At 38.2% G+C, this 72,089-nt stretch overlaps 1 protein-coding gene across 10 annotated transcripts; it reads right to left on the bottom strand.

The window, feature by feature from the left end:
- Positions 1-17,209: 17,209 nt before the first annotated feature.
- On the bottom strand, positions 17,210-61,372 carry LOC128773873 (lysine-specific demethylase 5D). Of its 10 annotated transcripts, none has more exons than XM_053891901.1 (26): positions 60,849-61,371; positions 59,639-59,716; positions 58,853-58,975; positions 58,421-58,591; positions 57,421-57,555; positions 52,696-52,819; positions 52,428-52,612; positions 50,234-50,392; positions 49,483-49,602; positions 49,209-49,367; positions 33,212-33,393; positions 32,956-33,118; positions 28,009-28,128; positions 27,691-27,885; positions 27,237-27,418; positions 27,030-27,154; positions 26,759-26,906; positions 22,007-22,103; positions 21,101-21,459; positions 20,557-20,695; positions 19,964-20,143; positions 19,693-19,830; positions 18,909-19,502; positions 18,560-18,632; positions 18,225-18,424; positions 17,210-18,114 (listed from the first exon to the last, which is right to left on the bottom strand). In XM_053891901.1, the coding sequence occupies exons 1-26, from the start codon at positions 60,996-60,998 to the stop codon at positions 17,761-17,763; spliced, it is 4,653 nt and encodes a 1,550-aa protein (XP_053747876.1). In that variant the 5' UTR covers positions 60,999-61,371; the 3' UTR covers positions 17,210-17,760. The 10 variants fall into 10 exon arrangements, with proteins under 10 accessions (XP_053747876.1, XP_053747877.1, XP_053747879.1 ...); XM_053891902.1 differs by having other exon boundaries at positions 18,560-18,629; XM_053891904.1 differs by having other exon boundaries at positions 52,428-52,591.
- Positions 61,373-72,089: the final 10,717 nt, after the last annotated feature.

The raw sequence follows: 72,089 nt of genomic DNA, 5'->3' as shown, positions 1-72,089 counted from the left end.
TCCCTTCAGACGTGACTAGAATCGATCTTCTGCACAACAGATCATAGTGAAACTGGCAAAATCCAAGGATAAAGAAAAAGTTCTGAAAGCAGCTGGGGATAAACAGGTTCTAACTTACAAACGGAGACCCATAAGACTAGTGGCAGACCTGTCTACTGAAACTTGGCAGGCCAGAAAGGAATGGCAGGAAATCTTCAATGAGATGAACAGAAAAACTATGCAGCTGAGAATCCTTTATCCAGCAAGTCTATCATTCAGAATAGAAGGAGAGATAAAGGTCTTCCCAAACAAACAAAAACTGAAGGCATTCATTCTCACCACTAAACCAGCCCTACAAGAGATCCTAAGGGGGATTCTGTGAGTGAAATGTTGCAAGACCACAAAGTACCAGAGACCTCACTACAAGCATGAAACCTACAGACATTACAATGACTCTAAACCCATATCTTTCCATAATAACACTGAATATAAATGGACTAAAAGCTCCAACCAGAAGACACAGGGTATCAGAATGGATAAAAAAACAAGACCCATCTATTTAACTGTCTACAAGAGACTCATTTTAGACCTGAGGACACCTTCAGATTGAAAGTGAGGTGATGAAGAGCTATCTGTCATGCTACTGGAAGTCAAAAGAAAGCTGGAGTAGCCATACTTATATCAGGCAAACTAGACGTAACATTAAAGGCTGTAACAAGAGATGAAGAAGGGCATTGTATAATAATTACAGGGCCTATCCATCAGGAAGAGCTAACAATTATAAATGTCTATGCACCGAATATGGGAGCCCCCAAATGTATAAAACAATTACTCACAAACATGAGCAACCTTATTGATAAGAATGTGGTAATGGCAGGGGACTTTAATACCCAGCTGGCAACAATGGATAGATCATCCGGACACAGCATCAATAAAGAAACAAGGGCCCTGAATGATACATTTGATCAGATGGACTTGACAGATACAGTTAGAACTCTGCATCCCAGAGCAACAGAATACACTTTCTTCTCAAGTGCACATGGAACATTCTTCAAGATATCACACACTGGGTCACAAAACAGCCCTTCATAAGAATAAAAGAATGAAGACCATACCATGCACACTTTCAGACCACAGTGCTATGAAACTTGACATCAACCACAGGAAAAAGTCTGGAAAACCTCCAAAAGCATGGAGGTTAAAGAACGCCCTACTAAAGAATCAATGGGTCAACCGGGCAATTAGAGAAGAAATTTAAAAATATATGGAAACAAATTAAAATGAAAATACAACAATCCAAATGCTTTGGGATGCAGTGAACGCAGTCCTGAGAGGAAAATGCATTGCAATCCAGGCCTATCTCAAGAAACAGGAAAAATCCCAAATACAAAATCTAACAGCACACCTAAAGGAAATAGAAGCAGAACAGCAAAGACAGCCCAAACCCAGCAAAAGAAGAGAAATAATAAAGATCAGAGCAGAAATAAACAATATAGAATCTAAAAAAAAACAAAACAAACAAACAAAAAAAAAACCTGTAGAGCAGATCAATGCAAGCAAGAGTTGGTTTTTTGAAACAGTGAACAAAATTGATAAACCTCTAGCCAGGGTTCTCAAAAAGAAAAGGGAGATGACCCAAATAGATAAAATCATGAATGAAAACGGAATTATTACAACCAATCCCTCAGAAATACAAGAAATTATCAGGGAATACTATGAAAAATTATATGCCAACAAACTGGACAACCTGGAAGAAATGGAAAAATCCCTAAGCACCCACACACACCCAAAACTCGGTCGGGAAGAAATAGAAAGCTTGAACAGACCCATAACCAGCAAAGAAATGGAATCAGTTATCAAAAATCTCCCAACAAATAAGAGTCCTGGGCCAGATGGCTTCCCAGGGGAATTCTACCAGGCATTTAAAGCAGAGATAATACTTATCCTTCTCAAGCTGTTCCAAAAAATAGAAAGGGAAGGAAAACTTCCAGACTCATTCTATGAAGCCGGCGTTACTTTCATTCCTAAACCAGACAGAGACGCAGCAAACAAAGAGTACTACAGGCCAATATCCCCGGTGAATATGGATGCGAAAAATTCTCAACAAGATACTAGCAAATCGAATTCAACAGCATATAAAAAGAATTATTCACCATGATCACGTGGGATTCATTCCTGGGCCACAGGGCTGGCTCAACATTCGCAGATCAATCAATGTGATACATCACATTAATAAAAGAAAAGATAAGAACCATATGATCCTGTCAATCGATGCAGAAAAAGCATTTGACAAAATTCAGCATCCTTTCTTAATAAAAACCCTCGAGAAAGTCGGGATAGAAGGAACGTACGTAAACATCATAAAAGCCATTTATGAAAAGCCCACAGCTGATGGGCTTCCCTCAATGGGGAAAAACTGAGAGCTTTCCCCCTGAAATCAGGAACACAACAGGGATGTCCACGCTCACCGCTGTTGTTTAACATAGTGTTGGAAGTGCTACCATCAGCAGTCAGACAACAAAAGGAAACCAAAGGCATCAAAAGTGGCAAAGATGAAGTCAAACTTTCACTTTTTGCAGATGACATGATATTATACACAGAAAACCTGACAGACTCCACCAAACGTCTGCTGGAACTGATACATGAATTCAGCACAGTCGCAGGATACAAAATCAATATACAGAAATCAGTTGCATTCTTACACTAATAATGCAGCAACAGAAAGACAAATAAAGAAACTGATCCCGTTCACAATTGCACCAAGAAGCATAAAATACCTAGGAATAAACCTAACCAAAGATGTAAAAGATCTGTATGCTGAAAACTATAGAAAGCTTATGAAGGAAATCGAAGAAGATACAAAGAAATGGAAAAACATTCCGTGCTCATGGCTTGGAAGAATAAATATTGTTAAGATGTCAATACTACCCAAAGCAATCTACACATTCAATGCAATCCCAATCAAAATTGCACCGGCATTCTTCTGGAAGCTACAACAAAGCAATCCTAAAATTTGTATGGAACCACAAAAGACCCCGAATAGCCAAAGTAATATTGAAGAAGAAGACCAAAGCGGGGGGCATCGCAATCCCAGACTTTAGCCTCTACTACAAAGCTGTAATCATCAAGACAGCATGGTATTGGCACAAAAACAGACACACAGACCAATGGAATAGAATAGCAACCCCAGAATTAGACCCACAAAAGTATGGGCAACTAATCTTTGACAAAGCAGGAAAGAATATCCAATGGAAAAAAGACAGTCTCTTTAACAAATGGTGCTGGGAGAAGTGGACAGCAACATGCAGAAGGATGAAACTAGACCACTTTCTTACACCATTCACAAAAATAAACTCAAAGTGGATAAAGGACCTGACTGGGAGACAGAAAAACACCAAACCCTAGAAGAGAAAGCAGGAAAAAACCTCTCTGACCTCAGCTGCAGCAACTTCTTACTTGACACATCCCCAAAGGCAAGCAAATTAAAAGCAAAAATGAACTACCGGGACCTCATGACGATAAAAAGCTTCTGCACTGCAAAGGAACCAATCAACAGAACTAAAAGGCAACCAACGGAATGGGAAAAGATATTTGCAAATGACATATCAGACAAAGGGCTAGTATGCAAAATCTATAAAGAGCTCACCAAACAAATAACCCAGTGAAGAAACGGGAAGAAAACATGAATAGGCACTTCTCTAAAGAAGAAATCCAGATGGCCGGCAGGCACATGAAAAGATGCTCAACGTTGCTCCTCATCAGGGAAATACAAATCAAAACCACACTCAGATACCACCTCACGCCAGTCAGAGTGGCTAAAATGAACAAATCAGGAGACTATAGGTGCTGGCGAGGATGTGGAGAAACAGGAACCCTCTTGCACTGTTGGTGGGAATGCAAATTGGTGCAGCCACTCTGGAAAACAGTGTGGAGGTTCCTCAAAAAATTAAAAATAGATCTACCCTACGACCCAGCAATAGCATTGCTAGGAACTTACCCAAGGGATACAGGAGTGTTGATGCATAGGAGCACGTGTACCTCAATGTTTACAGCAGTGCTTTCAACAATAGCCAAATTATGGAAAGAGTCTAAATGTCCATCAACTGATGAATGGGTAAAGAAATTGTGGTCTATATACCCAATAGAATACTACGTGGCAATGAGAAAGAATGAAATACAGCCTTTTGTAGCAACGTGGATGGACCTGGAGAGTGTTATGCTAAGTGAAATAAGTCATACAGAGAAAGACAGATACCATATGTTTTCACTCTTATGTGGATCCTGAGAAACTTAACAGAGGACTATGGGGGAGGGGAAGGGAAAAAAATGGTTAGAGAGGGAGGGAGCCAAATCATAAGAGACTCTTAAACACTGACAATAAACTGAAGGTTGATGGGGGGTGGGAGGGAGGGGAGGGTGGGTGATGGGCACTGAGGAGGGCACCTTTTGGGATGAGCACTAGGTGTTGTATGGAAACCAATTGGACAATAAATTTCATATAAATAAATAAATAAATAAATAAATAAATGTAAATAAAAGTAAATAAAAAATAATTTGGCAGAATGGGGTGGAAAAGCGGCATGTGAAGACACACTTCAATCTCAGCTACTTCATTTCCCCTCAGTTTGGCCCAGCTTCTCTGGGTTCTTGGCTAGCCTTTTCCTGTTTCTGAGTGGGCTCCAATAAATTCTCTTCCCGAGCTGGTAAAGACCTGGAGAGTTCATAGCTGATTGAAATGAGAATCTGAGGTGGTCAAAATACTGAATGTATATTCGATGAAAAATTTGTAAACACTGCAAATTTAAGTGTAAGACACAGGCCAAGGTAAATGGAGAAGAGGCATTTTACAATTGTCTGTCTCTTTCAAAAGACTGACAGTCCTGTGGGCAAGATCTGAGTCTTTCCCTTCTGTATTTCTGGCGCCTGGGACAGACAGAGTAGATGTTCCTCAAATGCCTCTTATGGGCTGTATTGTGACTCTCCCAAGATTCCTCTGTTGAAGCTCAAAGCCCAGTACCTCAATATGTGACTGTATTTGAATACAGAGCCTTTAAAGGGATGATTAAGTTAAAATGGGGCCATTAGGTGGGCCCAAATCCTACCTGTCTAGTGATCTTATAAGAGGAGGAATTTGGGACACACAAAGAGACACCAGGGGTGGATGTGCAGAGAAAAGGCTATGTGAGGACACAGAAAGTGGCCATCTGCAAGCTAAGGAGAGAGGCCACAGGAGAAACCAAATCTGACAGCACCTTGATCTTGGATTTCTAGCTTTCAGAACTGTGAAACAATAAACTTCTGTTGTTTAAAAAAAATAAAATAGAAAAAAATAAAAAAGAAAGAAGAAGAAGAAGAAAGGATGAGAACCATATGATCCTGTCAATAGGTGTAATAAAAGCATTTAAAAAAAATGCTGCATCTTTTGTTGATAGAAACCCTCAACAAAGTAGGGATAGATGGAACACGCTCCAACATGATAAAAGCCACATAGGAGAGACCCACAGCTAAGATCATCCTTAAACAAAAAAAAACAGAGCTTTTGGTCTACGGTCAGAAACAAAACAGGAATGTCCACTCTCACTGTTACTTACCCTTTAACATAGTACTGGAAGTCTTAGCTGCAGCAGCCACACCACAAAAAGAAATAAAAGACATCCAGATGGGCAAGAAAGAAGACAGACATCCACTATTCACAGACTACATGATACACGATGTAGAAAACCTTAAAGACTCCACCACTAAATTGTTAGAGCTGATACATGAATTCAGCGAAGTTGCAGGTCGTAAGATCAGTGTGAAGAAATCTGTTTCATTTCTATACACAAATAAAGCAGCAGCATGAAATTAAATGAAGAAATTGATCCCATTTGCAATTCCACCAACAATAAGATACCTAGCAGTAAACCTAACCAAAGAGGTTAAAGATCTGTACTCTAAAAACTCTCAAACACTTCTATAAAAGAAATTGAAGAGGATACCAAAAAAAAAAAAAAAAAAAAAGGAAAAGCATTCCATGTTCATGAATTAGAGGAATAAATATTGTTAAAATAGCTACACTTCCCAAAGTAATATACACGTGTAGTGTAGAATCCCTATCAATAAACCACCAGCATTCTTCACAGAGCTAAAACAAACAATCCTAAAATTGGCATGGAACCACACAAGACCCTGAATAGACAAAGCAATCCTTAAAAAGAAAAACAAAGGTGGAGGCACCACAATTCCAGATTTCAAGCTGTATTGCAAAGCTGTTAATCATGAAGACGGTATGGTACTGGCACAAACACAGATCTATGTAGATCAGTGGAACAGAACAGAAAACCCAGTATTGGACCCACATCAATATGGCCAACTAATCTTCAACAAAGCAGGGAAGAGTACCCAATGGAAAAAGGACAGTATCTTTCACAAATAATGCTGGGAAAACTGGACAGTGACATGCAGAAGATTGAACCTGCACCACTTTCTTACACCTACACAAAAATAAATTCAAAATGGATGAAAGACCTAACTGTGAGACAGGAAACCATCAAAATCCTAGAGGAGAAAGCAAGTCTCCTCTAGGAGAGGAGCAACCTCTTTGACCTTAGCCACAGCAACTTCTTACTAGTCACATCTCCTGAGGCAAGGTAAACAAAAACAAACCGGAACTATTGGGACTTCATCAAGATAAAAGCCTTCTGCACTGCAAAGGAAACCATCAACAACAGTAAAAGGCAGCCTACAGAATGGGAGAAGCTATTTGCAAATGACATATTGGATAAATGGTTAGTATCCAAAATCTGTAAAGAACTTCTCAAACTCAACACCCAAAAAGCAAATAACCCAGTTAAGAAATGGGCAGAAGACATGAATAGTTATTTTGTTCCCAAGGAGACATCCAGATGGCTAACAGGCACATGATAAAACGCTCTACATCACTCATCATCAGGGAAATAAAAATCAAAACTAAGATGAGATACTACCTCACACCTGTCAGAATGGCTAAAATTAACATATCGGGAAACAAAAGATGTTGATGAGGATGTGGAGAAAGGGGAGCAGTCTTCACTGTTTGGTAGGAGTGCAAACTGGTGTAGATACTCTAAAAACAGTATGGATGTTCCTCAAAAAACTAAAAATAGAACTACCTTATGATCTAGCAGTTGCACTACTACTACATATTTACCCAAAGTATACAGAAATATAGACTGTAAGGGGTACATGCACCCAATGTTCATAGCAGCACTATCAACAATAGCCAAACTATGTCAAGAGCCCAAATATCCATTGACTGATAAGTGGATAAAGAAGATGTTTTATCTATATACGAAGGAATATTATTAACCCATCAAAAAGAATGAAATCTTGTCATTTGCAATGATGTGGCTGGGGCTGGAGTATATTATGCTAAGAAAAATAAGTGAATCAGAGAAAGACAAATATGATATTATTTCACTCGTACACAGAAGTTAGGAAACAAAATAGATGAACATGGGGGAAGGGAGGAAAAAAAAGAGAGGGGGGAGGGGAAGCAACCCAGGAGAGACTCTTAATGATAGAGAAGCCACCGAAGGCTGATGGAGGAAGGTGGGTGGGGGATGAACTCGACTGGTGATGACCATTAAGGAGGGCACTTGTTGGCATGAGCACTGGGTGTTGGATGTAAGTGATAAATCACTGAGTTCTACTACTGAAACCAACATTGTTCTGTATGTTAACCACCTAAAATTTAAATTAAAAATTGAAAAAGAAAAGACTTTTATATCCAGTAGAATTACAGAGAATGAACTGAGGGTTGCTGGAGGGGAGGTAGGTGGGGGGATGCGGTAATAGGTGACAGGTATTAAGGAAGGAGGGCACTTGTTGGGATGAGCACTGTGTGTCATATGTAAGAGATGAATCACTGGTTTCTACTCTTGAAACCAAGGCTACGCTGCATGTGAACTAACTTGAATTTAAATTAAAAAAAAAAAATGGGAGCAGTGCTCAAGAGATTTGCTAATAAAATACTGTTAGTACCATGCCATATAATAAATGGTAAAGGTAGGGCTTCGTGCTGAAATAAAAACACAAGACAAATTTGAAGCCAGGTGGTCAAATAGTACTGTGAAAAGTAAGTATATGGGTAAATATAAAAGTCGCCATTGCTGTATTTTTTTTATAACTACTCCATTTTTTTTCAACATGATACAACAGAATTACATGAGAATTTCACTGAAAGCCAATGTCTCATCCTTAAATTCCATGCAAATATCCTTGTGTTCCATAACACATCCATGTGTCTTGTGATGTAAAAGCCATGGCAATCCCTAAACGTTTTCCAGTAAAAAATGGTGCTACAGAAGTAATCCCAGGTTTATCTTGGGATAATTTATTCTTCAGGGGTGTCACCATCATGTTTCTTTTGATCTCAGCTTGGGAGTCAGTAGTTATAGACAATGGGGAACTTGCAAAGACTCCAGCAGGGCACCTGCAGTGACCATGAAGAGAGAGACAGCTAACTAGCAGAGAGAAAAACACCCTAAGCGTCTAAAATTCCTAGTTTGTCTCCCATGCGAGTACTAACAAAGATCTCCATTGCTTTGCTTCTGATATCAGAGGCATTCACAGTGTTACAGCCATAGATGCCAGGAACCCTGGTGGGAAACCTTTAGAGACTGCACCGTGCAGCTGGGAGTATAGCTTCTGGCAATCCCACTGCTAAAGCCAGTGGCCCAAACCCGCCTATGACTTCTGCCTGCCACCTCCAGGCTCTCCATGCCAGCCCAGATGCTCCCTGAGAAATGTCCTCTTTCAGACCTGATGTGTCTGCCTTGCTATAGCATTGCACTGTGTACCCCAGAAGCCTGTTCCTGGCATTCTGCAACTCCTCAGTCTGCTTCCCACCAGCAACAGCCTGGCTTGTAGCAGCGGCAGAAAGACAGCCAGCCAGCCAGGCAGCCACCTGGGTAGTGATGCACATGGAGGACCATAGACTTCCATCACCCTCCTCCCTAGAATCCTGGAGGTCTCTTAACCCAGGTCTCTAACCTGGCTTGCCCAGCTCAGGTTTCCACCTTTAGGTAGATTCTGTGAGATCTGGCCAAGAATCCAAATACCTGAGCTCAGGACACATGCAGCCCAGACACCTTCTCTAGACACCTTGCACAGCCCAGACCAACCACTGAGAGCTTCTCTTGTTCTTCCCTAACATTCCCTACAAGTGTGAGCTGACATCTTCCAAACGACATCAGTAGGCTTTGCTGGAAACCACTCCCACACAGGCACTGTATCAAAACCCTGCTTTGTGGTTGTCCATAGGTAGAAAAGAGGATTTTAGATAAATAGTTTCGGCTGAAGTTCAAATCCCACTGCCACATCTGAGGACGGATGTACCTGTATTGCACCACAAGAGATCACTTCCTTGGGCTGACAGTCATCCAAGGAATCACAGGAAAACAAAAGGTGGTATGGTCAAGTGTTCTCTCCTTCCATCTGACCTGAGTCCTGTGCAGGACCTATTGCCTCCTGGGAAGTGTTCATTTGTTTGGTTTTCTGTCTCTGTCTCTGTCTCTGTCTCTCTCTGTCTCTCTCTCTCTCAAGATTTTTAAAATGCTATTTATTTATTTAATTTTTTTATTTACTTCATTTTGAGAGAGAGTGCATGTGTGCCAATGGGGGAGGGGCAGAGAGAGAGGGAGACAGAGAATCTGAAGCAGGCTCCAGGCTCTGAGCTGTCAGCACAGAGCCTGTCGCAGGGCTGGAACCCACCAACAGTGAAATTGTGACCTGAGCCCCAGTTGGACACTAAGCTGACTGAACCACCCAGGCACCCTTGTTTTTCCTTTCTGTGTGAAGTGCCCAACTTAATGAAAGTACATTTTCATTTCCTGAGGAACCAATCAGGCCTGTCTGCCTGTTTTCCTTGAGAGTAGAGTGTGCATGCAGTGTGTATTATGGTGCACGGCATGAAGTGGCAATTGTTGGCATGGCAGCTTCTCTGTGGGGTGAAAGGAAAGTCATTCTTGCAGGAAAAAAAAAAAACCATGTGGGAGAAAAAGACTACATTGTGGAGGCTGGGATGGGCAGTCTGTGGTTTTGATAGTTGAGGTATGCATGTGAACTGGCACAAGTTAGGATGCAAGAATATGCCTGGGAATATTTGTAGGAATGTTTGTACTCATACATAGTTGGGGTTGTGGAGGATGTTGGGGTTGCAAAGGAAGGCTAGAACCATGCTGCCTACGTATACTGCAGTTGGGCAGACATAACAGCTGTGGTGCCTAAGGAAAGGGAGAAGAGATGTTGAGTGTGCCCTCAACAATAAATAAACAATAAAAGATGGTTGGCTGGTGGCTGGTGAATGGCAATAGTATACAGTAGTCACCTTAATAGTTAAACTGTCTCTCAAGTACTAAATAGACGTAGCTTAGCTTCTGAGATCAGAAAAAAAAAAAAAAAATAGTAGTGGTTGGCTTCTCTGGCTAGGTGCCTCAAGTAAATGTGACTCCAGGAACTATGCTGCAGGCTCTCCGCCTCCAATTCCAGTTGTACAGCACTCAGACCACAGCACTGATCATCCATCAAGCCAGCAGCCTCTGTGGTGGCAGAGCTAAGCATTATTCCCTCCAAACTTGGTCCTACTGCCCTCTGTTGTCAGTGGGGCAGGAATGCAAGCAGAATGAGGAGCACTCAAAGCTGTGCCCTGCTCTTTGTCCTACAGTAAAGAATAGAGGATCGTAGTTGCAGTCCCTCTACCAGCCCAAAACTCTCCAAGACCTCTCCAACTTGGCTTCCAAGATTCCATGAGATCTGGCAAGCTCAAGAATGTGTATCTAGAGGCATTTATGGGAACCTCTTTTACTTACCAGCACATTCAGTCTCATTCTCTCTCCCTTCCTGCCTGACTGCAATCTGGACCTTCAGTGAGAGACATGAGGCATTAACCTAGCACCTGCTGCTCATTCTCAAAACGTCCCTCCTCTACCCCATCCCTACCACCCACCTAGACCAAGACATGGCTCTATTCCCTACCGCAAAATGAAGATAGCTTCTGATGTAGATTGCAAGGCAGTCTGGTTCCCAAGTCAGAAGTAGTTGTCATTTGGGCTCAGACCGAACATGATGGCAACAGAGCTCTCTTGAAGACTTTTCAAATACAGTTCTTGCTGACCTGGTATGGGAAGAATAAATAGCTCCTGGGATGTGTGTATGTTTTGCTTTGTTTTGTTGTCTTTCTCTGCATGGGGAAGCTTGTACTTAGTGAAAGTACCTGTTCTTTCCTGAGAGCCCTCATGATAAAGATGCCATGGGCACGGGGTCCATTTAATTTCCTGGGAACTTGAGTGCACCCACAGTTTGTATGATGGGGATCCAGAAGCAAGAGGACAGTTATTCCTGGGGACTCTTTCCTGTGATGGGGATGGAAGTCATTTATTGGGAAAGCATTCCAAGTTTGTGGAGATAAGACTACACTGGGGGAAGTTTCATATCACAGCTGTTTAGTGTGACTTTAACAGCATGATCACTTTTGTGAATTGAGAGGAACTGGTGTACAGGCAAATGGCAAGGACTAAAGAGCCCCTGCTTGTACACTAGGAGTCTTGAACACCTCAGGAGGATGGTGGAAGTGGGAAATGGAACAAGAAAGTTTGAGAGGAGCCACATTCTGCTGGCAGGGAGGAAGCAAAATCTTAAGCACCCAGAACTTCTAGGTGTTCCAATCCTATTTGGCTTAGGGGATCAGAAGACACAAGTGCTAGGATACATTCAAGGTTTTAAGGCCACAAGCATCCACAGTTCCCTTTAGTGCCTCAAGAACCCATGATGCCGAGGCATGCCACACCCAGGTGAAGGCAACTTTGTCCTGAGGTTTCCCAGGCCACTGTACCCCACCAGTGTACTTTACACCAACACAAACTGCAGGATGTGCGAGAACCTTTCTAGCCTGACCCTTTAGTCACCACCTCTGGATCCCACCCAACTGACCAGGCCAGAACATCACACTGACTCAATCCCCTTCCCCCAATGTCCTGGAGAGTCTGGCAGGCTCTCCTCTTTGTCTTGCCTTGCTTCCTTCTCACCAGAGGTATGCAGGTGGCATGCAAGTATGCGGTGAGTCAGACCTAGAAGAACCCTGCTACCCATTCCAGTGACAAGAGGTATCTGCCATCCTTACTCCAGCAACTGGTCTCCTCTCCCTGTACTCAACAGGTATGGCTGGGCTTGGCTATGGAAATACCATGGTTTCAGAAATCCTCAAAGCCTACTGCCCTAGGTGTTAGGGCTTCAGGCACAGAGCCATTGGAGCCTTTCCCAACTCAAGGCCCAGGCTCACATCTCCTTCCAGACCTCTGCTTAATGCATTCCGGGAGCCATCACTGTGCCCAAAGGACAGCTTACCAGTCCTGATGCTGTTCCTGGCACCACCCAGACCACCTAACCTCACCAAACCAAGAGTTAGACTCTTCCAGGCAGGTAGAAAAGAAGTGAACTGCTGGTAGAGACTATGACGAAGAAAACAGCTCCCCATTGAAGAAAGTTTGTGCTTGGACTGCATTCAGACATAAAGACTTACATGCTTCCTCCTGCAAGTGTTTTAGGGAGGCAAGGATTTTCACTTGTTGGGATCTTGGTGGGCAGGGTTGGAGGGCAGGAACCAGAGCATGGTACTCCCTGTGAAACAGACTCTTGCCCTGCTCCTTCTACGCCATTACCACTGTGTCTACTATCTTTGGCTATGGGAAGGCAGGCAGCAAGCCAGCCTTAGAATAGTGCCTAGCTGCCTGTGCCAGGGACAAGAGTACTCTGACAGGTGAAGGTCCACCCACTACCCCACCTTGCTTTTTCTACCCTAATTTGACCCACCTACATGAGGCAGGTGGTGCACCAACAGGGCACCAACCCTTGTCTGCTGCCCTTCTTCAGAATTCCCAGTGATAACCAAACCATCATGACTTTATTCTGCTAGTGGGGAAAATGGAGTTGTTACACTCTCTGGTGAAGAGTATGTTGCTTGGTGAAAAAGCTTCCTTAATCTGCTCATTGCTTTCTAGTCTTTGCAGCAAAAGGGCCACAATCTGGAAGGGGTGGTGGGCAAGGGCAAGACGGAGGACCAGCATCTAAGGAGACGGGAGACAGCTGTTTCAGTGAACTCACTCAGCAGCCAAGTCTCGAGAGGAAAGAGCAGTGTCAGGTCTTATAAAGCGGCTCTACCTTATGTATGGTATGTATGTTGGCTCTACCAACAAATGGCTCTACCAACAAATGGCTGGTGAGGTTTAAGGTATGTGTTAGAGGATGCAGAGGCAGAGATGGGACTATATGAGAAAAGTAAAAAATCTAAATGGCTAAAAAGCAACAGCTTGCACCGGGAAAAGCAAAACAACACAAAACACCAAACGAAACACGTTGAATGCCTAAAAACTTGAGTTTGGCATGGACCCACATTTGAGCTCTGATCTCAGTCTTCACTGAAAAATGAACAGAGACAAATAAGGAAAGCTGATATTGGCATGTTTGTGGAACGGTTATCATGGCAGTGGAGGAGACACAGGTTCATCTGTCAGAGTGGAATCAGGGAAACATGGCAATAGTCAAAGCCTTTATGGAGGTTAACACTGACTGGTGGTTGTGTTGGAGTGGGATTTAGAGGTTAGTCAAAGTAATAAATAAGACTATTAAGAAGCAGTAACATACAACACACTTTACTGGGTGATGCTTGGAGAGGTTTTTTGAGAGAGGAAGGCCCTCATGCATGAAAATTAAGGCAGACGCTGAGTTGGGTAAGGAAACTCCATAGGAAGCACACTTAGAAATGTTGTTCAGCAACTCTAGAAATTCTGAGTCAGAGAGCTCCAAACGGTAGTAGTTTCTATTTCATCACCCAGCACATGCTGAGGGAAGATTTTCAGTATTTGCAAACTAGGAAAATCTAAATGACTAAATTCTGCTTGTTTGGGGTATTTTTTTTAAAACAAATTTTATGTTTTTAAATTCACTTCGAGAGAGAGAGAGAACTTTTAAGTTTTTAAGTTTATTTTCAGAGAGAGAGAGAGCATGTGCATACAAGCAGGAGAAGGGGAGAGAAAGATACAGAGAGAGAGACCGAGAGAGAGAGAGAGAGAGAGAGAGAGAGAGAATCCCAAGCAGGTTCAGTGCTATCAGCCCAGAGCCCAATGTGGGGCTCAAACTCACAAGCCATCAGATCATGATCTGAACCAAAATTAAGAGTTGGATGCTTAACTGAGTGAGCCAGTCATCTTTGGCTCATTTATGTAACAGTGTGATCTTAGAAGTGATGGAGGCAACCCAGAATGGTTAAGAGCTGGGGTGGAAACCCCAGACAGAGGGGTTTCCTTATGAAGCGGCTGCTTGTGAAGATAAGCAAAGAAGAGTTGTCAGGGTTGTGATGGACAAAAAAGAAGCTAGTGTGGTAAGGGCCAGAGAATGGAGAGTCAGAGCTGGGATTTTATTATGTGTATATAATGAGAAGGAGAAAGAGGCAATATTTAAGGCAGAAAGGGAAACAAACAAACAAAAAAACCCACGGATGTTCAAGAAGCAACTGTTGTGACACCTGGTTAGCTCAGTCAGTTGACTCTTGATTTCGGCTCATGTCATGATCTCAGGGCTGTCGGATGGAGCCCCACTTCAGGCTCTGCGCTAAGCGTGGAACCTGTTTAAGATTCTGTTTCTCGAACTCTTGTCCCTACCTGCTCGCTCTCCCTCTCTCAAAATAAAAAATTAGCACTTAAAAAAAAAAAAGCACACAACTGTCTAGGGCAAACCCATTCATTCACACGTGGAGAGCTAAAAACAGACAGCTTGTAGTTATTCCTTTGCTATGTTGATTGGCACACTACAAACCACAGTAGGTGACTTATAAATAAGATACTGTTTCATGTGTATTGCTACAGGACTTCATTTTTTATTTATCACTACTGGGAAGCCATCACAAACAGAAGAGTGGGTGATGAATGTCAGGCATGGTTTACAGATCTGCATGTGTTACCGAATTACATGGCAAAAAGTTATGTTTATTATGTGATAACATGATAGCTGTTAAAGAACACAGTAGGTATTGGTGTTACTAGATTAAGCACTCATTATATCCAACCCCATAGGAAAACAACAGCCAGAAAAAGTAGAAAATTCAAAACTGAGAGACTCATTTTAGCAGCATTTCTTCAAAAAATAAGTGTCAGTATGCAATCAAAGTAGGTCTCCAATGGATGAGTCAACGACATCCAGATAAGGAAAGCCACTTATACACACTGGGTTAACTAAATCATATATGACAAGAGCAGCTTGAAGAACTACATCCAGAGAAAGTAAACTTAATTAACCTGTTGGAGAGAATAAAGAGTTATGCACACACATAATTATTTAAAGTCTACTTCTCTGACTGCTAAGGTGGCAGACAGTACTGCTACTGCCTTTGTTTTTTTTCTTTCTGAGAAACAGTGTCAAGTTGGAAGCAAGTAAAGGATGCACCTTTATTAATAGCCTATATGGAACAACTGCTGGTACAAGTATTTTCACAGAAGTTGAGAAAATTCACTGAATTCTAACACAGAATTTGCCAAGAGTATTACAAGTGGTGGTGGTAAAAATGTGTGGAACACATAAGCCAAATAAACAATCCTCTTGAAAATATAAGGTGTATTTCTGTGTCTATCCTGTATTGCTATTGGTATTGGTGTCAATGAACTTTACTCACTCTGATTAACACAAACATAAACATCATCACTTCCATGAATTTTTGTCATCAGAAATAGAAACTGAATAGCCTAGTAGCCATATCACACAGCACTTTGAAGGCTTAGTAAAGGTAAAGTTATACTGCAATTTTTTTTAGTCCAAATCAAGATTAAAATTTTCCAGAGGGGGAAGAATTACCCTTAATCACTATTGCAGCATACTAAATGGCTTTGGAAATTAACTTTCTGGTACAGGTTTGATGTTTCTTAATTCAACTATAATCACAGGGTAAATCTGACTTCGTGTTGCCCCCTTACTGGAAAGGAGGAAAGTAATTTGTCGCTGAGCACTTAGTAAGGTTATTGTATGCAGACGATCTCAATTCTTTTCACTAGGGTAGCAGTATTTTCCATTACACAGTGATTTCCAAATGGTGAAGTGCAAATATATGCTCTGAGAAAAAAAACATACAGACAAGACATTCCCTTTGAGAATTAGTGCAGAATTTCACAGTGCACACTGAGAATCACAAGGCTAACACATCTGTGTGGGACACCAATACCTATTAAAGTTCAGAAAATGTTTATTAGATATATATGAAATACCAAGATATCACATTTATTTAATCTGATCCTGATGTTACATTAAGATATCACTGTTTTTGTAACTGGTAATGAAACTGAAACTGCGGTAGCAGAATTTTGGTAGATTTGCAAGTAACAAAGTTATGTCTGAGAATAATTGACAGAGTGGAAAAGACCAACAGGAAATAAAACGGAGACAATAAGGAGGGTGGCAACAATCATATGTATGGAATTTTATAAAGAGATATAGGTCTACACTGGCTGGGCAAGCAGGAACCGAAGTAAAAGCACTGATTAAGACATTCAAACCATAACCACAGAATCTGATTACTGAAAGAGATTAAGAAAAATAGAGTGTATGGATTGGATCACTTACACACACAAGAATATAAATGTGAACAAAGTGTTGTGCTGCTCATGCTTTACGTATTTACATATTGTACTAAACTTTTAAGAATAAATGTTTTAGATGTCATATTTATCATCTGAAAAAAAGGAAAACTAAGAGGCATAATATACCTCTCAAGTTCAGCTCCATTAAATTCATGAGGCAAAGCCAACTGCATATAGGTTTGGTAGCAGATTAGCTAAACTTTATGAAACAGTGTAAAGTAGGAGGAATCAACTCTACCTTACTGAAAGACAAACTGGAAGTTATATTAATCAAGACAATGGAGTCTTGCCAAAAACGCAGACCGATAAAACAATAATGAACGGAATATTACAGGTGCACAGAAGTACAAGCAACAGATTTTCAACAAACGAGTAACAAAATGATTCAATGGAGGAAGAGTAACTGTCCAACGCTGCTGGAACATTGGAATCCATAAAGGGTACATGACCCTTGACCTAAGTCTCATATGTTATATAAATCAACTCTTCACATGTCCACCAATAAAGAATTATAGAAATTTAAAACTAGGTTTTTAAGTGTACCACTTACAGTCCTTAATTGTTATACTCAAAGAATACAGATCCACAGGTTCAGAACATACCAGTTGCTGTTTTATTTTTAACAAAGGGAATCAAATTAAAATACATAATAACAGCTTGAACCAAGAACTACTTCTTTGCTGTATTCTTTTTGACACTAACAAGTAATTACACAATACAATGTCTTTTCTTACAATGTGAAACAAGGTGAGAAAAAAGGAGGTAGAATAAAGGCAGAAAAAGCCCTGAAGCACCAAAGTATTTTAAAAATAGAAGAAGAAAAAAGAGCAATACAAGAAAAATATGGAGGGAAAAAAAAAGAAACAAAGAGGTATATATGCCTTTCTCAAGTTTTATTTGCCCAAGTCTAGAATTAAACTGGGTTGGAAAATCACACACTCTTTTCTAGTCCCAGTCATGCTGCAGGCAAGAAACTTCTGGGAAGGGGCACACAGAGCCTTAGGAACTGAGCTTAATAAAACATTGTCTTTAAGACAAGATATCAAAACTCTGAACTGACAAATTCTATATAGGAAACAAAGTCCAGGAACTAGGAAGGTTCAAAAGGCAGCAAATTAAAAAAGCCTTTTTCTGTTTGTTGTCACAACTCTTCCTGCTGAGGGTAGGACTGGTATAGAAAAGGGGTTAAAGAAGGTAAAGGGGCTGTAGGACCAGAATCTTTCTGTTGCAAGCTATTTTGGTTCACTTTCAAGTTGGGGCTATGGTCTGTAGGAGATGTCAGGAATATATTTTCACTATCTGTTTCTTCCTCAAACCGTTCTTCTTGGCCCTCCTCAAGGTTAATCCCTGAGCTCCGAGCCTTTTTTGACTGCAGCTCTTCTTGAACAAGATCCTTACTTTGCCTACCCAGATCTGTTTGCTGCTGCTGCCGTCGCCGTCGTTTCTCCAATGTCCGGCTTCTAGTCCGATTTCCTTTATGTTCATGCTTCTCCAGCTACAATGACACACAGGCAAGCACAAACCACTTGTAGGCCAGTGGTCAGGCATGGGCTCCCTGACTGCCTGGCCTGACCATCTGGCCCTGCCCATGACACTTTTCCTCACCTCCATAAGTGTATGGATCCGCTCCAGGTCTGGAGGCTGTCCAGCCTGTAGCAACTGCCAGATGCTATGGTTCTCATCTAGAGTCACCTCAAGCAGATCCCCCTCCAACATGAGCTCCTCGAGGGGGGCCCGGGTTGCCTCAGGCAGATCCAATACAGGGCCAGTCAAGTGTGGTAACAGTGAGGACAGTACCTCCAGGTCTGTGAAGTTTTAGGGACAGGCTGAGTTAGAAGCCTAGTCTTATCCCCAACATTTTCACAGAACCAAGGACCAAATGGGTCATCTTGGTGGCATCCACTCAACAGCATACATAAATCTAGACCTATGTATCTTACCTGATCTCTGCAGAGGGACTACCTTCTCATGACTAGTCACACCATCCACATTCGGCAGCAACCCTGGGACCTGCTAAGGAAAGTAAAAATGGGTAGGGTAATAGGTAACAGAAAAACCAGATAGTATTTTTCTTGCCCCAACTTTAAATTGTGACCCTCTCCCTCCTGAAGGAGTGAGATACACACTGATAGCAGGGAGCAGTGAGGTATCTGGACAGGACAGAAAATGGGACAGGTAGACTAGACCAAAAGAGACTAAAAATTAAAGAATAAACACAGGCTAGAGCCTAAATAGGGGTAGGGCTAGGACACAGAAATTAAAGAGTAAGAGCTGGGCAGAGCAGCTAACCTTATGCATATCCTTGCCACTGCCTTCTCTGAGTAGGTGAGAGGCAGGGACTGAAGGGTAGGCAGGTGCCTCCTTGCCCCTGGATTCACTCTGCAGCTGCTGGCGAAGTTCACCCAGCTGTCCCAACAGAGCAGTCACATCCTCAGAGGCCAGAGCCTGCCTGGCACGACCTTGCCAGACAATGGCTCTCTCTGTGAGACACTGCAGGGCCTCACCCTCAGGCAGCCGTACTGGCAGTCTCTGCAAGGCTACCAGCAATGCCAGGATGGTCTCCAGACGTGGGCGCCGTGAACGCATGCACAGTGGACATAAGAATTTGGTGTCCCACTCCCACCAGGCCAGCAGTGGTGATGACGTAGGACTGGGCCTTGAAGAGCTGAGGAGGCGGGGTGCTGACACACATTGCCCATGGAACCAGTCCTGACACAGGTCACACTGAAGAGTTCCCACCCCAGCTGGCACCTGCCCACACACACAGATGGAGGTTGCAGAAGTGGTCGATGATGCTAATGGACGGGACTTGGCAGAGTTGGTGCGACGCAGGTGTAGGATACCCTCCTTCTCCTTCTGTTCCCCTTCCTTGAAGGCTACAATCTGGCAAGCCCAGGACAGAGGAAGAGGAGGTCAGCAGGCTATTCCATTCCCTTTTCCAGTGCCTTTACCATCTAACTCACAAACCAGGAAAACTGAGGCTTACAGAGGCAAGTGTCTCCCTATGGTTACCCAATTCAGATATTCTTATCATAATCAGACTCTTCTCCCCACATATGCCCAAGGTCCTTACCAGAGAGCCTGGGTCTCTGAGGTCCTGTGCAGTCAGTCCTAGCAGCTCTGTGTCAGATCTGTACAAGCCCAACTCCTTCCCTATCCACCGGCTACGCTTGCTGCTGTCTGAGCCAGCATTTACACACGGGCAGAGCACCTGAAGCAGTAGACAGGGGGAGTATGTCCAAGATGCCCCTCCCCAACCCTCTCCGGGTGCCCCAATTCCCCATATTCTCACAATAGCCATGCTAGGGGCACAAGAGGCTGTGCGTTATGGTTTTAGGCCTTACCTCCAGCAGGGTGTAGCATGAATTCTTTTTGAGGAAGGTCTTGGAGGCTTTCTCCCTCCAGGAGTGTGCTGTCAGTACCTGAAGCTCTAGCTGTCTCAGCTCCTCCAAACCCACAGGTAGGTCACGGCCTATAGCCACCAGGCCCTCCAAGTCATCCAAGCAGGGATAGTGGTCACCGTTCTAGAGCAGGGGCAGGAGATAGCTCAATTAAATTATGTCACAGACTATTATGTTTAGATTTCTACTGACCAACAGTGAGCATCACCCTGCATAGTTGTAAGGAATATCCAGGACCTATTCTAAAGAAAACAAGGAATAGCAAACACTTTCTCCCAGAACTCCTACTTCACTGTCTCAGGAAAAAAAAAATAGTCCATTCCACATCAACTATTTTGTCTGGTTTGCCTTCTCTGGCTCTCTTCCTTTGGGATAGTCTCTGCTGAGGTCTAGTCCTATATTTTTGGTTCTCCTTCTGCTATTCTTAATCCTGATATTCTCACCTCTAACCTCCTACCTCTACTTACTAGAACAAGAAAACTGAATTTAAAACGCCTAAGGCAGAATAGTAGAGAATTATGACACAAAGTCCTTACTTGGATCTCATCCACATCAGCAATCCAAGCCTGTGCCTTAGCCAGAGCATCTTTGAGTGCCTGGATGTTAGGCAGGTGAACTGGGATGTTTTCTGCCTCTCGGATTATGGCTTCCAATGTAGCTGGTGGATGCTTCTGTCTACAAATGTTTGGAAAAAGAGGAATCCACCCTTAAACGTTATATACATAGGCAGTTTTTTTTGTTTTGTTTTTGTGGTCCCAGGTTTCACTATCAAAAGCATAAGCAACAAAAAGTTTAAAATAGTAACTGAGCACTAATCCCTCCAGTCTTAGGAATGTTAAACACTGACAGCATGTGATTCTCTTGTAAATCTGGTCTACTATCTATCACCAGGAAGATATTTTATCAATTACTACCTTACAGCAGAATAGTAAATGAAAGGCTGGATGACATGTCATACCAATCCTTTACAGTTTAGCAGATGTTGAACTGGGAGTCTGATTTTAGGGATCAGATCTTAGGATCAAGCCCAAACTCTCAGAACTGGAGTCAGAGTATGTATGGGGACAGGCTGGGCCCCACCTGGCCTCCAGGCAGAAATGAGCCTTTTCTTCCCAGCGCTTTGCAATGGTCAGCAGCTCCTGAAGCTCAGCCCGGGCCTTGTCCACAGAAGGGCTGGAGGCTACTTTGGCACCTGTAACCAAGAGCCCTTGCATGATGACCAGAGAGCCCCTTTGGCCTGAAGGGGCCAGTGCTTGTTTCACCTCATCTAGCCATTGTGCCTGCTCCACCTGCTGCTGGAGCTGATGGGCTTCAGGCACCCGTACACCCAGCTGCTGCCCCCTCTCCAACAAGGACCGCAATAGCCCTACACTGGGGGGCAGTAAGGTCAGGGCCTCCCGGGCCTCAATCTGGTAGGCCTCCACCTGTTCCAGGACATCCTGCAGACATATAGGATAAAGAAGAGACTCTTTAGCCATCCAGATAATGCAACCACTTCCATGTGTTCCCCATGTTCTCTTAGGCCTTTTACACTTATCATCAACCATGTAATGAGACAAGATCTACTTAATATCAACAAAGTTCTTTGTTAATTCCTCCTGCTTCTCCTGTAGTTTATCTCAAATTTACTGTTCCAGGCCCACTTTCACACCATGTTATCTTTCTAGAAAGCTTCCTGAGACCCTAAATTCTAAAAACAATACCTCATTTCTTCCACATTCTCCAATCCCGTGAGCCAGATCGTTGTATAGCCCTCTGTTTAGTATTTTGAATTACTTCTGTTTGGGACATTATCTTCTTGAACTATACAGCTATGGAGTATACTGTGATGTAGCTATACAGCAATTACAAAAGAGATAGCACTGAACCACCCTTCTCTACAGCTTCTAAGAAAGATGTATTATAAGGAGCTAATTAGAACAATTACTTTCCCAAGTTTCCCTACTATCTCAGATTTGCTAATATCTGTTCGTATCCCCTCGTCACCTTGACATCCCCAATATGATGCATGGCACAGGGAAGGCTGCCCATCTGCTCAAGAAGGACTCGTAGCTCAGTCAGGGTCAGTTGTGGAGTTTCTATCCTGTAGGAGTCAGAGAAAAAAAAGACTCATTCATTGAACCTGCTAAGGCCATAGTGCATGCTTTATGAGTAATCCAACTTCCTTATTTTTTTTTTTTTCCATTTAAGTAGTATCTTTGAAGATCATCTTTATAGTTTAGGCACTATGAGTCAGTAAGTTAAGATGCAAAAAGCTTGGGGACATTCTGTATTTGAAATTGTTAGAGCAGACTGAAGATATCAAAGTGAGGCAATACAAGTTTCTGAAGAAACGTATGCTGTCTGAGGTATCACTAGATAGAAAAATTAAAATAAAGGCGAACATTTCTTTTTGGGAGAACAAAAATGTGAGATGGCCTTTACAAAGCTTTTGTTTTCTACATTTTTTGAGGTAAGAGTTACAAAGACATGAAAATGAAGAATAAGAAAACATAAAACTAAAAATTCAATAGGATCTAAGAGTAGTAGTTTTCACAGTAAATGTAAAAATAAATCATCTGGTAATTACAATTAACATAAATATCAGAGGTTTTAAAAAAAACACAAAAGGAATTAAGAAACAAAGACTTCTGTGATGATGCAAAAAAATGAAAATAGCAGAAGACAGAAATAAGGAGTTGGTTAAGCTGGTGGAGGAGTAAGCTTGCCTCCTACCTTTAACACAGCTAAGTATAAAATCATTCTGAACACCCAAAAAAGTGATCTGAAGTCTGGGAAAACAAAGCTGATGTCTACAAGCGGAAAGAATGACCACCTGATGGAAGGTAGGAACTGCAGACAGTTGATCTGAGGGAGAAAGGAGCCACAGGTGTTGAGAACAGGGAGCCCACACAGCTGAGAGAGGAGAGAGAGACAACAAAAAAAAGAATGAAAACACTCCCAAGGGATATTGTAGGAAAAGCTGTTCCCCAAAACCACTGACTGGGAAAAAAGGGGAGGATTTAAATCCCACAAGGGTTTTATAAACAGCAGAGCCTAGAGTCTCAAGTTTCGGAGGTCAGCACCATCACCAGGGTCCTGCCTGGTGACATTACCAGTGGTCCCCTGGGGAAGAAGGAAGGAGACCTGGGAACAGGCAGTGCATTCCGAGGATCCCCTGGGTCTCAAAGGGAGAAATAGTTCCCCTGCCTGGCATTCATGTGGTAGAGATGATGGAGACTCTACATGGACAAACGAACGTGGGAGCACCAATGAGCTGCTCTGTTCACCGTATAGAAACAAAGATGTTGGCTGAGGCAGCAAACCCTGGCACTGGCTGCCTGCCATGATTTATGAAAAACTTGGAAACCACTATGCAGTACCAAGACTATTTTCTGGGATAAGCGACCAGCAACAGCACGGCAAGACCCTCCCTCAGAGGATCAGGGTGGGGCCACGCCTTGGTGGTCTCTGAAGCTTGGAATTTTGAAACACAGCAGTGCCTTACAGAAAACACAGGGGGCTGGCTGCTGGCATAGACAACTGGAACACAGACCGAGTGCAGACAGGGAGCTGACAGAAGCTGAAACACAGGAGGGTGATGTTTCCTTGTCCAGGAGTGCTTCCTGACGAGTGGTAGGACCTCCCCCTCCAGAGATGAGAGCTCGACAAAGCCCCTGTTTACCAGCAGTGATCCACCTCAGTGAGCTAAACCACACCACCAAGTGGAGACCAAAGCCTCTACACCAAGCCCTGCTTGCCCCAACCTCCAGACACATCTCCACTAGGGCAAGTCCACCTGAGAATCAGAGCTGCAGGCCCCTCCCCCAGAAGACCAGCACAAACCACTTCGAAGCACTTAGTCTTCTGATTATAATCAGTAGCACTGGAAAGCTTCAGCTACATGGGAAATAAGATCTAGTGTCCTTTTTATTTTAATATTTTTAAAATACAAAATTTTTAAATTTTCTGTTTTTTATTGTTTACTTTATATACATGTATTCTTCTAGTGCTATGTTTTGGACTTAGCTTCTTTTAACAAGCCAACCAAAACACAGCTAGATCTGTTTTTTGTTTTTTTTCTTTTCTGAACAAAATGACAAGATGGAAGAATTGACCCCAAAAGAAAGGACAAGAAGTAGAAATTACAGCTAGTAATCTAATCAATACAGATACAAGATGCCTGAATTAGAATTTTAAATGACAATTATAAGGATACTAGCTAAGCTTGAACAAAACCATAGAAGACACTAGAGATTCCCTTTGTGCAGAGAAAAAAACAAAAAACAAAAACTAAAGTCTAGTTAGGTCAAAATTAAAACTCCTATAATCAAGTAGCAACCTCAAATAGAGGCCATAAACATGAGTATGGATGAGGCAGAGGAATGAATTAGCTATAAAAAAATAAAATGATGGAAGATATGGAACTAAAAAGAAAAGAGAATAAACAGTACTGGTCATGAAGGCAGACTTGGGGAATTCAGTGACTTATTAAAACACAGTAACACTTGTATCATTAAGAGTCTTGGAGGAGAAAGAAAAATGGGCAAAAGGTTTATCTGAGAAAATTATAGCTGAACACTTCCCCAATCTGGGGAAGGACACAGACATTGAAATCTGAGAAACTCCCAATGGATTCAACAAAAACTGACCATCACCAAGACATACCATAGTCAAATTCATAAAATACACAGAAATGCAAAGAATCCTGAAAGCAGTAAGGGGAAAAAAAGGTCCTTAACCTACAAGGGAAGACAGATCAGGATCACACCAGTTCTGTCCACTGAAACTTGGCAGGCCAGAAGGAATTCACAGGAAATATTAAATGTGCTGAATGGGAAAAATATGCAGCCAAGAATTCCTTACCCAGCAAGGCTATCATTCAGCACAGAAGGAAAAATAAAGACTTTCCCAAACAAAAACTAAAGAAATTGGAACCACTAATTCAGCCCCACAAGAAATATTTAAAGGGGGCTCTTGGAGTGGGGATAAAAAGACCAAAAGCAACAAGACTACAAAAGACCAGAAAATATCTGCAGAAACACCAACCCTACAAATAACACAATAGCATTAATTCCTGTCTTTCAACAATCACTCTGAATGTAAATGGACTAAATGTGCCAATCAAAAGACACTAAGTATCAGAATGGATAAAAACAAGACCATCTATATGCTGCCTATAAGGAGCTCATTTTAGACCTAAAGACCAAGTGGAGATAGAGAACAATTGATCATGGTTCTGACAAACCAAAGAAAACCAGAGTAGCCATACTTATATCAGACAAACTAGGTTTTAAAACACAGACTGTAACAAGAGATGAAGGATGGCAGTATATCATAATTAAGGGGTCCACCAAGAAGACCTAACAATTGTAAATATTTATTACAAGTTGGGGGCACCCAAATATATAAATCAATTAATAACAAACATAAATTAACTTACTGATAATAATATAATAATAACAGATTTTAAGAGTCCACTCATAGCTCATCTAAGCAGAAAAACAAGGAAACAATTGCTTTGAATGACACACTGGACTGGCTTGTCTTAACAGATATATTGAGACCATTTCATCCTAAAACAGCAGAATACACATTATTCTCGAGTGCACATGGAACATTCTCCGGAACAGAGATTCATATCCAGAACTGGAACACAAATCAGCCCACAACAAGTACAAAAAGATCCAGATCATATCATGCATATTTTCTGAACACAATGCTATATGAAATTTGAAGTCAACCACAAGGAAAAATTTGGAAAACCAGAAATACATGGAGATTAAAGAACACCCTATTAAAGAATGAATGGGTTAACCCGGAAACTAAAGGAGAAACAAAAAAAGTACATGGGATCAAATAAAAATGAAAACATGATATTGCAAAACCTTTGGGATATGGTAAAGATGGTCATAAGAGGGAATATATTACAATAATGGCTACCTCAAGAAGCAAGAAAAGTTTCAAATACACCGAACTTTAGCTAAAGGATCTGGCAAAAAGAGGCATAAATAAGAGTTCATCATATCAAAAATGGAATAATCTAAGTAACAAATTCCTGGACGTACTTTCTGGGTATAATTGTCTGTAAGAAAGAGGATTTAAAGAGGACTGAAGTTAGATGGATTAGAACTTGACACAGATTAATATCATAAATACTAAAAACCATGGCCATATGATATGAGTTATCACTAGGTCAAGATAGGAAAAATTTCCTTTCTTTTGAAGTAGAGAAGGAAAAGAGGTTGATTATGAAAAGGAAATTCATTACTACTTTTGACCTTTAATTTTTTAAAAAATTCTCTGAATTTGACAAAATAGGACTTTGAAATATTAATAGTTCCAGCTTTCTTTTACCTGAAATTTACAAAGCATATGCATATAATCATACAATTTTTTAGAAAAATAAACTTATTTATAATTATATACATTTGGCAACTGACAACTAAAGAAAATGTAAGCCCTAAAACTGTATGTACCTACAGAGCCAATAATTAATTTTGTGGAAACCTGATGCCCTAATTTTATGAAATGTGCTAACAAGTAGGACAGAACTGCAATTTTTGTACTGTATTTTCATTACTATCATCTCTCACAGTATAAGTATGCTTCTTTAAGTTATCCATGTAAGTTTTGGACAGTAATATGCTCATACATAGAAACTATTAACTTCTACTACATGCATTATTTATGGCCTACCCTTTTTTGTTGTCCATTTTCATATACAACCATCCTTTTTTGCCCTCTTTTCCAACATACCTGGCCTCTTGACCACTGATCAGCCCCAGGACTTGGGAGACACAAGCCTCTGCTTCATTTAGGCAGTTCCTTAATCGCTGAAGTAGTTCATTGTTAGGAAACCTCCTCTCACGAGCCTCAGACTCCAGTGCCCTTAACTCTTCAAAGCCTGAAGACAGAGTAATAGTTTTAAGAGATAGACAGTATTAGCAAAAGCTGGCAGAGGGTATCTGGGGTGATGAAGAAAAGAAACAGAGCGTGCCCATGGATCCTTCCATTTCTCATCACTTACTGCGCTTCTGGCCATCCTCCACTTCCAAAGCTACTCGTACTTTGTTGGCCCAGTTGTCAAAGGACTCAGCCCGAACCTTCAGCTTATGCAGCATGGCAGGAAGCTCATCCAAGGTGTACCGATACCTAGAGGAAGGGGGCAGGGAAAAACACATCTGGCCCAGCTCTGTAACTTCCTTGATGTCCTCCAAGTAGGCCCCATGCTCACCGCAGATACTGCCGACTACTAGAGCACTTGCAGAGGTCATTGATGTGGGAAAGGCAGACAAGGCCATCTGGGCAGTCATAGCAGGCCAAGGCTGATAGGAAGCATGTTGTCTTGCACTTGATGCACTGGCGCTCATCATCTGGGAGCAGCTCGAAAGCCTCTCGTTCAGCCTCCGTGATGCCCTGGGGGTGTTCAATCCATATATACTTTAAAGACTAGGAGCAGGGTTGTGAACACCCCACCTCAGCCAACACTGAGCCCTTGTTGTGGGCTCAACCTTGTAAGGACAGCTGTAGAGAAAGTGGAAGAAAAAAATATAAACACATACAGTTTCTGTCTTTCCACTTCAAAATGTATGAGTCACACACGAGGCACAGAATGACTATTCAATTTGTATGTCTCCCTTCCGCAGTCTACTTTATTGAATCTCTAAGCCGTGCTGCCCACCACCCACCTTCTCCAACAGAGCTTTTCGTAAACGTCGCTCCTCCTGCACCATAATGAACATCTCCTTGTGCACAGCCACAGCCAAATTCAGGTCCAACTTCTCTGGGAAGGCAGCCATCTTGCAGATGAGCTCCTCATGGGAGAAGACACAGTAGCGCCGGAGCCGGCGGTAGTGTTCAATGCACTGGCGTCCAGTAGGTAGCTGCAAGTAGTTTAAGACTGTGTGTGGCCATCTGCAGCCCACAGTGTTTAGCTTCTCCACAATGATCTCTGTCCACATTCTTTATCCCTGTCTATCTACAAGCTTACCACACTCTGGACTCACCCAGTCAGCAGTGCAAAAATTGACAGCCTCAGCAAAATTGTAGCCTTGGTTAAAGCCACTGTGGTAAGCGCGAGGAAATGTGATGACAAATTCTCCTGCACACTGGTTTGTGCGGACAACCTGAAAAAGAGAGAAAGGAGTGTGGCCCAGGACTAAATAGAATGTGGACTTAAGAATGCCTTTGAATTTTGTTATAGATGTGGGAAATGAGTGGAAAAAGCCACAGACTCTATATTCATGTATGTATACCTTACAAAACACAAAAAACTGTGAACTTTAAAAGTGATGATATGCAGAGAAAAGTACAAAGAAAAATTATGTGCAGTTGAAGAAGGAAATACGAATCTTCCACAAACATATGATAAAGATTCTTGGGGCACCTGGGTGACTCAGTGGGTTAAGCTGTGTTAAGCTCTGTGCTGACAGCTCAGAGCCTGGAGCCTGCTTTGGATTCTGTGTCTCCCTCTCTCTCTGTCCCTCCCCTGCTCATGTTCTGTCTCTGCCTCAAAAATAAAACAACAACAACAACAACAGAAAGATTCTTAACTTCTTCAGTAAATAAATAAACTTTAAAAAATCAGGGCATGATATCAACACAAATAATGAAAGGGATACTCCAAAACCCATCCCTCCAATAAAAGAATAATTAAGCTAACAAAAAGTATCAAAGTACTTTAAAAATTCTGTAATAAAATCACTAACTACCAATAAATACTAGGAGGATTTTTGATGGAGAAAAAAAAAAAAAAAAACTTTTAAATTCTGGTAAAGGAACTCTGTAGTAGTGTTAACTTTCCTGCCTAGAATCCCCCCAACCAGTATCACCAGCTACCTGGGAAACAGTAGTGTCAAAATCCTAGTGCAACTTGCTGGTGTCATGGAACACAACATGCATTGTTGTTTTCAAAGACCTGAGGCTGTGTGTGTTGACCTGACTGATGGCTCCCAAAAACAACTGGCTCAAAGACCTGCCATTATTTCAACTGCCTCAGAGTTTGCCCAAAAGAGAAGTGGACTCCCAGGCTCTGCTGGCTGAAAATATATAAACACAAATGCATTAGCCATAGCCACCTGTGGTAAAAGAAGAGAATGGACAAACAAGAGAAATTCTAAAATGACTGGAAAGGAAAAGAAGGCAGAAGAGATACTTGGGAAAACAAGGGCTCTGGAAAACTCACACATATTCTGGGAATTGAGAAGGCTATATACATGCTAAGAAAAACCTGAGAAGGTATTAAACTCCATCTCTGGTTGACTTTCAGGTTCCACTCAAGTAGAAGCTGAAGGCTAAATCAATATTAAACAGCTTCACAAAGTAGTCAAAAAGGACTCAAAACAGATCCAAGAAAGACTAGGAGGCAGTTTTGTTTTGTTTTTTGGTTTTAAGGAAAAGTCCATGGTAACAAACAGGAAGAACTGTGGATTTGACAAGATTACTTCAAGTTCTGAAAAGCTGCACAATATTATTATTCACTGGGGAAATGCAAATTATAGCCAGAAGATATACTTCTGAGCACTATTCCAGCCATAATAAAAAAAAATTCTTTGTAAACAGGAAAATGACACGGTTGGCAAGGGAAAGAACAGAAGGGAACACTGGGGAATATGAACTGATGCAACCACTATGAAAAATTTTAAATATAAAAATACCATATGACCCAGTAATTCCACTTCTGGTTATATAACCTAAAGAATGAAAAGCAAGGAGTCAAAAGATAAAAAGATATTTGTACATGGATATCCATAGCAGCATGTTCATGACGGTTAAAGAAAAGACACTTTAAAAAACAAAGCACAGACTACTTTAAGAAATAATGGCTGAACAAGTCCCAAATTTTGGAAAAGACTGAATCTACACATGGAGATAAGACAAAATCAGGTATAATCAAATTGTCAAAAGCTAAAGACAAAGAATCTTGACATACTCAAGACAGAAATAATTCATCTTACAATAATGAATATTCAGTAAGATTATCAGATTTCTCATCACAAATCTGGGATGTCAGAGGGCATATGATAACATTTCTAAAGGATAAAATTAAAGAAAGATGAAAGGAAGGGAGGGGAGGGAAGAAAAGAGAGAAAAAAGTAAAGAGAGAGAAAACTAAAGAAAAGAAAAGAGAAAAGAAAAGAAAAAAGAAAAGAAAAGAAAAGAAACGAAAAGAAAAGAAAAGAAAAAAAAAGAAAAGAAAAGAAAAGAAAAAAGAAAATGGAGGGGAAGGGAGGGGCGAGGAGAAGAGAAGAGAAGAGAAGAGAAGAGAAGAGAAGAGAAGAGAAGAGAAGAGAAGAGAAGAGAAGAGGCGAGACGAGACGAAGAGGGGAGGGGAGGGGAGGGGAGGGGAGGGGAGGAGAGGGGAGGAGAGAAGAGGAGAGAAAAAAGGAAAAAGGGAAGGGGGAGGGGGAGAGGGGGAGGGGGAGAGGAGGGGGGATGGGAGGGGAGAAAAGAAAAGAAGAAGAGAAAAGAAGAAAAGAAAAGAAAAGAAGAGAAAAGAAAAGAAGAAAAGAAAGAAAAGAAAAGAAAAGAAAAGAAAAGAAAAGAAAAGAAAAGAAAAGAAAAGAAAAGAGAAAAGACATTAAGACCCTACTAGAGTAAATACAAAACTGAGGAAGTTTGTCTCTCATAGATATGCTCTATAAGAAATGCTATAGGAAAATCCTTGAGATGAAAGAGCATTCCAGTACTTTACCTGGTATTTCTATAGACAAATGTAAAAACCAGTATTGTATTTTTATTTATGACTTCTATTTTCTTTGTAACTGGAAAGTGCATAAACAATAAATATAAAACTATGTTAATGGACAAAGAATGCATAAAGATGTAATTTGTTAGAATAACAGAAAGGAAGAATACAGAGCTACCAAGGAATAAAGGTGTTGGGTTTTTTTTTTTTTTTAATTTACTATTGAAGATAAGTTGGCATTAATTTAAATTACAAAGATACAAATTAAAATAGTAATTGTAATCACCAAACAAACTATTAAGCAATAACTAAAACATTAACAAGAGACAAAGACATTAAACCAATATACTAGAATAAACCAATTAACAACAGAGAAGAAAGTAATAGAATTGAGGATCAAAAAAAGATATGATAGAAAACAACAGAATGGCAGAAATAAATCCTTCCCTACTGGTAATTACAGGTAATTTTAAAAATCACACTCAGCAAAACTACAGAATAAACAGAAAACACTGTTCAACTCTTGTCAATTAGAAACTCATCTGGATAGAAATAGTTTAAAAGTGCAACAGTGGAGAAATTTATTCCACAATAAATTATACATAAAGTTACATGCCATTTTGATATGGAGATCAGGTTTAGTCTCATATGTCTCTCAAATCTGAAACCACTTCTTGACTCCAATTTAAGCTTCATAAAATTAGAATTTATACCCACTGATTTAATAGAAAACCAATCCTAGCCTAGGAGTATCACAGTCCAGCTTTTAACTTTTATGTTAATTAATAACTATCCTTTCTCTTCCTTTTAATGATGTACTAGTTCTCCAAATAGGATTGCAGCTTGACCGCAGTACAGACAAGGAAAAAGACATATGAGACTAAACCTGATCTCCATATCAAAATGCATGTAACTTTATGTATAATGGTGACTAACAGAGAGCTAGTGACTACATAGTAACAGAAAATATAGGCTTGAAGTAAATAACTGAACTAAAGGATATACTGATAACTGAGATAATTATATATGGATAAAAGCTAAATTTATCAAGAAAATAAATGCAATACAGAAGAGAAAAATAACACAGAATGAACAAAACCAAAAACTAATTCCTTGAAATGAGTAACAAAACTGATGTACCTTTAGCTACATTAAGGCAAAGATATATCTTTTATATAATTATTATAATTTGAGGAAGATTCAAATTATTTTCTTTTATGTTTACTTATTTTTGGAGAAGAGAGAGACAGAGCATGAGTGGGAGAGGGGCAGAGAGAGAGCGACATAGAGAATCAGAAGCAGGTTCCAGCTCTGAGTTGTCAGCACAGAGCCCGACATGGGGCTCGAACTCACCAACTTTGAGATCATGAACTGAGCTGAAGTTGGACACTCAACCGACTGAGCCACCCAGGTACCCCGAAGACTCAAATTATTCAAATGAGAAATGAAAGTGGTATACTACTGCCAAATTAACAGAAATAAAAAAGAGGTAAGAGAATACCATAAAAAACTATGTGCTGAATATATGTGGGAGAAAAAAACAGTAGCAAGAAGCAGGAGAGAGGACAAATGGTGCGACTAAACAGCTGTCTGATTTCATTATACATCAATTTTCAGACTTACCTATTTTTTATGAGACAATAGTGACGTTAAAGAAGGAAAATCACATGCAAGTAAGAATTTATAGAATGTCTGTAATGGAGGGAAGCCCTGAAGATGCCAAGATCATTTTATGAAGATGGAAAACAAAAACGGACAGGAGTTATTAAAGAAATTGTACAGAAGTTGACCTAGACCTTACAGAAGTACATATCAGAAAATTACAGCATGCTGCAGAGATAGTGCACTGCTTTACCTTCTACAGGACTGCTGGCTTTTGCAAAATTGGCTAATATAAATCAATCCTTGATATTCTCAAATCTGAAACCACTTCTTGACTCCAATTTAAGCTTCATAAAATTAGAATTTATACCCATTGATGTTAATAGAAAACCAATCCTAGCCTAGAAGTATCACAGTCCAGCTTTTAACTTTTATGTTAATTAATAACTATCCTTTCTCTTCCTTTTAATGATATACGAGTTCTCCAAATAGGATTGCAGCTTGACTGCAGTACAGACAAGGAAAAAGACATATGAGACTAAACCTGATCTCCATATCAAAATGCATGTAACTTTATTTACTCCAAAGGGAAGTTTTTCCTTATTCCCTTCCCACACTAGGACAGGCATTAAATCTGTTTTGCACCTTACTTCCAGGTACTCACTGGGATACCATGAGACATGAGGGTGTTGGGATTCATGAGTGTGACAAGCTGATGTAGCAGGTCAGGCTGGCTATCAAATAGCTCGGGTGTCAGCCTCTTCATCACCTCCTCCAACTGCTCTGCTGCCAGTGAAGGTACCCCATACCAGGTTTTCGGCTCACCCCTGCTCAGGTAAAGAGGAGACATAGAGTCTGGGCATATCCTTGCACATGGCAGAAGTCTTAATATCCATCCCAGCCATTTGGGCCCAACTCACCAGTGCAGATAGTTAATTGAGTAACTCCAGTGATCCTCAATATGCCAACAAAATGCTGAGAATACCATGCCTACATAGAGCCAGGGAACCTTCATGCCTGAGATGTCTGCATTGATGTGGCACAGAACAGACTGATCAAGCACCGGCATTACATTCAGATTCCAACCACTGGTCGCATATTCCTGTTAGGTAAGAGATTTGCCAGACTAAGAATGAAGCAGGATGGGGTGAATGAAGACAAACTAAGCCAGGCACATACAGGAAGACAACTATATTGTCAGGACATGCTATCTGCTTTGGTTTAGGAGTAAAGACTTAGTATTCATGGTACCTCAGGAAGTATGTTATTTCTGAATGCAAATCTTCTTTCGGGTAGAGAGAACAGTGTAACTCAAAATATTAATTATTCATAATCCAGATTAAAACTCATCTGCCCTGATGGGGCACCTGCATGGCTCAGTCAGTTAAACATCCGACTCCAGCTCAGGTCATGATCTCACAATTCTCTAGTTCAACCCCTGCATCAGGCTCTGTGCTGACAGCTTGGAGCCTGGAGTCTGCTACGGATTCTGTGTCTCCCTCTCTCTCTGCCCTTCCCCTACTCATACTCTGTCTCTCTTAAAAATAAATAAACATTAAAACATTTTTAAAAATAAATAATTAAGTCCAAGAGAAACAAAAAGATTCATTTGCCCTGAAACTAATAAGCACTCTTCAGAGATGTTCTCTAAAGTCACATTATCCCATTATCAGGCAATTACTAGGTATAATTAGGTCTTTAATTAATCCTTAAGTATTTACATCTCCTAAATACCAAAATATTTTTCCCTTACATGCCTCTGTATTACGAGGCCAAATAATGAAACAAAAACTGTGTTCAAAATCTTACCCAAATCTTAGCTATACTAAGTTTTTTCCACAGAATATTTCAGACATTCCATCACTCTCAAACTACCAAACTTATTTATTATTTATCTATTTATACCATCTCATCCATTTGTGTATGTTGTGTTTTGAAACACAAGTTATTAATGCTTTTAGGGGAAGTATCAGAAATTTTTGGCTGAAAAAGCACATCAATGAAATGTCAAAGCAGGACTAAAGGCCTATCTCTACACAAAAAACAAAAAAACTGGCAAAAATTAGACTCATCTTGAAAATTCTGAATAGTCAAAGGTTTACTGAAACCACAAGAGAACTCAAATGAATAAAAATAGTAAAGCTCCATGAAACTGTAACTTAATTGTCCACCCCCAGCCACTCCACAATGTGATAATCTTGAAGACAGCAGCCTACATGGGTCACATGGGTTCCTTATTCCAGAAAGAACAACATTTATCTTGTTCTCAAAAATTTTGTTTGACTTGTCAGGAGGAGCACCCCCAAAGAAAACTAATGCAAAAGCCTTATCTTTACTGTGCCTAACTCAGATCTGAATTCAAAATCAGCTATGGAGAACATTTCTTGAAAACACGGATAGGCAAATGAACCAATAAATCCTTCCTACAACAAAGCATAGCAGCTGCAACAAACAACAGACAGTGGAAAAGTTGAGAGTGAGATGCTTTCTGGATTAAGGGTTTTGAAAGCTTCCATATATTCATTCCAAGGAACCTACAAGGAGAAAGGTATCCAGGGTAGGTAACAAGCTAAGAAAAGGTACCTAAATTTTTACTTCTGCCTGATCTTCAAGCTCTGTGCAAATAAGAAATAAAGAGTTGTAAGCCTATATAAAGGCCTATATGTAAATAGCCTATATAAGCACTAAAAGTCATAGTCATAAAGTCATATAGCCAATCTGTAAAGAATGGAAGAATACTCAGAGACAATGTGACAAAAAATGTCTGTGTAAAAATAATTTTAAAAAGTCACTTAAAACAGGTGCACCACCTGTAAGTAGTCTAATCTTGAAATCATTCTAATGTATTGAATAATAAATAAAACTAATTGCATTTATTTTTTCTGCTTTCCAAATGTGAAAATAATATTTTGGAATCAAAAACTGACCAAAAGTAATTATGAAAACAACAGTAAGAAACAGTAATTGAACTTGGTTAATACCTCCTAAGAACAGAAAAATCAATTGAGGCTTTTAACTTCCTGCGAAGTGATATCATGGTGATAAAAATATTAATTGCTACGGTTATTGAATGCTAATTATGCAACAAACTCTGCTAATTTCCTTACATACCTTATTTCATTTGATCATTACAACATTTTGAGGTTGTGAATATTTTCTCCATTTTTTTGGTGGGAAGATTTTGAAGGCTTAGAGGGAATAAGCCTCTTACCTAAAGTCACAGCAGCAAGTATAGGTTCAAGCCGGAATTCGAATCCAGACGTTGCTGATTCTAAAGCCCTTGTTCTTAGTTACTTTAATATATTACTTCTTGTAGAATAAAACCAAAACTTATCTTGAACCCTTGTTCCTAATCTAAAATGTTTTTCCCCAACACCCTCAGTCAAATATACCCAGATTTTTATTATCCTATAATAAGTTTATGCCATCAATCTTGTTATCTTCTTGGTTTTGACTATCAGACTGAAACTTAACCTTTTTCTGGTCTATGTGATCGATACTCATGTTGTTTAGTCACTTCATTGATCACCACCCTAAACTTAAAAAAAATTTTTTTTAATGGAAGTACAGTATCCTTGGTTTGGAAGTAAGAAGTTCAGCAATTCAGTTTGGTAATCTATGCTCTCATGGTCCAAGACTGTAAGGATTGTTTTGGCCCTTGCTGAAGGTGCTGAACCATGTTGCCTCCATTCAGATTTGTGGGCTTCCTCCTCAGCTTACCAGTTAGCCAAATGACAACTATATTGGTGTTGACAGTGAATATACATCTTATATTTAATGATCAAGAAAATTCAGGCTCCAGACAATTTGACCTGGGCCTCTCTGATGCTTCCTGCCAACTGTAGGAACAGATTTCCCATTCAAACTATGAAGTTTGATTGTTATGCTCCCTGAATAGGTTTGTGGTAGAGAATATTGCCTGTAATTGTATTTCCTTTTGGTGGGCATAACAAATAGTTGTCTGTGGGGCATAGGCTTAGGAATCCCCTGGGCTTACACCAATGTGTTAACAAGGCATAAAGAAGTACTAAGGCATAGAATGCTCACATCAGAGTTTGGGTAAACCAGACTGGCACCCCAAGAACAGGGAGGTACAAAGACAACCCAGAATTGAGAGTGAATGTAAGTCACTCCAAAATAGACAGGGGATGCAAAGGCACCCCAGAATAGAGGGGGTGCAGAGCCCCAGAAGAGAGTGGGAGGGGCAAAGACCCAAAATAGGTATGGGTGTAAAGGTGCCCAATACATAGGTATATGAAATAAACAAGATTAGATATTCAGGGTGGAAGCACCCCCAATTTAGTACTATAGCAGAAAATCTGCTTTCACAGAAGAAAAGGGCCAAGTTAGGTAAATTGGTGAAGTGGACTATGGACCACTGTGTTGCAGGCCCAGAACAGAGATGACTAACAGGAGAAAAGGTGCCTGAGGTTATTCCCCCTATCTGTCTCATCCCCTATGTTAGCTAAGTTAAACAGACAGGGTGTCTCCTGACTGCCGTTAACAACCATCTGCCCGGCACCAGGATTTTTTTATATTAACCCAAACCCCAAACACCGTATGTCTTCAAAATCCCGTTTCCTCACATCCCCAAGTTCATGCTCATCGAATGATTGTCTCTTTGTGCATGCCCATCACATTTGTAAGCCTTCTTATCTTAATAAATATGGGGAAGGACCCTTATTTGGGGGCTCTTGTCTTTTCCTGGACATTAGTCACCTCTGCTTTTCATCCTGTGTCCCACTGTCTGGCTAGACAAGAGAGAACTTTAGATCCACAGTCTATGGAAGCTGTCTTCAGATTGCTGGTACGAACAGTAGTGGCATGGTGACAAATAACTTGGAATGCCTGGTTGGCTCAGTCGGTAGAGCATGTGACCCTTGATCTCGGGCTCCTGAGTCTGAGCCCCACACTGGGCAGAGATATTACTTAAAAAAAAAATCAAAAGACAAATACTATTATGTTGAAAAGCATAGATGTGTCCAGCTCAGTGGCTTGAGATTACTCTGTATTACTTGCATTGTACAATTTAGAAACTAGAAAAAGCCTATGAAGAAAATTATCATTCTGAAATATTTGTGTAAGCCAGGATTTACTCTATACACAAAATCTCCTGGGAGGTAACTGAAAGAGAATAAAGTTGAAGTTTACATTTGTTGAAATATATTAACCTCTAAAAGTTTTTTTTTTTTTTTTAACAAATCAAGATCCACTTGCAGGGGGAAAACAAAACAAAACAAAACAAAACAGGGGCACCTGTGTGGTTCAATCAGTTCAGCCTCCAACTTCAGTTCAGGTCATGATCTCACAGTTTATGAGTTTTAGCCCCACATCAGACTGCACTAACAGCTGCAGAGCCTGCTTTGGATTTTCCTTCTCTCTCTCTGCCCCTCTCCTGCTTGCACACACACCCTCTCACCCTCTCTAATAAAACAAACTTAAAAAAAAAAAAAGCCACTTAAAACAAGTAATACAACCCTAAGAAGCAGCAAGAAAAAAACATGAGGGACAGGAAAACTTGATCTCCAGCGTTACCGTATTAAAAATGTAAATTTGCAAAATGCCAACAAAAATTACAAAGCAAGCACAAAGACATGATCCATTATAAAAAGTCAGTTAAAGAGATTTGCTTTAAAACTAAAGACAAACAAGCTAAAGAGGAAAGGATTGAAAAATTAAAAATTGTATTTCAGGCAAACAGTAATGAAAGGAGATGGGGATAGTTTTGTCTGTTACTCTCAGACAAAACAAACTTTAAGAATTATTTAAAACACAGAAAACATTATACACTGATAAAAATAATCTATCAAGGACATAAGTATTATATATGCACCTAAAAATTACTACTGAGATAAATGAGGCAAAAATGATGGAACTAAAGGAACAAACAGTTCTACAATAATTGGATATTTTATTATTTTATTTTATTATTTCCCCTCTAACACAGCAGTATTCTCATGTGAAGGAAACATAACAAGCAGAAGTTAGATGCTTAGCCAAAATGAAAAGACAGAGAAATTCTCCCCAAAAGGAGATCAAGAAGAAATCACAGTCAAGAACCTGCTCAAAACAAATATAAGCAATTTATCTGAACAAGAATTTGGAACAATAAGACTACTATCTGGGCTTGAAAAAAAAGCATGGAGGACACAAAATAAACCCTTGCTGCAGAGATAAGAGACCTAAAAACTAGTCAGACTGAAATAACACTGTAACTGAAATGCAAAACCAACTGGATATAGTCACAATGAGGGTTGAAGAAGCAATGGAGAAAGTATGTGAAACAGAAAATAAAATCATGAAAATAATGAGGCTGAGAAGAGGGAAAGGGAAAAATCAGATCATGAGAGGAGAATCAGAGAACTAAGTAAGTCCACGAAATGAAACAGTATCCATATCACAGGAAACACAGAAGAAATGCAGGAAAATGGGGCAGAAAGTATATACGAACATATTATAGCTGAGAACTTCCGTGATGTAGGGAAGGAAGCAGGCATCCGAGTCCAAAAGGCACAGAGAACTCCCTTCAAAATCAACAAAACAAGTCAACACCACAACATATCATAGTGAAACTGGCAAAATATACAGATAAAGTGAGAATTCTGAAAACAGCTAGGGACAAATGGGCCTTAACTTACAAAGGAAGACATTTACGAGTAGTAGCAGACCTGTCAATAAGAACTTGACAGACCAGAAAGGATTGGCAGGAAATATTCAATGTGCTAAATAGGAAAAAATATGCAGCCAAGAATCCTTTATCCAGAAAGGCTGTAATAGAGGATAGAAAGAGAGATAAAGGGGTTTCCCAGGCAAACAAAAAGTAAAGGAGTTATGACCACTAAACCAGCTAGGCAAGAAATTTTAAGGGGGACTCTCTCTGAGCGGAAGGAAAACAAAAAACAAGCAAAAAAAAAAAAAAAAAAAAAAAAATCCACCAAGACCAAAGCAACAAAGACTACAAAGGATCAGATAACATCTCTGGAAACACCAACTCTATAGGTAACACAATGGCACTAAATTCAGGTCTTTCAATAGTCACTCTGAATGTAAATGGACTAACTTGTTCCAAATGTGTCAAAAACACATGGTGAAAAATGGATAAAAAAACACAAGATCCATCTATATGCTGTCTACAATATACCCATTTTAGACCTGAGGACACCTACAAACTGGAAGTAAGGAGATGTAGAACCATCTATCTACTGGTTCTATCCAGTAGAACCATGCTACTGGATGTCAAAAAAAGAAAGCCCAAGTAGCCATACTTGCATCAGACAAACTAGATTTTAAAACAAAAAGTGTAACAAGACAAAAGGACATTATATCATAATAAAGGGATATATTCATCAAGAAGAGCTAACAATAGTAAATATTTATGCCCCCAACTGGGAGACACTCAAATATATAAATCAATTAATAATAAACATAAAGGACTCACTGATAACACAATAAGCAGAAAGGTCTTTAACATCCCACTTGATACATCAATGGACAGATCAGGTAAGCAGAAAATCAACAAGGAAACAATGGCTTTAAATGACACACAGGACCAGATGGACTTAACATGTATACTCAGAACACTTCATCCTAAAACAGCAGAATATATATTCTTTCAGGTGCACACGGAGTATTTCCCAGAAAAGATCACATACCAAGTCACAAAGCAGCCTTCAATAGCTACTAACAGATCGAGATCATACCTTCCACGTTTTCAGATCACAACTTTACGAATCTTGAAGTCAATCGTAACAAAAATTTTGGAAATGCCACAAACACGACACAAACAGCAAATAAAATCTAAAGCTAGCAGAAGGGAACAAAGATTACCACAGAAAAAACAAACACAAACAAAAAACCTGGTAGGACATCAATGAAACTAAGAGCTGCTTCTCTGAAATAATTAATAAAATTGATAAATCACTAGCCAGACTTATCAAAAAGAAAAGAGTAAGAACTCAATATCATGAATAAAAGAGAAGAGATCAAAACTAATACCACAGAATTAATAAAAATTTTAAGACAGTACCATGAAAAATCATATGCCAACAAGGTAGGCTATCTGGAAAAAACAAATTCCTAGAAACTCATAAACTACCAAAATTAAAACAGGAAGAAACAGAAAATTTGAACAGTCCCACAACCAGCAAAGAAATGGCATCAATTATCAAAAATCTCCCAATGAACAACACTCCAGAGCCAGATGGCTTCTCAGGGGAATTTTACCAGACATTTAAAGAAGAGTTAATATCTATTCCTCTCAAACTGTTCCAAAAAAATAGAAATGGAAGCAAAATTTTCAAACTCATTCTATGAGGGCAGCATTACTGTGACAACAAAACCAGAGACCCCACAAAAAACGAGAATTACAGGCCAAAAATACCTGATGAAGACGGATGCAAAAAGTCTCATCAAGATTCTAGCAAATCAAATTCAACAGTACATTGGAAGTATTCACTATGGGGACGCCTGGGTGGCTCAGTCGGTTAAGCATCCGAGTTCAGCTCAGGTCATGATCTCACCATTTGTGAGTTTGAGCCCCAAATCAGGCTCTGTGCTGACAGCTCAGAACCTTGGAACCTGTTGCAGATTGTGTGTCTCCCTCTCTCTCTGTCCCTCCCCTGCTCATGGTCTGTCTCTCTCTGTCTCAAAAATAAATAAAACATTAAAAAACATTAAAAAAAAAAAAAAGTATTCACTATGATCAAGAGGGCTGTAGGGCTGGTTCAATATTCACAAATCAATCAATGTGATATATACCATAGTAATAAAAGGATAAGAACCATATAAACCTCTCACAGACGTAGGAAAAGCATCTGAAAAATACAACATCCATCCTTGATAAAAATCCCTTCACAAAGTAAGGATAGGCAGAAGATACCTCAACATCATAAAGGCCATATATAAAGACCCATAGCTAACATCATATTCAGTGGGGAAAAACTGATAGCTAATCTTCTATATCATGGACGTCTATTCTCACTATTACTACCAGTTAACAAGTACTGGAAGTCTTAACCTCAGTAATCAGACAACAAAAAGAAATAAAAGGCATCCCAATGTACAAGGAAGAAGTCAAACATTCACTATTATGAGATGACATGTTACTTTGTAGAAAACTGAATTGCTAGAACTAATACATGAATTCAGCAAAGCTGCAGGATATAAAATCAATGTGCAGAAATCTGTTTCATTTCTATACACCAACAATGAAGCAGCAGCAAAAGAAATCAAGGAACTGATCCCATTTACAACTGCACCTAGTAAAACAATAAGATACCTAGGAATAAACACAGGCAAAAGATCTATACTGTGCAGATTACAGAAAACTTATGAAAGAAATTGAAGAAGACACAAAAAAATGGAAAAACATTCCATGCTCATGAAATGGAAGAACAATGTTAAAATGTCTACGCTACCCAAAGCAATGTATACATTTAATGCAATCCTTATCAAAATATCACCAGCATTTTTCACAGAGCTAGAACAACTGTAAATTTATATGGAACCACAAAAGACCTGGAATAGGCAAAGCAATCCTGGAAAAGAAAAGCAGATCTAGAGGTATTATCATTCCAGACTTCAAGCAATACTACTAAGATGCAATCATCAAGACAGTATGTTATTGACACAAAAACAGACACAGAAATGAATGGAACAGAATAGAAAACCTAGATACAGACTCACAACCATACATCAACCAATTGTCAACAAAGAAGAAAGAGTACCCAATGGAAAAAAGACAGGATATTCTACAAATGGTGTTGGGAAAACTGGACAGCAACATGCAGAAGAATAAAACTTGACACTTTCTTACACCATACACAAAAATAAATTCAAAATGGATTAAAGACCTAAATGTGAGACAGGAAACCATCAAAATCCTGGAGGAGAAAGCAGGCAGCAACCATTCTGATCACAGCTGGAGACACTTATTACTAGATACATTTCCAGAAGCAAGGAAAACAAAAGCAAATATGAACTACTGGGACCTCATTAAGATAAAAAGCTTCTGCCCGGTGAAGGAATAATCAAAACTAAAAGGCTTAGAGAATGGGAGAAAATATTTGCAAATGATGTATCAAATAATCTGTTAGTATCCAAAATCTATAATTTCTCAAACTCAACATCTAAAAAACAAATTATCCAGTTAAGAAATGGGCAAGAAGACATGAAGAGACATTTGTTCAAGGCGGCTAGATAGCTAACAGACACATGAAGAGATGATCAACATCCCTTTCATCATAAGGGAAAACTCAAAACCATGATGCAATACCACCACACACATGTCAGAATGGCTAAAGTTAACAAGAAACAACAGATATTGGTGAGGATGTGGAGAAAGGGAAACCATCTTACACTATTGGTGGGAATGCAAACTGGTGCAGCAACTCTTGAAAACAATATACATGTTCCTCAAAGAGTTAAAAATAGAACTATCCTACAATGCAGCAATTGCACTACTAGGCATTTGCCCAAAGAATACAAAAATACAAATTCAAAGGGATACATGATCTCCCATGGTTATAGCGCTGTGGACAAGTCAACCTATGGAAAGAGTCCAAATGTCCACCAATTGATGAATGGATAAAGAAGACACAGTATATACATTCAATAGCATCTTTGTTAGCCATCAAAAAGAATGAAATCTTGACATTTACAACAAAATTGCTACAACTACAGTGTACGATACAAAATAAGTCAATCAGTGGCCAAGAACATGCCAGGCTCTTTGCTGGGCCCCTTTGGAGACGTGATCCTGATTAGCACTTACAAGCAGATCTGGGTAAGGTTGGGACTATTTCTCCACTTTATAGATGGGAACACACAGCTCAGAGAAGTCATAAACTTCCCCAAGTCACAAAGCTGGGAAGCACGGGAGCCATGTGTGAACTCAGGTGATCTCGCTCCAAGTCCATATACTCTTCTTCCCTCCATCACATGGCTCCAGGTGGATTCACACACTGTTTTGCTCACACTGCCAAGGTTCCATCTATTTCTAGACTCCTCACTTCTAGCTCACATGAGATAATCAGCTTCCCAATGGGTGGGTGGTTTACACTCAAAATGGTATGATCTGTTTGTCTCACCCAGAGTTAAGACACTTAGCTTCAAATAAACTGCTTCTCTTTAAAATAATTCAAATGTAAGTTAAAATAACCGTCAAATGGGAAGGACTTGTCCCAGTGGAGAAGAAGGAAAGAATGTGCAGCAGGTGCAGACATTTCCCAAATTGTTCTGAGCTTGGGTCTCGTTGTACACCCCAGGGCCTGGCACCATGGAGCATACATGGGGTGTAGTAAGTATGTGTTGGAGGAATCAATGATGTGCATGAATATTACTTCTTCGTCCCTAAAGGAAATGGCAAGGGTCTCGCCCATGAAGTTGTAACTCATCCCAGAGGAGACATGTGGATGCTGACATCTTGGGTATGGCTGACACTGGGCTCATGGAAATGGTCAATCACATCACTCTGTAGTTGGGTTAGAGGCTTGGAATTATTACGCCTATATCCTTATTGCATTCTTAGAGCTGAACCAGTCCAACTAATGGATTTAACAGATGGGGGAACTGAGGCCCATAGCAAGGCAGTGATGTGTCCCAGGACACCAGGCAAAACCATGCCAGAGCAGGAGGTCGCACCCAGGTCCCTCCTCTGGTTTTCCTGCTCCTGTGCTCCACTTAATTGGCTCTTACAGCAACAGAGGGAAGGAAAGAAGGGGCGAGTGGCGGGTCTCTAACAGGGATCTGATGACAATAGAGAGCACTGACAAAATATAGCCATTTTCTGCTTTCATTTGATTGTAAAAGTAACACATGTTCATTGTGTGAAACAAACAAAAAAAACCCTTGAAAACACAAAAATGTCAACAGAATTACTTGTAATTCTCAACTCAGAGAAAATCCCTAATAACCTTGTATGTACTTCCTTATATGTACATTACAATCCAATGATCTATTTTTAATGTATATAATTGCATTCATACTCATAATTGACTTCATGCTTTCTATTAATTATTACTTTCCTATTTTCCACATATTACAGTGTAGGCATTTCTCCTAACAAAATATCTTCAAAAATATCCTTTCTAATGGCCACCTAACCATCTACTGAATGGATATACCATAATTAAGTCAAGTTATCATCCACTATTATCAAGTAGGCTACTTCCAATACTTCACACACGTATAATCTTTGCACACAAATCAGTGCCTTCCTTTTTAATGATTTCCTTAAGATAGATTTTAAGAAGTGGGATTACGGGCTCAAAGGGTATGAATTATTTTTTTAAAGTACCCAAACGTACCCAAATCTTTTAAACGTGTATACCACCTATTGTACACGACAGTGTCTATATCACGGCAGCTCCACCAGCACAGCAGTTTTTTTAAGATACATTCAAAAAAATACATGTTTTAAATCTGATAAGCAACTTTCCCCAAGATACTCTGTATCCCCACAGCTGTCTTACCTTGCGTATCTCTGACTTAGGTGAGTTTGAGTACTTCCATTAACCATTTGCATTTTCTTTTCTGTAAAATTCTGCCCACATCTCTTTACTGATGTGATTTCTGTGTATAGGATGCTGCCCTTTATCACACTGTCCTGTGTGGCAAAATATTTACTAGCTGTTTGCTTGCCTTTTTTTTTTTAATGGCTGTGCACCTTCAAAAAAACCATATAAATTCCTTTTCTATTTCCTCTTAGTCAAAAAAAAGAAAAAAAAAAAACAAAATAAGTCAATCAGATAACAGTAAATATATGATTTCATTCATATATATATATATATATATATATTAAATCATAATTTCATTCAACAATAACAAATGAAATACGGGAGAAGGAAAAAGAAAAGAGAGGGAAACAAATCACAAGAGACCTTAAAGACAGAGAAGAAACTGAGGGTTGATGGAGGAATGAGTTAAATAGGGGATGGGCACTAAGGAGGGCACTTGTGATGAGCACTGGGTGTTATATGTAAGTGATGAACCACTGACTTTTAACTCCTGAAGCCACTGACTGTAGTGCATGTTAAATAACTGGAATTTAAATAAAAATTTAAAAAGAGAAATAAATAAAATAAATTACCAGTAGGCAACAACAAACAAAGAAATTAAATAGTAGCATAAAAGGGAGTAAAGAGTCATGAAGCTAAAAAAATTCAACCTCTAGGATTTTATGACAGAAACATTAGAGGTAGAGTTATGATGAAATGGTTGACAGCTAGAACTGATGAATACTGTATTCCCAGGTTAATACAGTAAACTCCTGGTATTTTAAATTAAAAAGTCACATCTCCTATGTCACAAAAATTGCAGTAAGCCAAAACCAACATCTTACAGCAAGCAGAAAAGAAAAACAGATTAAATTACTTATAAATCAATGTAAGATTCATATTGGATGTCTCAAAGTCAGTAATTCAACAATATTTTTAATGTATCACAAAGATAATAACTCCCATACCACATTTATACATGTCCAGAGATATAACTTTTTAAGAATAAAAGCAAAGAAATATTTCTTTTTGACAAATAAAAATTAATGAATACCTCTACTTAAGAAATCAGTGAAGGATTTATTTCAGAAAAAAAGGAACACAGCCTTTGGAAAAAAGATCCGTGTTTCAAGAATAACAGTAAGCCAAAAAGAAAAAATATATAAAAGTGAATAAATCCATATTAAATCTGAAAATGTAAAGTAATTAAAATTATATCTATTTTATTGAAAAAAAGAAGAGGCATAAATAAAAATTTTTAAAAACATTAGAAGGGAGGTAAACACAACTGTAGCAATCTAATATTGCTTTGGATGGGGAGAAATTTCAAATAAACTTAAACATTAAACTTAAACAAAAAAATATGAAAAATAACATATACACATATACATACACACCCACATATATTCCTATATATATTGAATTGGTAAGACAAAAATGGAATGAGAAAATCAGACAAAAGAAAAAGAAACCTAAAAAGGTAAGGAAATTAAATTCTAACTAAGACAGAAAAATTTCTGCAAATAGTCAAAAATCACTGATTTTATGTGGATTTAAAAAAACTCCTTACATGGATTAAAAAATGATTTCTGTGTTAGTTACATATAAGAAACATACCTAAAGCCTCAGTAAAATATGCCATATGAAAGATATATAGAAGTAGAAACTCAGGAAAAGAGACCACTGCATTTATCTGTTTTATAAAAATTATAAAATCAGTAACAGCACAACAAAGCCATCCGGGAGAGAAATACTACATATGAAAATACCTCAAGTACTTACTTACCCATATATACACACACTCGTACATCCAAGCACTACACATGCATTGTAAGTACCTGGGGCTTCTAAGAGTTCGTACATAATATAAGTTGTATACTTAAACAAAATTTTTTTAATGTTTATTTATTTTTGAGAGAGAGAGAGAGAGAGACAAAGCATGAGTGGGGAGGGGCAAAAGAGAGAGAGAGAGAGAGAGAGAGAGAGAGAGAGAGAGAGAGACAGAATCCAAAGCAGGCTCCAGGCTCCAAGCTGTCAGCACATTGCCCAACGTAGGGCTCAAACTCACAAGCCGTGAGATTATAACCTGAGCCGAAGTCGAATGCCCAACCAACTGAGCCACCCAGGTGCCCGGTAAACTGTATACTTTTACAGGCACCCCATAAGTTGTATACTTCTAAAAGTCGACACTTGGAATAACCTAATGAAAAGTGACGAAGTTGGTGAAGACAGAAATTTTAATTCTCTCACTAGTCTAACCTGGTATAACTCCAATGCATGTCCAAATATGTAACCTAGAAACTGCTGCTTTAGGAGACTGTGAAATGATGTCTGTAAAAGTCAAATACTGGAAGTAACCCACCAGAAAAATGGATAAATGGATAATCTCAATGGGATATTATACAATAGTGAATAACTAAATTCAAGCCATAAACAAAAATACGGATGATTTTTCAAAGCCTAACACTAATTATAAAAAGCAATCAGAAATATATATAACATAATATTTGTAATGGTCAAAATAAGGATATCATATATTCATATACAGTTATACACTGAAAGAAAATTATGACAAATTTTTGTCTCTTTTTGAGACTGAGAGACTCACAAGACTTGTGACTTGTGGAGAAAAACAGAAATAGATGTAATTGTATTAGAAAACATCAGTTCTAGGGTGCCAGGCTCAGTCAGTTAAGCAACCAAATTCAGCTCAGGTCATGATCTCACAATTTGTGAGTTCAAGACCCACATCAGCCTCTGTGCTGACAGTGTGGAGCCTGCTTGGGATTCTCTCCATCCCTTTCTCTGTGTCTCCCCTAATTGTGCTCACTCTAAATAAATAGATAGATAGATAGATAGATAGATAGATAGATAGATAGATAGATAAATTTTTTAAAATATTAGGAAGGGATGCCTGGGTGGTTCAGTCAGTTAAGCATCCAACTCTGGCTCAGGTCATGATATCATAGTTTGTGAGTTCGAGCTCCACATTGGGTTCTATGCTGACAGTGTGGAGCCCGGAGTCTGCTTTGGATCCTCTGTCTCCCTCTCTCACTGCCCTTCCCTGTTTCAGCACACTTTTTGTGCACTCTCCCTCTCTCAGAAATGAAGTATTAAAAAATTAGTTCTTAGATTCAAACGTGGGCTTAAGGACATTATTTAATATTATGTTTTATAACTGACAAAGAAACTATATATATTCTCTTATAGTTTCATGACATCATGATCAGTAGTATCCAACTGCCAAATAGTAATTCCAAGAATACCAAGATGTTAGTAAGGGAAACTACAGGAATTTCCCCTTTTTCTTATTTTATATTTTTAATTTTCTGCAGCTAACATAATACTTTTATTTAGGAAACTGAACTATTTTTTGTAAAAACAGACTGTTCAAGTGCTCCCATATATGTATACAAAGATATTATACCCTCACCCACATATGCAGTTACGTAATACATAGAGACTAGTGCTAAGTCTTTCTGAAAATTTCTACCTTCTTAATTTGCTACTTTTGTTATCTGCATCAACTGTCTCATAATGCATTACTGGCCAACATTGTAAGATGACTATCAGAAAAGGAATAAACAGGAATAATTCCTCCATAATACACAAGATGCACAATTTTTCAGTGTCTTCTTCACTCGTATTGTTTGATTCTCCATCAGAAATTTCTAATATGATTATTCATATTTAAAATTTTTTTAAATTTATTTATTTAGTTTGAGAGAGAAAATAAGAGAAAGAGCAAGGAAAGGACACAGACAGAGGGAGAGAGAGAATCCCAAGCAGGCTCCACACTGTCATTGCAGAGCCGAATGTGGGGCTTGAACCCACAAACCATGAGATCAGGACTTGAGCCAAAATCAAGAGTCAGACGCTTAACTGACTGAGCCACCCAGTTACCCCAATTAGTGAAATTTTAGGACATGTAAATGGATCCAACTATATACACGGTATTGTCTTGTACCAAAGGATAAAATTAGTAGTTTCTGTATTACTCCATCTGTTCCACATGATGAACACAAATTAAAAACTCAATGAGGGTACTTCCCAATGCTTTTTATTCCAAACTATAAATATGAATATGAATAAAGTGGTCATAGCACATGTTTTTCTTGATCATACAGATATCTTCAGTAAACTCTAAGTATTTACTTTCAGGGAAATAGGAGGGACCCTTGTGGCTCCTAACTGATAATGCTAAGATACCATACTATTCCTTGTGTTTTCTGCCACCACCAATGCAGAATGGAAGTTATGCAAATTCCGGGTTACTCACAGATCATCCACTGACAGTAAACCTTATCTATATTTCTATTTTGTAAAAAAAGCTCTATACAGAAGGACTCACAAGAACAAATGGTTTCACATGCTAAAATGACTTGCCCTATCTGTGCTGTTAATGAGTTACAAATCACATTACCTCTTCCTCAGGAGACAGGTTCTTTTTGCTACTGCTGACAGGGAAACCACTGCCAAATTCTTTGGAATGAATGTCTGCTCCATACTCAACAGTTACATCTTCTTCAATGCTGCTAACCAGCCTCCAGAATTCCTTCTCTACATGTTCTGTAGGTACCATCTGTGACAAAATATGTAAAAAATGATCATAGCACATTGTATTTTGGCCCCATGTCTCTATGAGCACTAAAACTATGAGACACTAATCCCCGTATCCCCATTCCACAATCACATACATGCACAGGCATGTTGAAGTAGTCAGCCTTGAAGGAATCTGCCATTTCACCAAAGCTCTGCAAAGTGTACTCCTGGGTAGCCTGCTCAAAGCCAAAGGCTTCAGGGGGCCTCTTACACTCCTGAAATAGAAAAGTATTTCAGCAAGAAAGGGCAAATAGTCAAAGAACATGAAAAGAACAGCAGGAGATACATCTTATGCTCTACTGCTACTTTTTGTTATGTTTCAAGGCCAGTGGTTTCTTTGGTATCTACTAAACCTTTTCCTTTGTTCCCATGGTTCACATCATTTGTATTATAATCCTTCCCTCTTAAATCTCTACAATCCTACAGATAGTCTGTCCAACCACTGTTGCTTATTAACTGATAGCTAATCAAAACCTGACAGAAGAATTAACTTATTTTTTTAATGTTTTATTTATTTCTGACAGCAAGAGAGAGAGAGAGAGGGAGAGAGAGAAAGAGCATGAGCAGGACAGGAGGAGAGACAGAGAGACACAAAATCTGAAGCAAGCTCCAGGCTCTGAGCTGTCAGACAGAGCCCAATGGAGGGCACAAACTCACCAACCATGAGATCATTACCTGAGCCGAAGCTGCATACTCAAATGACTAAGTTGGCTAGATGCCCCTAAAGTATTAACTTATAAAAGGGCAGCAACTCATACCTATTCTATACTCACTTAAAACCAGGAGGCTAGATTTTAAAAAATTACAAAGAATGAAATTTAAAATATTAATAGTCAACAGGCATACCGCCATGATACACTTTGGGCATCTCCAGACCCCTCTAGGGATTTCAGGAAGGGGTGGCATTAGGCAGAAGATGTGGTAATTGTCATCACAGCCATCACAAAGAAGAAGTTTGTCAACTTCATCCCCTCGGGAGCATATTCGGCAAACATAGGTCTCAACCTATGAGGAAAAATAAAATAAAATTATAAGCTGCTTGCTCCATGACATCCTGTCCCAGGTTTCCACACCATTTATTTTAAGCATGTACCACCAATCAACAACTATGTCATATTCTACTCATGAGTTCACTATTTAGTGAAAATATGACATGACATAAACAATTATTAAATAATACAACATGTCAAGAAATGAACAATGATTAAGGTACTTAGAGAGTAAAGTACCATTTTTATGTAAGATTTCAATGGGACAAATCCAAATCATGAAGATATAAACTGGCATGGATCATTCAGAAAATTACATATGGTTAATAATAAAATACATCAATGCAGGTGAACATAATAAGCCCAATTGACCAAATGTCCAGTGGTATGTTATTCTGGTGTAAACTTCAATAGGTGTCCATTTTCATTCTAAACTATGCCTTTAATTTAGATAATTTAGCTTGGTCACCAAAGTAGTAGACCACCAGACCAAAACACTAGGTCAAGGCTAAACAACTTGGATACTTATGTAATACTGAAATAATCTAGTATTAGTAGTTAAAAAAACACACCAATACATTTTTACCAGGATGAATATTAGAAAAACTACTTGCAGTAGTACTATATTGGGAGGATCCAGAAGTAAAATGATGAGTAAAGACAGGAAAGAGGTGACTTACAGAGTGGGAGAAAATATATGCTGTGTGTATGGAGCTACAGAAATACACACTTGTATATTGTCTTATTAGTTTATGGGACATACACATATATTAATGTAGAAAACATATACATATTTACACACATATATGTACATTAGCATTCTTACATACTGTGTGTATAGCAGTGACCTTCAGTCACAGCAATTTCAGTCCTTTTATGTATATAATAGAAATAGCTACATACCTAATAGCATGTATTTAACAGTAGTAGTATTGAATGTATTCCTAAATTTGCAAACCACCAAAAATTCCATAAATAGTAAGACATTAAGAAATCATACTGAGGTTGTATTATTAAGAATTGTAATTAATACAACATAATACAGTGAGAACTTATACAATATGAATGAATCTCTCAAATATAACAAAGGAAGCCAACATAAGAGTATATAAAATAACAGCAGTTAATTAAAAGTACAAAAATAAGCAAAGCTTTATTTTCATGTATTAAAAAAAAGAATTTTGAAATAAAGACCATATTTTTGTGTATACACACTATACTATACAAAAAAAAAAAAAAAAAAAAAAAGGCTAGTGGGTGACCAACTAGATGTAGGAGTGACAGAAGAGTCTTAAGCGATTTCCAAACTTCAAGCATGGAAGATAAGACCTTGCAATAGTCCATAAGATGACAAACAGTCATAAACTGGGGACATGATGATAATATACGTAATCTTTCAGTGATTAGGTACAGACGATTAACAGAAAACACAGGAGCCTGGAGCTCAAAACAGAAGTGTGTCCAAAGACAAAATTTCTAGGAACATTAACATCGACAGAGTAGGAGGTGTAGAAAAAATTATAAAAGATAAAATGAAGTTTGCTACAAATAAAGGACAATCAAAAAAGGGAATTTACCATTTTGGAAACATTAGACTACAGAATATTCAAATGATATTTCTGATATTTCATAAGCTGTATGAAACAAGAGAAGACTTATATACATGAGAGACCTAAGTAAAGAAAGATCACACAAGAGAAACAATACTATTATGAAATGTGATACTTGTGAAGCATTTGCCAGAAACAAATAGCTTTCACATTTCGTACCATATGAAAGTATAAAGTTCAAAAAATGCTTATTATTGGGGTTGAAAAGATACAACAGTTTGCTGAAAAGTCCCAAATTAAAATATAGGAGATACAAATTTTCCTCCTGACTACAATATTTTGCATATTTCTTCTCCTTCCTAACCATCAGTCTCTTCATATATGAAGGGCCCAGAAGTGAAAGGAAGGGAGGAGAAAGTAGGGTGGGACAACATAACCTAAGGTTCCATATCGTCCTCATAGTTTAAAAACATGTTAGAATATCATAGATTAAGTCCTTACAAACTGGGCACTATTGTGACTCCTCCTCAGTCGCATGGTCAGGTTGGTGCAGGGCTCTAGGCTGTGATTCAAGTCCTCTTTGGGCAATGTTGACATCACTTTCCCATCCTCTCTTGGTTCATCCTTCATCAAAACAGTTGGGGGGCATATGACCCCTTCTTTATCTAGGGCAGTCAGAAACAAATCTGAAAACAAACAAATCTATTCTCCTATCAAAATCAACAAACTATCTCTCCCTCACATTGTCTCTTAGCCTATTAGGCTTTACCTTTCTTCCGTAAAGTCTTGTCTTTGGCCATGAGTCCCAACCCCATCATCTTGGGACCAGCCCCATAGATCTGCAGCTTCTTTAGCTCTGGATTCTTCTCAATATCTTCCTCTGTGGGTTCTGGCTAATAACAGAAAGTTCAAAGAAGGAAGTGAGGTATACATATACAAATACATATTTTAGGCTCCAAAACATTCCAAAAAAGGTCACATAGATTGAATCCATTCAACTGCTTCCACTTATTTTTAACTCTTTATTACTGATGTATTTTTACTTGTGGGTAGCATATAGCCAGGCAGGAGTAAGTGAATAGACAAATTTGAGTGGTAATTCATTTTCTCAATTTGTTTCATGCAACAAATGAAATGACAGAATACTCCTGTGTTTTCAAGGACAGTTAAGCTTAAGTATCTAAAATGTATACTTTATACTAAAGAATTCAATAAATGTAAATAAATTTCTTTTGACAGCACAATTGAAGCTGCAAATGGGAAGACAGAAGAACAGCATTTCACTCTGAACTCAAGACTTTTAACTTTCTTCCCACACTATATTCAGGTATCTTGGGAAACTGTAAATCCATTATGTGTCATAAATACACATATTATATGTCATTTTCAGCACATATCTCTTTTTACTGGACACCATGAGATATATTTTATCTGTGTTTCTGTCCATTTTCATTATAATTTTAAAGTATTATTGTACTTCCCCTTTCTATTTAAAGCCTGAGGATTGTTTCTGTATGTTTTATTCTAGATCTATATACAAATACATGTAATAACATATTTTCTGGCTTGTTCTATTCCCCAAATAACTTAAGTATGCAATATATACTGTATGACAATACATGATAAACAAAGGATCAACTGAAGAGACAATGGTGGTAGGAAAAATAATTTCTCAAAGATCAGATGGAGAAGACTGAGAGAAACAGGACTCTGGAGTTCAAAATGGAGGTCTGTTCAAGAATTAAACTTCTGGGACTATGAACACTTACATCTCTTCTACAGCTTATTATTTGATTATAACTATTCCAGAAATAACTCAAGCCACTCTTTTTTTAATTATTTTTTTTTTTAGCATTTATTTATTTTTGAGACAGAGACAAAGCATGAACGGGGGAGGGTCAGAGAGAGGGAGACACAGAATCCGAAACAGGCTCCAGGTTCCGAGCTGTCAGCACAGAGCCCGACGCGGGGCTCGAACTCAGGGACCACGAGATCATGACCCGTGCCGAAGTCGGCCGCCTAACTGACTGAGCCACCCAGGCGCCCCAAGCCACTCTTATTATATCCTTGGTGCTGTTTCACATTTTTTGGTATTGCAAATAATGATGTAATTAGTTGTATTAATGACATTTTTAATGTTTTATAGTTTATATTTTGACATCCTTTGGAGAATACTGTTGGCTGAGAAGACTTGCTCCTCTCGGGGTCAGCTAATTCCTAAAGACTCACTTGTAGGTGAGCTCACCTTTCATGTGCAACCCAAGCAATCCCAACTCTATACTAGCAACCACCTCCTTATCTAACCCTCATACACTAAGACATTATTTTCCCTTCCTTAAATCAACACTTGGCCAGGTCTGAAACAAATTCAGAAAGTCACTATGCTCCGTGCCACCAACAATAGCCAAATTCTGGAAAGAGACCAAATGTTCACCAACTGATGAATGTATAAAAAAGATGTGGTATATATATATATATATATATATATATATATATATATATATATATATATATAGAATGGAATGTCACTCAACAATGAAAAAGAATAAAATCTTGCGGTCTGTAACAAGATGGGTGGAACTAGATGTATTATACTAAGCAAAATAAGTCAGTCATAGAAAGACGAATATCCTACAACCTCACTCACATGTGGAATTTAAAATACAAAAAGGATGAATATAAGGGAAGGGAAGGGAAGGAAAAATAACATAAAAAAGGGAGGGAGACAAACCATAAGACTCTTAAATACAGAGAAGCAAACTTGAGGGTTGCTTGAGGTGAGGTAGGTGGGCAGATGGGCTAAATGGGTGATGTGCATTAAGGAGGGCACTTGTTGGGATGAACACTAGGTGTCACATGCAACAGATAATCACTGGGTTCTATTCCTGAAACTAAGAGTATGCTATGCTATATGGTAACTAACTTGAATTAAAAAAAGGAAGAAAGAAACAAAGAAGAAAAGGAGAGAAGAGAGAAGAGAGAAGAGAGAAGAGAGAAGAGAGAAGAGAAGAGAAGAGAAGAGAAGAGAAGAGAAGAGAAGAGAAGAGAAGAGAAGAGAAGAGAAGAGAAGAGAAGAGAAGAGAAGAGAAAAGGAAGGGAGGGAGGGAGGGAGAGGGGGAGGGGGGAGGAAGGAAGGGCGGGAGGAAGGGAGGGAAGGAAGGAAGACAAGACAAGAAAAGAAAAGAAGGAAGGAAGAAAGGGAAGGAAGGGAGGGAGGGAGGAAGAAAGAAGAAGAGAAAAGAGGAGAGAGGAGGAGAGAGGAGAGGAGAGGAGAGGGGAGGAGAGGGGAGGAGAGGGGAGGAGAGGGGAGGAGAGGGGAGGAGAGGGGAGGAGAAGAAAGGAAAGGAAAATTCCTATGCTTCAATGTTTGTTGGTATAATTCAAACTATTAAATCCTAAAATGTTTATCCTATACTACCTCACTTTTCCCAAGGAGTCTCTAATAAAGGCTGTGGCCTAAGAGTTCCCCTTGCTTTCTGATCCTTAGTAACACTGATGCTTCATCTTGTGGCACTGTGTGATATGCTAGGTCTCTTGTTTCTAATGGAAATGTAACTTTAAAACTTTTCTTGTGGTGGACCTGAACTCTCCACATAGCCAGTCACTTTTACAAATTAAGACCTGAACAAACACCCATATATTTGCTGCATACTATTCTAAAACATTAATTAACAGAAGTCAAATCAGGAGGGTATGCACCTTTGAAATTTTAATAGCTTAAAAGAGGCTTGGTTTCGCATCTTTTATACATTTAGATTTGTCAACTGGTTACATATAAAGAAATACATAATTATTCTACAATTTCAACTTATAACTGAGATTAAGCACTTCTGACTTATCATTCAGGAGAGTTTAATAAAAGACACAGATTAAAAATGGGCTGTGAAAGATTCCACAACTTTGCAGGCATGGGGCTCCTAGTTGCCACATACACCATATTTACAATTTTACATTAGTCACGCTGCATACATTATACTTAACATTTTACTTTGGAATATAGATAGTTTCTAACAAAGCAAACACCTTCTAAAAGAGCTAATGCTTGCTTTTAAATATGAAATGACGGTATTATTCTTAACCTTTCAGACATCTCACTATTCATTCTTATGTTACAAACACCAATGTCCAAATTAGAAAAAAAAATGACGTTAGTCCTAATTTCTCTGTCACTTCATTTACTTCTTTTCTGCTTCATGTAGAACATGCAACTTTTTTCCTCCTAATGTTCTGGAAACACAACATCTTTCTGGTTTGGGTAACCTCATAGTTTTCAAGAATCTTTAAAACCTTCCCAGGAAAGTGAAGAATCTCATTCTCAGGAATAAAGTATCTAAAGATTTGATTTTGAAAAACTGTTGTAACCTTAGCTGCTACTTACCACTTTCAAACAAATTTTACGGATTTCCAAATCATTAGATGGCTCATTTTTCTTATTCATAAAAATTCTTATTCAGATAATTCTCAGATACTACCTGAAGAACTACATCATCAATGCAGAATCCATCTGAATTTCAATAATTTAAACTAGATCACCATTTCTCATTTCTTCCCTCTACATCCAAATACTAAAATAAAGTCTGTTAGGATTATTCACTATACATCTAAGGATATAGAATGTTTTCCTAGTTGAATATATTTCAGAAACAGAAACATCCAAAATTCTATGAGAACATACATAGACACATAATACAGGTTTATTAGCAAGAAGAGAAATTACAAGTCTGTATTGTTTATATTTTTAATTTTCAAATATTATGTTGTTCGACATGTTGAAAATCCTACTGACTGGGGAGAGACTGCTCCTCTGAGGCTATCCAATTATCTGAGATAGCAAAGTACCCAGCAAAGAGCATGCCTTTGATATGCAAAACAAACAGGGCCATACCTCCCATTAGTCTTCTTCATTCCTTGCCTTAATCATCCCAGGGCCAGATGCCAGGCAAATGAGAAACACTCTTGTTTTTTAGAGCCCATGAAAACTATTCAGACTAGCCAATCCTAAACAATTACCCTACCTTGCCTTGCCCTTACCTGGAAAACCCAAATAAGGCCATGACCTAGGATCTTCCCTGCTCCTGACATTTCTACAACCTCACCCATGCTTCTGTGTGACAAGCTGAGCTTTCTGAGTATAGCTCTATTTTCCTGAGCTTCTCTTGTGGCTGACTCTCCATGTGATAAAAGAACACAGAACAAAAACTCATAATTAAAAAACCAAACAACTGAAAGCTTTCTAAAAACTATCCCAAGATTTAAAAAATTCACCCCTATATTTTATATTCTTAAATATTAAAGATAGATGTTTGCTTTCAAAATACGTAAAAGCAAAAGTAGGTAAACACAAACACTGCAAATGATACCTATAAAACAAAATAACTCATTCATTTTCAATTAATTCAATTTGAATCAGCTATAGTGTCCTATAGAAATGGACTGAACAAGTCCTAGACAAATTCTGGAAGTTTACAGGAAAAAAAAAAAAAGAGGCACTCACATCAGGCTGTAGTCTTTTTGCCCGCCGACTATAGCTACTGAACTTGGAAGGCTGCACAGACTGTCTTAGGGGAATGCCATGAGGTTTGTATTCCTTGTCTTTTTCTTCACTGTCAAATGGGTGAGTGTTACACTGCTGGGAACATAAGAAAACAAATGAGAAACTGAGTCACATTTAAAATTAACAAATAATCAAGTGATTCCTTCATCTTAAATCTCTAACAATGAAAGCTGTATTTCTTTCCAAATGACACTTTTATTCTCTGCAATAATAGAACAATATGATGAGAATTCTTCTACAACTTTGCTTATATATAACCAGTAAAACATAGTGAGGAACAGTCTTTGGAACTAGACTGCCAGATGTGGACTTAGGATTTTATCCTTACTTTCTATGCCTGAGCTCTCTGTTCCAATTTCTTTGTCTGAAAAATGGGCAATATAAGTATCAAACCTAACAATTATAAAGTAAAATATCCATTTATGGCTATTCACATAATTTTATAAAATGCTCTGGAAATAATAAAACCTAAAAACATTATTTAAGATATATGGTCAAATTAGTTCCCACTCCTTTTTGAATTAAGTCCAATTACCAAAAATTTATCCTGTAATTCTCTGTATCTAAACTATCCTCAGGAAATACAGTAATTTCTTAAGAAATTATATTTTTCAAGGAGGAAGGCCTAAAATAGGAACTGCTTTTCTCTAACTTATATTCTATTATCTTATCCATAAAAAGATCCTAGTAAACACCAACACTTCAGAGAGAAAGATAGAAAAAAAAGATATTCTAATTCTCATTTAGCTAGCCTACTAGATACAACTACTTAAAAATATACTGTATACTCTTTTATAGGCTGAGAATTATTTTCAGACCCAATTCCTAGAATTTCTAATGCCAGAAATTTACTTAGGATACTAAGAAAGCTCAACCCAGAAAAAGAAAGACCAGAAAGAACAAAATCAAATCAGGCCCCAAACCAGTTAAGACACCTCACCACAAGGTTGGCCCCAGACTGAAACATTTCATAGGGGTAAATGATGCGCTCATAGTGAGATCGTAGCAGGGAACCAATGTTTTTGCCTGGTGGGTAGTTGAGGCGCTGGGCAATTCGGACCCAACGACGGTCCTTGCAGATGGCTTCATAGCCACCTTCCTCCATCACAATCTGCAAGGATAATGAAAGTTATATAGATTAACTGTGAGCAGACTAAGAGACCTGAAAAACAGCAGTTAGGATTAAATATGAGGACGGTGCACTCCCGCCAATGCCAACTGTTCCAGGACTCAAAGATGGTGTCAAAAAATCTTGGCAGGATCTCTGTTCTCTCCTTTCCTGCCTAGAAACACAAAGTTCAACCACAGAGGGTTTCCTAAAAAGCCAAGGCTTTTTATTTATTTTTCCTTTTTAAAGCAGAAGTACTCTTACCTTACTAAGGCTGTAGAGATCCAAAATCCGCCGTTCTACATTGGGAATTTTTAATGAAGAACCTTGGATTTCCCAGAATTTTGCAATCTGGTCCAAATAGTTTAATTTTACTCTGGTCTGAGCCTGGGGAAGAGACAGTCCCATGAAATTGGCTTACTCTTTCAACTTTAGTCCATTAATTATGGTGCTCTCCTAGGCTACAGTCTAGATTTCATTGCCTATCTCACCACCAGTGTCTGTCAAAAGCTCAAATAAGCAGATTCTTCAGTCTTAAAAGGGAACTTTAAGAGCGATGACTCAAAGTCAGAATCTTTCATCTCTAAATCTAAAGCGCTATTCTTGCACTTAACAAATAATAAGCAAGGTTCAATCTAATATCTTCCTTTAAGACAGCACTTGTACTCTATACACAACTAAAAAAATATTTTTCTCTTCTATGTAGAGAAGTTGACCATGTATGACCATGCTCTGAACTTTGCTTCTATGAAAGAAATCAGCAAAAATAAAAAATGATAAATTACGTAGGTATGGAGAGGGAAAAAAATCCGTAAATAAATAAATAAATAAATAAATCAAGCAAGCAAGCAAGCAAGCAAGCCTTCATGTCCTCGCCATTTGCAGAGGACTTTCTCCAAAATCATTATTCTGGGAAAAAAATGGAACTGGTATTAGGATCAAAATATATCTGCTTTAAAACTTATATGCTTAACTACATTGTTCTAAAACTACCAGTGAAATAAGATCAGAGCTCAAATTCCAGCATAAAAGGGTGGCTTCCGATTTTACCTCTAGTTCATTTAGCCTCTGAATTCGGGGTGTGAATCTGAAGTTTTCAACTTCTACTGCAAAGGGAGGCTGCCAGTCCTAGAAGAAAGTAAATGAACTTATTATGGTATAGCAAAGGATGAAGATGTTGAGAAGTAGAATGATTTGTCTCCAGTTTAATAGTCCTTCCTTTTAAGGCTTTTGGTTGCTATATTTTGCTCTTGAAGGTTCAAATGGTTGTCTTTTAAAAATCTTATAACTGAAAAACAAGAGCAAACCCCCAAAAAACAAACAAAACACAAAGAATTATCCTTGGTGTGTCTCCTCCAAAAAAGGTACAAAAAACCCACAAAGGGCCTAAAAGATTTAAAAAGAATGAAGCACACTTCAATAAGGGGGGGGGGGGGGCATTTCGTTTGTGAGGAAGATTCTTAATGAAGTGAAGAAAAATCTAATACGGATGAGAAACTGATTTTGAAAACTAGAGTATTATTTATTCCCACCCACAACCTGTTAAGAATAGTAGTATGTAACTAGTAATACTTTTTTAAAAAGTATACCCATCCAAATAGAAGATATGTAGTCAGATTGAGTATCTCATAAATGAGCAATACACTGCAGTTAGAGGACACACCTTTGATACGCATATAAATTAAACCCATACCCGACAAGCAATTTAGTTTGCATTCTTAATTCAAACATAAGAACTGAGTTAGAAGTTTTGAGTAAAGCAAACCCAGAGGACAGACCTGTACACGAAGTTATTCCAATTTAATTGGTGGTAAGGATTCTATTCTATGTATTTCTTATACCACGGGTCATATAACAAATTTAAACCATTCCAAGCCCAGCGCCTAATAAGACAATTTATACGTTCCTTTGCTTCGCTATCAAGTATGATAAATACATTAAAACTTCCTTCAACGTAAATTTAAGAGCTAAATATTCCTCTACTACACACGCCTAAGTAGTCGTAGAGGGTAAAACCAATTTCGAATCAAAGCTTTTCATTCCTAAAACAGATTTTTAGAACTGCACTGCGTGTGGCGATTAGATACGAACTTTTTGATGCCAACCCATTATAGTCAGTTACAAAATGAGCAATTACACTTAGTTACAGAATTTAATTAACAGCAGTTAACAAAAGGGTTAAGGCCTTGTTTACCAGCACAGCACCCTAACGCTCAGTCTTAAGGCAAATCCATCCCCAAATTAGGCTTCAGAGGCTTACCGCGGGTGGGCGGATCTTGCAAATACCCGACTTTTCTGCAATGGGCCTGATTTTTGCGATGTAGCCAAGCGGGTCTCGGAATTCCGCCCAGGTAGGCTCGAACACCGGGCACTCTGGCGGCGGTAGGAAGTCGTCGGTTCCCGTCTCCATGTCGCGCTCCGATGCTATTCTGTAAAATGATTTCCTCTTTCTTCAGTGGCGTATAGTTTGTTGATAGCTAAAACCTAAGTCCCAGCAGGCCTTTATTTTCCTTCAAATTCAACAGTTAGTTTAATTCATGCAGTTGCTCACACCACTCAGTTTTCAACCACCATCTTGACCAGCAAGCTTTTCCGGCTGCTTCACACGCCGTGTCACTCCGCGGATCAATTCTTCAGGTGCTGAGCTATCTCAAAAACTTAAAGATGTGCTATATGGGCAGGAAAGATCTGAAGGCACAGAAGGGAGTGCACTACAAGAAAACAAGCACCACAAACCAGGCACTCGACTAATCTTAAATAGTTCTTCAACGGAACGGAAGAGCACAATTACAAATAGAGGTGCCGGATCTTTTTATTTAAGGGACCGCTGCGCGTGTTAAGCCTGCGCAGTAGACTGGAATGGCTTAAGATCAGTGCATCTAAAGTGGGCGTTGTTGTGTTGTGTGGTGTTGTGTTCTGTTGTAGTCTGTTGTGTTGTTTTTATCAGGTTACACGTTTACAGAAGCCGCAAGCCAACTGCCCTCCTTTCGCTTACCATTTTAAGTCGCGTCTAAATGAGCAAAGTCTAAGAACTTACTGGCTGTTCCTTTACCCACCTGGCTTTATAATAAAGGTACTTAGCATAGCAATTTTGGAATACTAGAACCATTAGTAGAATACAAATTGTTTATATTTATGTACTCAGTTTCACTTACAATGGACTTGCCATGCACACATTTTCCTCTTACTGCATTTGTAGAAACTTGATGTTGCATTTCTTCATACCTGCATGAAGGGGGGTGGGAGCTAAAATCTTTCATAAAAATTGTTGCCAAATAGGGGGTGCGTGGTGGCTCAGTGGGTTAAACACCTCTTTATTTCACCTCAGATCATGATCTCACGGTTTGTGAGTTTGATTTTATGTTAATAAAATTCCCATTGCGGAACATTATTATGTGTTTGAGGAATTGCAACATAAAGAAGTACCCATTTGTTCCTTTAAAAATTACACTCAAGGGTTAATTGTTATTTTGACGGTGTAAGAGAATTCTTTGCTTTTAGGTTTGTTGATCTGATTTGTATACTGTTTCATTTAACACTATTCTTGACATTTTTTCCCCCAGAAGTTTATCTACTTGGTCTGGGTTATCAGCATCATTAATTTATTATGCTACATTAAGAATATCATTTCTGCTCAATGTTTATGTTTGGATTAAAAAAAATTTTTTTAATGTTTATTTATTTTTGGGAGACAGACAGAGTGAGGGAGGGGCAGAGAGAGAGGGAGACACAGAATCTGAAGCAGGCTCCAGGCTCTGATTCATCAGCACAGAGCTGGACCTTGGGCTCAAACCCACGATGTGCAAGATCATGTCCTGATCTGACATCAGACACTCAACCCACTGAGCCACCCAGGTGCCCCTATCTTTAGATTTTTTGTTTTCATTGTGTTGCAGTTTTATCTGCATGTTTCTTTATATTTCATAAAACCAGATTTACTGTAGGTTACATTTTGATATTAATCTTTCAGATAATTAGATCTACTTCTCCCCATGATTCTAGAATTGCTTTTTCTAAAACAGCTTTATTGAAATATAATTCACGGAGCATAATATTCTTCATTTTAGAGTATACAAATTCAATGGTTTTTAGTGTATTTACAGAGTTGTGCAATTCAGGCTTCTGCCAAATTTCACAACATTTCATTACCTCAGCAAGAAGCCCCATATTCATTAATAGTCACTTCCCACGCCTCCACAACCACTAATCAACTTTCTGTTATCATAGATATGAATAAGTCCTAAAAATGGAATCATGCAGTATATGTCTGTCATCTTTTTTTGTGTCTGGCTTCTTTCCCTTACCAAAATGCTTTAAGGTTTACCCATGTTGTAAACAGTTATCAGAATACCACAAGCTTACCATTTTAACTAGTTGTAAGTGTACATTTCATAACTAATGGCAGAATATTATTCCATATCAATATGACACATTTTGTTTATTCTTCAATTGAGTTGTTTCTACTTTTCAATTATTATCAGTAATGTTACTGTGAACGTTTGTGTGTAGGGTTTTGGTATGTGTATGTTTTATTTCTCTTGAATATACACAAGCAAACAGAATCCTGGACTGTTGTCATTTTTTGAATTACTGAAGACTATGATCTTTTCATGTGTTTGTTGACCATAAAATTTGAATTGTATACTTTTTCTATTATTTCCTATTCCTTTTTTTAAAACTCTTTAATTTCAGTGTAGTTTACATACAGTGTTATATTAGTTTCACTTGTACAATATAATGATTAAACAATTCCATACATCCATCACCTGGTGTTCATCACAACATGTGCACTCTTTTAAAAAAATTTTTTAATGTTTATTTGTTTTTGAAAGAGAGAGAGAGAAAGTGATAGCGCAAGCAAGGGAGGGGCAGAGAGAGAGGGAGACACAGAATCTGAAGCAGGCTTCAGGCTCTGAGCTGTCAGCACAGAGCCTAATGCAGGGCTCGAACTCACAAGCCATGAGATCATGACCTGAGCCTAAGTTTCAACTGACTGAGCCATCCAGGTGCCCGCAGCAAGTGCACTTTTAATACCTACCATCTAGTTCACCCACCTTCCCTCCCACCTCTCTCTGGTTCACTATAATTAAGACTCTTTTTCTGAATTTGTCTGTCTCTTTTTTTCCTCTTTTCTCTTTTGTTTTGTTTCTATGAATGCAATCACATAGTATGTGTCTTTCCCTGACTGACTATTTTACTTAGCATTATATACTCTAGCTCCATCCACATCACTGCAAATGACAAGCTTTTATTTTTTTTTATGGATGAAAAATATTTCATTGTTTATATATGGCACATCTTTGGGCTCTCTCCATAGTTTGGCTATTTTTGATAGTGCTGGTATAAACTTTGGGGTGCATGTATTCCTTCAGATTTGTAGTTTTGTATTCTTTGGGTAAACACCCAGTAGTGTGATTGCTGAATCATAGGATAGTTCTATCTTTAAATTTTTGAGGAAACTCCATTCTGTTTTTCAGAGTAGCTGCACCAGTTTGCATTCCCACCAGCAGTGCAAAAGGGTTCTCTCCACTCTTTCTCTGCATCCTCATTAACTCCCTGTTGTTTCCCAAGTTGTTAATTTTAGCCATTCTGATAGGTGTGAGGTGATATCTCATTGTAATTTTGATTTGCATTTTCCTGGCGATGAGTGATGTTGAGCATCTTTTGATGTGTCTACTAGCCATCTGGATGTGTTTTTTGGAAAAATGTCTGCTCATGTCTTCCGATCATTTTAAATTAGATTATTGGTTATTGGCTCTTGAGTTTGATGAGTTCTTTATATATTTTGGGTACTAACTCTTTATAAGATATGTCATTTGCAAATATCTTCTATTCTGTAGGTTGCTGTTTAGTTTTGTTGATTGTTTCCTTCACTGTGCCAAACCCTTTTATCTTGATAAGGTCCCAATAGTTCATTTTTGCTTTTGTTTCCCATGTGTCAGGAGTTGCTGGTTACAACAGTTGATGTCAGAGAAATTAATGCCTGTGATCTCTTCCAGGATTGTGTGTGTGTGTGTGTGTGTGTGTTTGTCTCACTTTTAGGTGTTTAATCCATGTTGAATTTCATTTTGTATATGGTGTAAGACTGTGAGCCAGTTATTGTTTCCTATTTCTTAAAGTCTACTATTTTTTTCTGTGTAATATACCTCTCCTATGATCAACCTACAAACACAAGTAAGTTATTTTTAGGGAGTGTTTTTTGTTCAAATCAAAATTAAGATACTATTTAAAAATATTATAGGACTTATAATCTTCTAAGCAAAAAAACAAAAAAGTAATGCTGCTACTGTAGCTCTACATGACAAATTTCTATTATCCCCACTTCCATCTGGAGCTATAAACAAATTCAGCAAAGTTGCAGGATATAAAATCAATGCACCAATGCCAGTTGTGCTTTTGTAAAATTGGAATAGACAATGAAAATATAAATTTAAGAAAGTAATTTTATTTAATCTGTTGCATTTCTATACACTAATAATGATGTAGCAGATAGAGAAATTAAGAAAACAATCCTATTTTCAATTTCATCAAAAAGAATAAAATACCTTGGAATAAAGTTAACCAAAGAGGCGAAAGACCTATACTTTGAAAACTATAAAACATTGATGAAAGAAATTGAAGATGACCCAAGGAAATGGAAAGATGTCCCATGTTCATGGATTGGGAGAATAAATGTTGTTAAATTGTTGACACTATCCAAAGCAATCTATAGATTTAATGCAATGCATATCAAAATACCATGTACCTACAAACTTGCATGGAACCAAAAATGATCCTGAATTGTCAGAGTAATCTCGAGGAAGATAAACAAAGCTGTAGCATCACTCTCACAGATATCATGACATATTGCAAGGTAGTAATCAAAACAGTATGATAATGACACAAAAATAGACAAATATCAATGGAAAAGAATACAGATCCTAGAAATAAACCCACAATTATATAGCCAATTAGTCCATAACAAAGGAGGCAAGAATGGGAAAAAAGTCTCTTCAAGAAAAAGATTTTTTGGGAAAACTAGACTACTACATGCAAAAGAATGAAATAGGACCATATTTTTGCAGTATATACAAAAATTAACTCATAATGGGTTAGAGAGCTAAATGCAAGACTTGTAACCATTAAACCCTTAGAAGAAACCATATAGTAGCACTATATGACCCAACAATTCTAGTTACCAGTAACTATATAAAAGAATTGAAAATATTCAAAAAAAGTTCCATATGAATTCATAATGGCTAAAAGATAGAAACAGGACAGTTTTCCTTTAACATATTAATGGAATATTATCAGCTATAAAAGAAATGAAGTACTGAACCATGATACAACTCTAATAACCCTCAAAAACATTAAATGAAAGAAGTTAGATATAAAATGTCACATATTCCTTATATGTGAAGCTTCCAGTATATGTAAATTATTGAAAAGGAAAGGAGATAAATGTTTGCACAGAGTGAGAAGTAGGAAATAGGAATATTGCTTAATGGATTCTGGGTCTGTTTTGAGGGTATTAAAGTGTTTTGGAAATAAATGTATACAACATTGTGAATGTACAAAATGCCACTGGTTTGTACACTTTAAAATAGTTGGTTTCAGTGTGTAATTTAAGAAAAAAAATGAAGAGGGGAGAAAAAAGAAGAAAAAGAAATTGAGAGACAGAGAGAGAGAGGCAAGCCAAGAAACAGAATCCTACCTCTAGAAAACAAACTGATGGTTATGAGAGGGGAGGTGGGTGGGTGATGTATAGGGGATAGAGATTAAGGAGTGCACTTGTTTTATGAGCGCCAGGTGATGTATGGAAGTGAATCACTATATTGTACATCTGAATGAAACTAATATTATAGTGTAGTTTAACAAAGGGAATTCAAATAAAAACTTAAAAAATAAAATGGTTGCTTTTAAATAAAATTTCATTTAAATACAAATTTCATTTAGATAGAAAAAGTAATACTTCCATGTTCTGTACCAAAAATATTTTAACCTTATAAGTATTACAATCTAAAATTACATTGTTTTAAATTCATTTTTACGTAACTTGGGTTTGCTCTTCATTTTCCAAAGAAATTAAATTTTAATCTCAAAATATAAAGTACTGTTTTATGTTATGACTTAATTAATGGCTATAGAAACCTATTTCATCTTACATGGAAAGAAGCTTCAGAGCTAATTTGTAAATGGTCTAGACAATGGCAACTTTTCCCTTCCTTTGTATTCTACAGGAACAAGAAGAGGGCTTGAATGTATCAGTGTCTGTCAGGATAGGCAATACCATATTAACTCTGTCTTATACTTAAGACAAATTCATAAAGCATTTGAAATATTTGTTATATTAATAGCAAATGTTTTTCTTTTTTTAAAAAAACACATGGGTAGTTTTTATTTTTAAATGTGTTTGAAAATATGCACAATGTTATTAAAAGCTATAACTAACTTGTAAAACTTGGAATTAGGTCAGAATAATAATAATTCAGTTTAAGTGTGTAAATTCAAAAGAATAAGATCTCAGAATCAGACAGGGCTAGTTAGCATTTTCTCTATGAGAGTCATGTAATAACCTAGACATGTCATTTTATTCTTTTTCTTCCTCATCTTTTTTCATCTTCTTCCTCTACATTTTTATAGACAATAGAACAGCCCCCATTTGTATTATGGATCTTCCTTTAGATTTATAACCTGCAACATCTTTTAGTATGAAAGACATCCTGATAAAGTAGATGGCAATTATTAATTATTTATGTGTAATTCTTTGGGTAGTAATAAAAAATATTTTGAATCTAAGAACTGTTTAATTTATAAGTATTTAAAGGATTCTTTCTTGGGTAATTAATTTGAAATCCACATTTCAGTAGTTAAGTGAAAAAAATTACTTTTTCAAGATAAAGAGACTTCTTGAAAATTACAAAATATATTTATAGAATAGTGATATAAAAAATTCTATGATAAAAGCTCAGTGAAGTTTTAAGATGCAAAAGAAATGAGAAATACCAAGTATTTAAGCAACTATAATAGTAGAAAGAAAAGGAGGACAATGAAAGGAAACTTGCTATAGAGAACAGTAAAGGAAAATATTATTTTTATATAGTTCATGCTTGAGGTGTAGAACTACAGTAGACTTTGGAAACAGAATAAATATTTGCATATTAATCACCTCTAAATCAGGACATGTGAATTTAGTCATGTTTATAATTACACTTTTTATTATAATGCTAACTTCATGATTTCAGTTTTTAAGAAACAGATAACAAAACCCTTATTGTCTAATGATCTTTTTTAAAATGTAAAAAATTTCATCATAGTAAAATGTGGCAATCATTTCTTGTTATAAACTCACTAAGTTTAAACTTAAGAGGCTTTTTTGAAACTAAAATTGTAGTGATAGTTACCTATAATTTTCTGTAGTTTTTTATTTTGTTTTTATACATAATAAATTTTATAGTTTTATAAATAAATACATAGAGGCAAGAAAATATTAAGGTTTCATGAATAAAATTGTGTTTAGCAGCCTTAAGTCCTCTAAAGTGAGTCCTAATTAGAAAAATAAACTGGACTGAGAGGAGTCAACAATGCAGAGAAGTAGGAGGACCTGAAGTTCCCTCATCCCTCAAACACAGCAGTGTGGAGGCCAGAAGACTTGGAATTCCAGGAATCTGAGTACAAAGTGACAAGAACATCTCCAGGGAAGGGCCAGGGAAACAACTTAGCGGGTAATAGGTACGTGATTGCGAATTGGGAGAGATAAAATGGGTGACATAGAGGTGGAGGAGAGGGATCCCCTTCCGTGTAGACAAAAGGAGAAAGAAAGGCTGTGGGAAGTTTAGGATTGTATTCGGACTAGAGAAAAACCACAGACCAGGGAACAGAAAAAACAGAAAGAACCAATTTCTAACACTATCCAGGGTTGTGGGACTTTCTTTGCAAATGGGGCCTGCTGCTCTGTACACACTCCTGGTGGGGCGGAGGGAAGTCAGCCCCAAAGTGGTAGCCAGCTCAGAGGATCAGTCAGAGAGAGCAGTCCCCTCCCTTGAGTGCTGTGGGAAGAAGGTATATAGCCTCCAAGTACAAAAGACCCTGCAGATGGCTGCCAACCAGAAACCCTTTGTTGGCAGACTGGGTTGAGTGGCAATACCCTGGAACCAGGACATGCAGAGCAGGATCCTTTAAATACAGGGCTAGTTTGAATACTGGAGGCACAGGAGACTGTGGAGTGGCCCACTCATGCCGAGTGCACTGTAAGGATGGCTTTAACAGACTGGTTTGGAACACCCAGTCCAGGGAGGAGAGACTGGCATATCTCCATTTTTCTCCCCATCACCAACAAGGTGGGACTTCAGGGAAAAAACGGCAGGTCCACAATGGAGGCAGGACCTGCTTACACCAAACCACACCCATCAGTGCCTGGTAAGTGCATATCTATGGGAGCAAGATTGACAGTGATGAACCAGAGGGCCCCTCCTCCAGACCAGCACAGCCACCACTCCAAAGCACCATCAGATATCAGTCTAGCGATTTTGCGTTTTCTGATTTGATTTTGGTTAGTTCTATAATTAATATAATGTAGTGTAATGTAATGTAATGTAATGTAATGTAATGTAATGTAATATATATTTATTATATTTAATATATGTTATTGTTAGTTATATTATTAATAATTTTATTAAATTTAATTAATATTAATATTACATATAATATATAATATTGTATATTATATATACATTTATATATACATATATATGTGTATATATTTCTTCCCTTCTCTATTCTGGTTGTTGGTTTGTTTAGGCAGACATTTGTAATTTATTCTTTTTAGACCTCTTCTGTATCTCATTCTTTATTTTCCTCTTTCTCTGGATTAAGCCATATGGTTGCTCTAATTCTCTGCCTAGTCAAATTTTCTTCTTTTCTCTTTCCCTGCCCCTGTCATTTCTCTCTCTTTGTATGGGATAAGGCTTCTTCCACCACCAGCCCCTTTTTAAATTTTCTCCAGGGTTACTTCAATGAACCAATCAAAGCACACCTGCTGGAAGCTCCAAACCACCACTACAAGTAGGGAGATAAAGCAACCAGATTCACAATAACAATGCAACACACTCCAAAAACACCTCCTGATAGGCCAGGCCCTGGAGAATGTAAGACCCTTTTTTAACATAATAATGCTCACAAGTTCAGGACACATGACAAACTATTAAAACAGATAAAGGACAGAAAACTAGCCAAAATGATGAAACAGAGGAATTGTGCATAAAATAAATTTCAGGAAGAAACGACAGCTAGAGAATTGCTCAAAACAGATATAAACAATATATCTGACTAGTGTAATAGTCATAAGATTAATAGCTGGACTTGAAAACAGCATAGAAGACAACAGAGAATCTATTCCTGCAGAGATCAACTCAGATAAAGTTAACAATGAATTAAGAAATGCTATAAATGGGGTGCAAAATAAACTAGATGTAGTGACAGCAAAGATGGAGGAAGCAGAGGGAATATTAAATAAAATAGAATATAAAATTATGGGAAATGATGGAACTGGGAAAAGAAAGATAAGATAATACTAGACCATGAGGATAGAATTGGTGAACTAAGTGATTCAATGAAACATAATAATATCTGTATGATAGATGTTCCAGAGGAAGAGGATAAAGAGAAAGGGGCAGTAGGTTTATTTGAACAAATTATAACTGAGAACTTCCCCAGTTTGGAGAAAGGAGCAGACATTCAAATCCGGGAGGCACAGAGAATTCCCTTCATAGTTAACAAGATATGCTATGGTCTTCTCCATGGAATATCGTAGTGAAACTGGCAAAATACAAAGATAAAGAGATAATTCTGAAAGCAGTTAGGGATAAACAGACCTTAACCTACAAGGGTAGACACATAAGGGTAGTAGAAGACCTGGAACCTGAAACGCTCCAGAAGGGAGACCAGAAGGGAACAGGAGGAAATATTCAATTGTGATGAATGGGCAAAATTTGCAGCCAAGCATCCTTTATCCATCAAGCCTGTATTCAGAATATAAGGAGAGATAAAGACTTTCCCAGAAAAACAAAAACTGAAGGAGTTTATGACCACTAAACCAGCCCTACAAGAGATCCTAAGGGGGACTCTGTAAGTGGAATGTTGCAAAGACTACAAACGACCAGAGACATCACCACAAGCATGAAACCTACAGATAACACAATGACACTAACTAAATATCTTTCAATAATACCCTGAATGTAAATAGACTAAATTCCCCAGTCAAAAGACATAGGGTATCAGAACAGATTAAAAAAAAAAAAAAAAAGATCCATCTATATGCTGCCTACAAGATACACATTTTAGACCTGAAGACACCTTCAGATTGAAAGTAAGGGGATGGAGAACCATCTATCATGCTACTAGAAGTCAAAAGAAAGCTGGAGTAGCCATACTTCTATCAGACTAACTAGACTTTAAACTAAAGACTGTAACAAGAGATGAAGAAGGCATTATATAATAATTACAGGGTTTATCCATTAAGAAGAAATAACAATTGTAAATGTTTATGCCCCAACATGAAAACACCCAAATATATAAACAATCACAAACACAAGCAATCTTACTGACAAAAAAATGCAGTAATTGCAGGGGATTTTACTACTCCACTTACAATGGACAGATCATCTAGGCAAAAAAACAATAAAGAAACAATGACCTTGAATGATTCACTAGACCAGGTGAACTTGACAGATATATTCAGAACTTTTCATCCAAAAGCAGCAGAATACACATTCTTCTCAAGTGCACATGGAACATTCTCCAAGATAGATCACATAGTGGGTCACAAAACAGCCCTCAATAAATATTTTTAAAAATTGAGATTATACATGCATATTTTCAGATCACAACACTGTGAAACTTGAAATCAACCACAAGAAAAAATTTAGAAAACTTCCAAATGCATGGAGGTTAAAGATCATCCTACTAAAGAATGAATGGGTCAACCAGCCAATTAAAAAAGAAATTAAAAAATATATGGAAGCAAATGAAAATGAATCACAACAGTCCAAACCATTTGGGATGCAGCAAAGTCCTAAGAGGAAAGCGTATTGCAAATCAGGCCTATCTCAAGAAGCAAGAAAGTTTCCAAACATACAAACTAAACTTATACATAAGGGAGCTGGAGAAGTAGCAGCAAATAAAACCTAAAGTCAGCAGAAGAAGGGAAATAATAAAGATTAGAGCAGAAATAAACAACATAGAATCCAAAAGACAAAAAACAAAAACAATAGAACAGATAAATGAACGTAAAATCTGTTTTTTTGAAAAAAAATAAACAAAATTGATAAATCCCTAGCCAGACTTCTCAAAAAGAAATGAGAGAGAACCCAAATAAATAAAATTATAAATGAAAGAGGAGAGATCACAACCAACACAACAGAAATACAAATAATTATTAGATAATGCCATGAAAAAATTATATGTCAACCAACTGGACAATCTGGAAGAACTGAGTAAATTCCTAGACACTCACACATAACCA

Source organism: Panthera pardus, unplaced genomic scaffold (assembly GCF_024362965.1).
Source record: "Panthera pardus isolate Hobbes unplaced genomic scaffold, ASM2436296v1 HiC_scaffold_27, whole genome shotgun sequence".
Taxonomy (NCBI): Eukaryota; Metazoa; Chordata; class Mammalia; order Carnivora; family Felidae; genus Panthera; species Panthera pardus.
The sequence above is the reverse complement of the archived record's forward strand: the minus strand, read 5'-3'. Positions and strand labels throughout refer to the sequence as shown.

Coding starts and splice junctions, on each gene's coding strand:
- LOC128773873 (XM_053891901.1), bottom strand. CDS start 60,998: ATGGAGACGGGAACCGACGACTTCCTACCGCCGCCAGAGTGCCCGGTG. Junction 59,717..60,848: donor GCAAGATCCGCCCACCCGCG/GTAAGCCTCTGA, acceptor ACTTTCTTCTAG/GACTGGCAGCCTCCCTTTGC. Junction 49,603..50,233: donor GCCCAAAGTGTATCATGGCG/GTATGCCTGTTG, acceptor TTTCTATTTCAG/GAGTGTAAGAGGCCCCCTGA.